The sequence below is a fragment of the Vulpes lagopus genome, chromosome 24 (genome assembly GCF_018345385.1).
Source record: "Vulpes lagopus strain Blue_001 chromosome 24, ASM1834538v1, whole genome shotgun sequence".
In the NCBI taxonomy this organism is placed as follows: domain Eukaryota; kingdom Metazoa; phylum Chordata; class Mammalia; order Carnivora; family Canidae; genus Vulpes; species Vulpes lagopus.
This window is the reverse complement of record NC_054847.1, coordinates 51,633,452-51,705,540: the sequence shown is the minus strand read 5'-3', so window position 1 is coordinate 51,705,540 and position 72,089 is coordinate 51,633,452.

The window sequence follows — 72,089 nt, the reverse complement described above, 5'->3', positions numbered from 1 at the left end:
AAGAAAACTTTTCAATAGGATGTTTTCATTACAAAGTGGCTTATATTCATAAAAAAGTGTCATATTTGTATTGTTTTCTACAATTCTCTGATGAAAACATTACAAATGTTGTCAAACTACTTACATTTTCCAGTACGTAACATGTTTTACATCCAGAGAATGTTTAATTAATTTACTGATTAATTTTCTAATGCTATTGCTATTTGGCAGCTGTTTTGACAAAACTGCCTTCCTCATTATAGAAATCCTACTTGCGAAAAGAAGTCAACCATAGCAAATGGACTTATTGAATTATCCAGCTCACCAATTACATAGTATAAAATTATTCATCCTCATATAATTTGATCAGGAAAGATCATTTATCTTTAGCAACTGTATAAAATTACATATTATGCTGCAGGATAGCTGCAATCTTCAGAGTGTCTGTAGTTAGAAAACTTTTAAAATGTATTTGAACACTGAATTATTGCCTATTTTCCCATACCACTTTGTTATAAAAAAGGTTAGTATCTAACTAATTGCTCCACTGAGTCCACTTCTCACCATTGAAAAAGCATCACTTAGTTGTTTAAATGCAAAATGTCTATCGGTTATTATTCCTGGCTGCAATTTAGTGGAGACCTCATTCTTACTACATTTCAATGTTTATAAATTAATGAATTCAGAATCAATTCATTTCCTAATAAAACTAACATAATTTAATTGGAAACTCTTCTGTATTATCATTATTATAGGTATATATTAGAAGCACTGTAGCAAAGCATTTGTAAAGGTTGAGCTGACACTTAACATTTCTTATTCATAGTGCTATGCTCAGCATTAATATTATTTTCAATCTATTTATAGGTCTTTGTATCTTATCTTATTTAAAGACCATGCTTGATGTATTTGAAGATTACTTTTTTGTTACAACTAACCAAGTGGATCTAAATAGGCTTATCGACTAAAATGAATACTCCAATGAACCAAAAGTGAGCATTTCAGCTATCATTTGAGCCTATACATATTAATTTTTTCTATTTGGTCAGTCTTTCTAAGTATCATTCAAGTAATATATTATCAGGTAAAAGTCAAGAAGAATATACGTAGCTGTAACTAAAATTTATCTATATTTTTCTATAAATCAACAATATATGTCTAATATACATATTATATTAACTATACATAATTTAGAGGAATACATATATCCATATGCATCTAAAATTTGGGGGAAAATATAAAAAGTAAAATATCAAAGAAAAAGTTACCGAGATAACAATCAATTGACTATGTTGTCATAGAGGTAATGCACATTTTAGCATTATATTTAACATTTAACTGTTTTCTGTTAAGTTGGGAGACATAAAATGCTACTTTTTTTCTCCCCAGAAAAATTTCAGTTTGCTAACAATGGAAAGATTTGGACAAGTTGCTAATAATGGAGAAAAGTCATCTAATATAAAATATGTGATTATCTTAAAATAAGATTTATAAAAAAACTCAAATATTTTGTTCATAGTAAGCCCCTTATCCCAATTTCTATATAATCTTCTTAAAAAAAAAACATGCATAGTCAATCCATGGGAGATTCCAACATTGTCTTAGCATTCCCATGAATACTGGGTTTCATAGAAAAAGCTTTATTCCAAAAAAAAAGAAAAGAAAAGAAAAAGAAAAAGCTTTATTCCTTAAAAAGGCTTTGCATTTTGGCTGTTATGATTTTATTAAATCATTAAGGCCTAACAGAAAGAATCAGTAATTTTCATGATATTATTATGTAGTAATTCTTATTCTCTTCATAAATCTATGTAAAAGAAAAAACCTTGAATTTTTAAAAACATTATATATAAAATTAACTGTTACAACTTTTATAAAAATAAAAAATGCATACTTGTATTTTATTCTTTTAAGATTTATTTATTTATTTATTCATGAGAGACAGAGAGGCAGAAACATAGGCAGAGGGAGAAGCAGGCTCCCTGTGGAGAGCCTGATGCAGGACTCGATCCCAGACCCCGGGATCACAACCTGAGGCAAATGCAGATGCTCAATCACTGAGCCATCCAGGTGTCCCAATTTGTATTTTTATGTTCTACCTAACATATCATGCAAATAAGAATGACATGAAAAACATGTTTTAAAAATTTAGATATTTTAAATTCACTGTGAAAAATTATTTTTAAAACATGATTAATTCATTATTGAAATATTTCTCTCCTAGAAGCATATCTGATAAAGTCTATATTATTTCTAGTTCACGATAGCATAAAAGCAGCAAAAATGTTACTTCTGTAGCTGTAGTCAAAACAGCTTATAAAATTCCCTAAAATTTTTATTGCAATGTGATAACTGATGTAGATTTCCTTTAAAAATATAAACAGAGGACTTTTTTTATTAATAATCATGCAAAATTCATTCTACAACTAAAGTAGCTTGACCAAATGTAGTAAACTAAACTCAAATAATAATCAGAAAATACAAAGGAACAAGAACAACGATAAAAGTGGAAGCAGCAGTAGTGAGTCTGAACTGAAGCTAAAGTTGCCTGGGTAGGTAAACAATGGGTGGAAATGGGACAGGATCCAGATCAAGTCATCACAGACCTTGGATTGTAATGGCATATGGGTAGGAGATAGTACCTGGAGATACCATCTAACAAAGTGTTAGAATTGAAATTCATACATAAAAGTGCAATTTTAAAGTTAGTCTTTAGATAAAAAGGGATTAGGAGGTTTCATTATAAAGTAGAATACTGACACACACAAAAAAGTACAATAATGATCAAAGAAAATTACAGACCAATATAATTATGAATATGGATGCATAATTTCTAAACAAAATATTATCAAGGGAATCTACCATCACAGTAGCAAAATTCACGTGGCCATGTGTTCATGTGGCCATGAATAATTGGGCTCTATCCTGGGACCTCGTGGGTGGTTCAATATTTGGATATCAATCTATAACACCACACACTACGATATGACTACCATAGTCCAAGGAAAAATGTCATATGATTATCAAGTATCTTCATAATACTGGGAACATGCAAAATGCAAGTCATTCATTTCAGAAAAAAAAAAAAACAAACAAAAACAAAACCTCAGGAAATTAGATATTGAGAGTGCTGGTTTTTTGTTTGTTTTTGGATTTAAATCTTTTCTATAAAATGAGAGAGGAGGCAACTGGGTGGTTGTCAATTAAGTGTCCAACTATTGCTTTCAGCTCAGGTCATGTTCTCAGGATTATAAGATTGAGCCCCACATCGGGCTTTGCACTCAGTGTGGAGTATGCTTGGAATTCTCTCTCCCCCCTCTCCCTCCACCCTCCCCTGGCTTGCACACTCTAATTGATTGATTAATTAATTAATTAATTATAAAAAATAAAATTAGAGGAACAATGGCTAATTCCCGAGGATTTTAAAGAGTCACAAACATACTGCCTAGCATACTGATCACCTTTCTCTTCCTCTGGGGCATTTGCATTTGGACAGATTTGCTATATACTTTTTTTAATTTTGGGATTTTTAACTATTTTTTGGCTTAAAGAAAAATTGTAAAAATAGTGCAAAGAGTACTCCAATACTCCTTATGTAGATTCTCCCAATGTTAACATCTTACATAACATTATAATTATCACCTGAAACAGTATTAATTTTGTTAACTAGAAATCATATAAGTCTTTATCAGTTTTTCATTACTGTGAGGTACACACTCTTGCTCCCATTTTATAGAGAAGAAACTGAAGGTCACAGTAAAAGAGACTTGGTAAAACTCACTGAGCTTGGATATAGCATGGGTTAGGACTGAGTTTTGCTCAGTTTCTAAAAAAAACAGTAATGTTTTCCTCCTTGGTCCTTTGTGCCAGCTCTTCACTGTGCCTAGAACATTCTCTGCCCCCTTCCATTCTTAGATCTAAATCCTGCTTCCACAGAGAAGCCTATCCTCAGCATGCTATGTGATGTCCCTTAACTATATCTTGGCTTCCCTCAACTTATAAAGAAAAACAGCAAAAACATAATCCTTTCACATACTGTTCACATATGCATACATCATAAGGTATCAGAAATTCTCACAGTGAAAGTTTGGGCGGGGGAAACTATTCCAAAAAGTAGTTGGTTTGCTTTACCAAAATCAGAGTAGGCATGAAGGAAAAAAATCATCTATTGGGAGACAGGATCACCATCCAATAAACTTTTCATCTCACAAGGAAATTAGAACAACTATAAACCAACATGGCATAGTCTGGAAAAAAAAAAAAAAAACTAGAGTGATAAAACTCTTCAATCACACAGGATAAAAACTATACTTTTCTAAGACTACATTAAAAATAGAAAAGAGTCTTATATTTATGGAGACATGTACCTAAGAGCTAGAAAATATACACTCATTTAAATACCAAGAAAAAGGTAAAAAATAACTATATGGAAATTTTCATAAAAACAAAATCAGGACACTATGGAACACATTTTCTGATCAATTTTCAACTGTCAGAAAACTTCTGATTTGGAGAAGGTTAGAGTAGCTTATTTCTGACTCCTTTCTTCCAGAGCAACTGGAAAACACAACGAAAATCTATAGAGATCAGTGAGTGGATAAACAGTGAGAAGATCCAATACTTTAGGGGACAGAGAGCCATAGAGATGTGAGCTGATACTCTTAGTTTTTCCCTAGGATACATCTGTCACATACAGCAAAGTACAGGATCCCAAGAATCCCAACTTGAGAAAGAGGCAAGATAGGGGATGAGCCACCAACAGTCTCTCTGGCTGCTTCGTGGGGAAGGAGAGAGGAGACTGGACACATGAGCAGATAAATTCTGACTTCACTGTGGTAGAGAACTTGTTCTAAATATAGTTCCCTGAAGAAATATGTCCAAGTCTGTAGCAACAGAGCAAGGTGATAAAGTGCTAGGCAGACATTCTCAGTAAAGCAGCTGCTGCCTTCAGCTCAGGGCATGATCCCAAGATCGAGTCCCTTATCAGGCTCCCTGCATGGAGCCTGCCTCTCCCTCTGCCTGTGTCTCTGCCTCTCTCTGTGTTTCTCATGAATAAATAAATAAATCTTTAAAAGTAAAGAAATAAATATACTCTATATATATTAAAATGAGAAGCAGGCAGAAGTAAGGGTAGCGACTTCTTATCTGATAGGAGACTGTCTGTGAAAATAGGAGGATGTTTTCTTTCTTGATTTGAATGCTAGCTGTGTAGTCAGTTATTCACTTCAAGAAAGTTTCTAAGCCATACTCTCATGATTTGGGCAACTTTCTAATTTATACTGCAATAAAATGTTTACTGAAATGAAATTAACTAATCAATAAGATCAATAAAAATTTAAATATATGTTTGGAAATTAAGACACACATATGAAGCACATGGACCCATAAATACCTGTTTCTAAACACCTAGAAACAGGTGAGGAATGCCTGGGTGGCTCAGTGGCTAAGTGTCTGCCTTCAGCTCAGGGCATGATCCCAGGGTCCTGGGATTGAGTCCCTACATCAAGCTTCCTGCAGGGAGCCTGCTTCTCCATCTGCCTGTGTCTCTGCCTCTCCCTCTCTGAGTTTCTCATGAATAAATAAAATCTTAAAAAAAATTCTTCTGTGAAAGAAGAAATTTTAGTGGGATTATAAAACACTTGTAACAAAAATAACATACTACCAAAAAAATAGTAAAATACAACCAAAAATTTACAAATGGCTCAAGTTTATTTTCTACATTAGTTATGATCCTGTTTCAGTTTTCTTTCTCCTTCCCAAGTTTATGTAGACATAGGAATGGAATGCAGTTCCATTTTTCCCCCTATAATTGATCTATCTTCTGCTTGCTTCCCTGTCTCTCATACTTTCTTGTGTCCACAGAAACTGTTTTTCCCTGTATATGCAAATTGTATGTTTATAAGTGAAAATGTTTTAATATATTAAATGATTAACCTTAAAGCAAAAAAAAAAAAAAGTCGCCAATGAGTGGGGGGCAGATGACCTCAAAATTTAGATGTAGTTAATTAAAATTTAGATGTAGTTAATTAAAGTGGTATTTTTAGGGAATTTTTGAGACTTAAATATTTATAGAATGAGTTAATAGGAGAAAAAAGTGTTGAAAATAATGCCTAAATATTTAATGTAAAAAGTGTGGCCAAATTGAAAGGAAATGAGGGAGAAATTTGGTAAAGATGAACTTGAGAAGATATTATAAAAGATAAAATATTTATAAATGCTATTTCTTTGGTTATTTGGGAAAAATAATAAAGTGGGAAACCTCAGACAAGACCTTTAAAGGAGTTATAAGGCAGCAAAAGGATGAGAAGTATAACTATATCAGATATTAGAAAAATGTTAGAGTAGGGATGCCTGGGTGGCTCAGTTGGTTGAGCATATGGCTTTGACTGAGGTGATGATCCCAGAGTCCTGGGATCGAGCACCATGTTGGTTCCCTGCTCATTGGGAAGTCTGCTTCTCCCTCTGGCCCTATCTCCCCCATTTGTCCTCCCTCTCAAATAAATAAAAACCATTAAAAATAGAAAAACTTAGAGTTATTAACTTATTATATTATATTATATTATATTATATTATATTATATTATGTTATATATGGTATCATTTATAAATGTCATCAGCAAATGCATTTGAAGAGTTAGGTATGAAGGGTGATTTCCTAGAAAAATATGCCAAAATATATCAAATACAAGCCAACAGTCAATCAAGTTTAAATAATATGAATGTTTCTATAATAATAATTCAATTAATGATGAAAATACAGCTTTATTAAGAGAGAAAAAAGATATAAAGGCCTGGGAGGTGGGGGAAATCTAAATGGCTTTGTAGAAATAAGTCACAGAAGTCTTTCAAAAATTGTACCAAGGAATAGAAAAATGGAACTCTATTTTTGTATGAGGCAAATACAACCCCAATGTCAAAATAAGAAAAATAGGGAAAAAAACAAATGTCAATTTTACTTAACTTAGAGACACATACCTAAAGAAATAATTAGCAACCTGAAACAAAAATTTATAAAAATGATATCCTATGGTTCATACTAAGTGTATAGTATTTTCAGTACCTGAAAATCTATATGATATACAAATGAATCTGCAACATGTATTTAAAAATAAAATCTCTTAGAAAAGCAGGAATTTAAAATAATCACATTATCTTTAATGTGTTCAAAGCCATATAAAAATTAATTTAACACAGCACTCATAAAATCTACCTGGAAGGAAGTGTAAGTTATTATTGAAAAATATTAAAAAGACCTAAATAAATTGATAGTTTCACCAATTTGGGATATAAAGACTCAAAGCCAAATATAGTTCATTTTCTTTCTTTACTCATTAGTTCAATGAAAATCCAGTAAATATTCCAGTAGATTTTTTATAGTGACTTGGCAAGCAGATTCTAAAATGTCTATGAAGGAGAAAGAGGTTGGGAAAAATCAAAACTATTCCAAAGAACAAAGTCTATAGCATTCCTTCAAACAGACATAGGATCTTATTAGGAAGCTATTTATTGGTTAGTGTTCTTAGTTACATAAAATGTAATTTACATTAGTTTAAGGAAGAAGAAATATATTTGTGGACACTAAAAACTCCCAGAATCCCTGATACCTTGAGAAAAAGAGGCTCAGGTCTCAGTGTCCAAGAACCATTTCCTAACTACAAAGTTGGTCCTAACTATAAAGAGAGTTACTGATGTCACTGTCTGTGAGTGTGAGGGTGTTGCCATCTCTGGTAACAGGAGCAAGTCACCAAGCTGTTCCAGTGATGCACAATTACTGACACAGACGCCAGTTGACTCAGCATCCTTTATCACTCCTACTAGCTGAGCAAAGACTGAATTCAGGCTGAATTCATTTCCATAGGGGCCTTGTATCTGAACCAAAGTCTCCCACAAGAGACTTTCCTCTTTTCCTATGTGATTGGAGTGACCTAGACAACACATCTACATTGTAGCTACAAGGGAAACAGGAAAATGAAGGGTTTTATTTGTATTATAATTTGGGAAGATGGATTATAATTTAGAATGATGGAGGTCAGAATATGAGGAATAATCAAATATGAAAAAGGGACCTAATGACCTAGGCACCCAAAGTAAGATAGCATCTACCACTGTGTAATAAAGAAGGTGTAGGAGGTCTCACAGAAGCACAAGATAACAGTGGAAGAGAACATCATAGCTCATAATGGGAAAAGCAAAATGTCTACTCTTTTAGAGAAATATCAATACAGGGAAGTAAAATACACACATACACAGAGCACCCAAACCCTATCTTCCAGTTAGCAAACAAACAAAAGACTATACACAGAAAAAAAAAAGTGTCAGATTTCAAGATATTTATAGCATGTTTGACTGATGAAGTATTCATGGCAGGAACACTTTTTCTTTTAAGATTTATTAATTCAGGGATCCCTGGGTGGCACAGCGGTTTAGCGCCTGCCTTTAGCCCAGGGCACGATCCTGGAGACCCAGGATCGAATCCCACGTTGGGCTCCCAGTGCATGGGGCCTGCTTCTCCCTCTGCCTATGTCTCTGCCTCTCTCTCTCTCTGTGTGTGACTATCATAAATAAATAAAAATTAAAAAAAAAAAGATTTATTAATTCATTTCAGAGAGACAGAGCAAGAGAGAAGGAGGGATACGGACAGAGAGAGGAAAACCTCAAGTAGGTTCCCCAGTGAGTATGGAGCCCAAAGAAGGACTCCATCCCATGACTCCAAGATCATGACCTGAGCCAAAACCAAGAGTCAGATGCTCAACTGACTGAGCCACTCAAGGATCCCGGGAAATACTTACTTTTTAAATAATATCCACAAATCTATATAAGCTCTTCTCCCCCAAAAATTGAAAATTAAAAAGAAAACCTAAGATGCAGGCTAAGAAGAGGAAATCATAATACCCATTAGCAATATGGATATGTGTTCCAACTCATTGATAATCAGGAAAAACAAATTAAAACAAGATTACATTTTCCACCCACTTGATTAGAAAATAACTACAGACCCAACTATAACTAGTACCAACAAGATGTAAGGAAATAGGGACATTCAAATGTTATTAATGGAAGAAGTGATTGTTATAATCACTGTTGTCATTTGATTATATCTAGTAAATCTGGAGGTGTGAATATGTCCTAAGACCCAATTTTCCATAGATATATGAAGGCACACATAAGAATATGCATAATTTGTTGCAACAGAGTTTAAAATAACAAAACATTGATAATCAGTAAGATGACCACAGGACATGAAATTAATATACTTTATATGCAAGCCATCATTGTTCCATGAGTGAAATAAATCAACTGAAGTTATAACTGTCAGCATAAATAAATATCAAAATCCTAGTGTTCAGCAAAATAAAAACTAGTTTTTAAATGATTTAATGATATTTGTAGAAAGTTTTAAAACATACAAAACAAAATTAGATGGTCATAAGTGAATTTCTCTGTTAGAACAGTTTAAAGTCACACACAGAAATGAAAAACAACAGATACAGGATAGTGTTTACTTATGAGGATATATTTATGAGGGGATGAGATGAAAGAGGAGTGGAAAAGGGGCTTAAACTGTAACTTTAAGGTTTCATTTCTTAAGTTTGATAAAGTTACATTAGTCATGATTATAAGTATGGTCTATTTATGTTTGTGCTTCTCAAAAAGTAAAATATAGATTAAGAAGAAAGCCTGGTAGGGACTGGGATCACACTTTCTTCATACCTTGCTAATATCTCTGCATTCTCCTAAAGACTGCCCCATCCAACCTGCACAACACAGCAGGAATCTCTGCAAAGCATCTCCTGACTCATCTCACTCTGCAAGTAGCCAAAACAGCAACGAGTGTTATTCCAAAGTGACATCTACTTTGGGGAGGAAGGAAGATAACTACACACACCAGATCTATTGCAGCCTCAGCAGTGGATGGGAGTAGGGGCAGACATCTGGTTGGATTGAGGGCTCCAGCCACCAGTGAAAATCTTTCAGGGAATAATGCAAGGACAGTGCCCTGTAGTTAGGTGTGACTGCACCAGCAAATGGGCCAAAGGCAGGTTTGTGGTCTGACCCAACTACAAACTCCAGGCAGCCTGAGACTGGCCCCCTAAAAGTACATGGATGAAACTCTACTCACAACATGGAAAGTGAGCCACAGTGGCCAACTTGACTGAAGGGAAATATGGCTCACCCACAACAGTAGGGCACACATAACCCTAGATATTTAGGAATATGTAAAGCACATGGTTCTAGTGCCCAGGGGACATGGCATTACAGAACATGTGCTTCATAAGGTCACTATTTTCAAGAACAGAAAACAGAGCTAACTTTTCTAATACACAAAACAGAGAGACAAAAAGAGGAGATAAGGAGTATGTTCCAAATGAAACAACAAGACAAAATCACAGCAAAGGAACTAAATGATACAAAGATAATCAATATGTCTGATAGAGAATTCAAAGTAATTATCATAAAGATACTTTCTGAACTTGGGGAAAAAAAATGGGAGCATTTCAGTGAAACCCTTAACAAGAGATAGAAATATAAAAAAGAACCAGAGATGAAGAACTCAAAAGCTGAAAATGAAATACATTGGAGGAATCACTAGATTAGAGGAAGCAAAAACAGATCAATGACCTGAAAAACAAAGTTATGCAAAGCAACTAAGCTGAATAGAAAAAAAGGAAAAAAATAAATGAGAACAGATTAAGGGGATTCAGTGATAACACCAAGGGTAATAACATTTGCATTATAGGGAATCCAGAAGAAGGAAATGTAGAAAAGGGGGTAGAAAAATTGGGGCAGCAGCCTAGCTGGCATAGAATGACATATTCCAAATGCTGACAGACAATTCCTCCAATCAAGAATACCCTATCCAGCAAAGCTATCATTAAAAATTGAAGGAGTTATAAAGACTTTCCCACACACCAAAGTTAAAGAAATTCATCACCACTAAACCAGCTTTCCAAGAAATATTAAGCAGGATTAAGAAATGTAGGTGAAGAAAGAATTCCACAGATATATATAAAAATAAAAGTAGATTAATTGCTTATAAAACTAGTAGAGAGATTGAAGCACAAAAGCTGTAAAATAAAGTGTATCTATAAAAATCAGTGAAGGGATTCACAAAATAAAACTATGTGAAGCATGACACCATATATATAAACCATGGGGACTGAGGGAGTAAAAATTTGGAGGTTTTAGAATGGGTTTCACTTAAGCAAACATCAACTCACCATTGACTGCTATAAGTGTAGGATGTTGTATATCAAATTAATGATGACCACAAATCAAAAACCTGTAATAGATATGCAAAAAGAAAAAGAATCCAAGCATATCACTAAAGAAAGCCATCAAACCACAAGACAAATGATAAGAGAAGAAAGGAACAAGAACCACAAAAACTGTAAAGTAAGTAAAATGGAAGTAAGTCCATACCTCTCAATAATTACTTTTTTAAAAAGTTTTATTTATTTATTCATGAGAGAGAGAGAGAGAGAGAGGCAGAGACACAGGCAGAGGAGGAGCAGGCTCCATGCAGGGAGCCTGACATGGAACTAGATCCTGGGACTCCAGGATCATGCCCTGGGCCAAAGGCAGCGCTAAACTGCTGAGTGACCCCAGCTGCCCTCAATAATTACTTTGAATGTAAATGACCTGAATGCTCCAAAAAAAAGGACACAGGGTGACTGAATGGATTGAAAAAACAAGACCCAGGCCACCTGGGTGGTTCAGTGGTTGAGCCTTTGGCTCAGGTTGTGATCCCCTGGTCCTGGGATGAAGTCCTGCACTGGGCTCCTCACACAGAGCCTGCTTATCCCTTTTCTGTCTCTCATGAATAAATGAATAAAATCCTTAAAAAGACCCTTTTGTATGCTGCCTATAAGATATATTCACTTCAGACCTAAAGACATGCAAATTGAGGTGATGAGATAGAAAAGCATTTATTATGCAATGAGATGCAAAAAGAGCTGAGGTGGCAATATTTACATTAGACAAAACAGACTTTAAAACAAAGATGTAGGGGATCCCTGGGTGGCTCAGTGGTTTAGTGCCTGCCTTCAGCCCAGGGCATGATCCTGGAGTCCTGGGATTGAATCCCATGTTGGGTTCCCTGCCTGGAGCTTGCTTCTCCCTCTGCCTGTGTCTCTTCCTCTCTCTTAGTTTGTGTCTCTCAAAAATAAATACATAAAATCTTTAAATAAGTAAATAAATAAATAAATAAATAAATAAATAAATAAATAAATAAAATGAAGATGTAACAAGAGACTAAGATGGACACTAATGAATGACAAAAGAGCAATCCAACAAGATATTACAATTGTAAATATTTATGCATCGAACCTGGGAGAACTCAAATACATAAAGCAACTATTAGCTGATATATTAAAAAAGAATATAACAATAATACAAGACATGAACACCCCCAATTACATCCCTGGATAGACTATCCAGACAGAATAACAAAAAGTAAACAGTGGCTATGTATGACACACTTGACCAGATGGATTTAACATATACAGAACATTCTACCTTAAACAGAAGAATAGAGATTCCTTTGAAGTTTACATGGAAGAGTCTCTAGAATAGATAACACATTAGGCCACACAAAAAAAGTCTCAACAAATTCAATAAACTGAAATAATATATCTTTTCTGACCACAACGGTATAAAATTAGAAATCACAAGAAAAAAAAATCTGGAAAGAACATAAATAAATGGAGGCTAAATTACATGTTGCTAAAAAATGAATGCATCAATCAAGAAATCCAAGAGGAAATAAAAAATACATGGAAAGAAATGAAAATGAAAACACTATAAAACAGTGCCTCAATAAGAAAAAAAACCCACAACAAACAAACAAACAAACAAACAAACTTTACCCCTAAGGAAGCAAGAAAGAGAAGAACAAACAAAACCCAAAACCAGAGGCACCTAGGTAGCTCAGTAGTTAAGCATCTGCCTTTAGCTCAGGCCATGATCCAGGATCCTGGGATCAAGTCCCACATCGGGCTCCCTGCATGGAGCCTGCTTCTCCCTCTGCCTGTGTCTCTGCCTCTCTCTGTGTCTCTCATGAATAAATAAATAAAATCTTAAAAACAAAAGCAAAAACCAGTAGAAAGTAGGAAATAATAAAGATTAGAGCAGAAATAAATATTTTTAAAAACAATAAATAATAGAAATAACTAATAAAACCAAAACTGGTCTTTAAGAAAATTCATAAAATTGATAAACTTAAGCAAGAAAGAAAGAGAAAAGGAAGAAGACTCAAAATCAAAAATGAAGAAGAGATTAGATGGTTGGAGGATGGTGGTGGAGTAGAATGATCCTAGGCTTGCCTCATCCCAGGAATACAGGTAACTATTTAATCATCCTAAATACTTCAAGAAATTGACCTGAAGACTGGCAGAGCAAACTCTATACCTAAAGGTAGAAAAGAGGTCACACACATTAAAGAAGGGAAGAAGTTTGGAGACGCAGTTTGGGAAACAGATTATGGCCACTGTTGTGGGGTGGGAGCTGAGGTCATGGAGAAGGGGAAAAGAAAGGCTAATACACAGGAGAGCACACAGAGAAGACAAATCCCAATAGCAACTGGCTTGGAACCCAAGAGAGATGAAAGTTCATGATTTCAACAACCACCGAGGCTTAAAGACTGGAGTTTTAAAGGTCAGCAGGCTTGGCTGGAATAGAACATGGAGGGCATTATGCTGCTCATGGAGAGAAAGTGAGCAAACAACCCAGGGACATACAATGTGGAAATAGTGATGTGAAGAGGGCCTGGGGCACATAGTGAGAAAGTTATTCGCTCAACTCAGAGAATATCTCAGAAAGGCAGCATTTAAGGAATGACACATCCAGGCACAAAGGAACTAGTTGACACCATCTTCCTCCCCTGCCTCTCAACATAAGCACAAGACCACCTTTGGGAATCAGTGCAGCATCACCACCTAACTTGCTTATACCAAGCTCCTCCAACTACCCCTCTTCCCAGTCATGCTTGCCCCAGTCCCAGAACAGTGGGCTCCTTTCCCCAGAAGCCCAGTCCACATCCCTGCCAACATTATGTCTCCCAACTTGCACGTTTTATAGGGCCTTGATTCTGGCAGTGGTGGTGACAGGTGTCATTTCACAAGAAGACCAAGAGCACATCTAGTTAAAACATACTACATTCAGGGCAGGAACCAAACATTGCCCACAAAAAGGCAAAGAGCACTTCTGCAGATAACTGGCCTGAAGGATAAAGGAACCAGGGCAAAACAACAGAACATACCTGCATATATTGGAGACACTTCTGGAAATGCCAGCACCCAGGGAGTAATGAAATATAGCAGGGCTATCAGACCTCTTCTTCATAAGGCTGTTACCTCAAACACAGGAGACATAGCACAGTTTCCTTACACAGAGACACAGGCACAGAAACTCATGCAAAATGAGAAGACAGAGAAATTTATCCCAGATGAAAGAACTAAACAAGGCCACAGCCAAAGATGTAAGTAAACAGATATAAGTAATATGCCTGATGGGAGTATTTAAAACAATGATCCTATGGATACTCACTGAACCTGAGAAAAGAAGGGAAGATATAAGTGAAATGCTTAACACAGAGCTAAGCAATAACAAAGCAGAGATAAGGGCTCAATAAATGAAATGAGAAACATACTTGATGGAACGAAGAACAGGAAGGAAGAAGCAGAGGAAGAAATTAATGGCCTAAAAGACAACGTAATGGAAAATAATCTGCATCCTTCACTTTCAATCTGCAAGTGTCTTTAGGTCTAAAATGAACCTCTTATAGGCAGCATATAGAATGGGTCTTATTTTTCTTTTAATCCATTCTGTTACCCTCTATCTTTCAATTATAGAGTTTAGTCTATTTATGTTCAAAGTAATTATTGATATGTATTTATTGTCATTTTATTATTTGTTGTGGTTTCTGAAGATTTTTTTTCTGATCTTGTCTTTTTCTCATGCCTTGCTGATTTTCTTAAGTGATATGTTTACATTTCTTTTTTTATTATTCATATATTAGTGGTTTTTGATATGTGGTTTGTAGGTTTGCATATAACCCCTTCTGCATATAGCATATAGCAGTTTATATTGATAGTCATTTAAGTTTGAACTCATTATTTCTCTTCTCCTCTGCACATTTTAGATATATGCTACTATATTTTTATACTTTCATTTTATGAGTTCTTTGGCTGATTTTTTATAGAAATATTCATTTTTACTGCTTTTGTGTTTTCTACCTTTATCCCGTCAATTTTGGCTTCTCCTTTCCACTCAGAGTCTTCTTTAATATTTTTTTGCAAGTCTGGTTTAGTTGTCATGAACTTTAGTTTTTATTTGTCTGGAAAACTCTATCTCTCCTTTTCTGAATAATAGCCTTACTGGATAGAGTGTCCTTGGATGCAGATTTTTTCCACTTGGCACTATGCATCTGTCATACCACTTCCTTCTGACTTGGAAAGTATCTGCTGAAAAGTCTCCTGCTGGCCTTGTGGGGTTTCCTGTATATATTACTGTCTTCTTTTGTCTTGGTGCTTTTATTTTTTTTTAAATTTTAAAGATTTTATTTATTTATTCATGAGAGACAGAGAGAGAGAGAGAGAGAGAGGCAGAGACACAGGCAGAAGGAAAAGCAGTCTCCCTGCAAGGAGCCTGATGCAGGACTCAATCCCAAGACCCTGGAATCACAACCTGAGCCAAAGGCAGATAGGTGCTCAACCACTGAGCCACCCAGGTGCCCCACGAACATTCTATTCTAAACCAGCAGAATACACATTCTTTTCAAGGGCATGCAAAACATTCTTCAGAATAGATCACATATTAGCCCAAAAACCAATCTCAATAAATTAAAAAAGACTAAAGTCATATCCTATATCTTTTCTGACTATAATGCTATGAAACTATAATTCAATCACAAGAAAACTCTGGAAAGACCACAAATACATGGAGGTTAAACAACATGCTACTAAATAAGGAATGGATTAACCTGGAAATAACCTGGAAATAGAAGAAATTAAAAAGTATATGGAAACAAATGAAAATGAAAACATAATGGTGTAAAACCTTTGGGACGCATCACAAGCTACTCTAAGAGGGAAGTATAGAACATTACATATCTACCTCAAAAAAGAAAAATCTCAAACAACCTAACTTTACACCTTAAAGCTACAAAAATTAAAAATAATATCTAAAAGCAGAAGGAAAGACATAATAAAGATTAGGGCAGAAATACATACTATAGAAACCAAAATGAAATCAGTAGGTGGTTCTTTGAAAAGATCAACAAAGTTGATAAACCTTTAGAAAGACTAGTTGAGAAAGAGAGATAATTCAATTAAAATCAGAAAAAAGAGAAATAACAATGGACTCCATAGAAATACAAAATGATGATATAAGAATATTATGAAATATATACACCAAGAAACTGGAAAATCTAGAAGAAATGGGTAAATTCCTAGAAACTTACAAACTACCAAAACTGATACAAAAAGAAATAGAGAATTTGAAGAGACTGATAACCAGTAAAGACATTGAATCAGTAATCAAAAAGCTCCCAACAAAAGTCCAGACCAGATGGCTTCGCAGGTGAATTCTACCAAACATTTAAAGAAGAAAATAATACCTATTCTTTCCAATCTATTCCAAAAAAACAGAAGAAGGAAAACTTCCAAATTCATTCTATGAGGCCAGCATTAATCTGATACCAAAACCAGATACAGACGCAAGATAAAAAAAGAGAACTATAGGCCAATATACCTGATGAACACAGATACAAAAATCCTCAACAAAATATTAGCAAACAAAATCCAACAGTACATCAAAAAAAAAAATCTTTTACTATGGTGAAGTGGGATTCATTCCCAGGATCAAATGTGCTTGTTTAATATTCACATAACAATCAACGTGATACATCACATCAATAAGAGAAAGGATTAAAAACATATGATCATTTCAATAGATGCAGAAAAAGCACCTAAGTACAACTCTCCATGCCAAAAATTGTCTACAAAGGAGACTAGAAGAAACATATTTCAAAATAATAAAGGCCTTTTTGAAAAAACCACAGCCAACATCATCCTCAATGAAGACAAACTGAAATGTTTTCCCCAAGGGCCAGGAAATAGACAGGATGTCTACTCTCACCACTTTTATTCAACATAGTACCAGAAGCTATAGCCAGAGCAATTAGACAACATACAGAAATAAAAGACATCCAAATTGGTAAGGAAGAAGTAAACCTCTCATTACTTGCAGATGATATGATACTAGATATAGAAAACCTAAAAGACTCCACCAAAAAAAAATGTTAGAACTGAAAAACAAATCCAGCAATGTAGCAAAATACAAAATCAACATATAGAAACCCATTGTATTTTATACACCAATAAGATGCAGCAGAAAAAGAAATTAAAAATACAATCCCATTTACAATTGCACCAATAATAAGAAAATACTTAGGAATAAACCTAAACAAAGAGGTGAAAGACCTGTACTCTGAAAACTATAATACACTGATGAAAACAAATTGAAGATGAAACAAAGAAATTGAAAGATATTCCATGCTCATAGATTGGAAGAACAAGTATTATTAAAATATCTATACTACCCAAAGCGATCTACACATTTAATGCAACTCCTCTGAAAATACCAAAAGCATTTTTCAAAGAATTAAACCAATCCTAAAATTTTTAAGGATCCACAGAAACCCTGAATAGCCAAAGAAATTTTCAAAAAGAAAAACAAACCTGGGGGCATCATAAATCTGAACTAAAAGTTATATTACAAAACTGTAGTAATCAAAACAGAATGATTCTGGCACAAAAAGAGACATATAGATCAATGGAATAGAATAAAACACCCAGAAATAAACCCACAACTATACGGCCAGCCAATTTTTAATCTTTGACAAAGTAGCTAAGAATATGTAGTGGGAGGGACACTTGGCTCAGTGGTTGAGCACCTGCCTTCCACCCAGGGCATGATCCTGGAGTCCCGAGATCAAGTCCCATGTCGGGCTCCCTGCATGGAGCCTGCTTCTCTCTCTGCCTGTGTCTCTGCCTCTCGCCCTCTGTGTCTCTAATAAATAAATAAATAAATAAATAAACAAACAAACAAACAAACAAACAAACAAACAAATAAATTATTAAAAAAAAAGAATAGGTAGTGGGAAAATGTCTCTTCAACAAATGGTGCTGGGAAAATTCGACAGCGATGCGCAAAATAAACTGGACCATTTTCATATACCACGTGCAAAAATAATTTGAAAATGCATTAAAGACTTAAATGTGAGACCTGAAGCCACAAAAATTCTAAGAGAGAACACATGCAGTAACTTCTTCAACATCAGCCATAGCAACTTTTTTTCTAGATAGGTCCCTGAGGAAAGGGAACAAAACCGAAAATTAACTACTGAGACTACATCAAAATAAAAAGCTTTTGCACAGCAAAGGAAACAATCAAAACTAAAAGGCCACTTACAGAATAGGAGAAATATTTGCCAATAGTATCCGATCCAGGGATAATATCAAAAATGCATAAAGAACTTATAAAACTCAACACCCATTGGACAAACAATCCAACCAAAAATGGGCAGAGGAACTAAACAGACATTTCTTCAAAGAAGACATATAGATGGCTAAGACTCAGGAAAAGATATTCAACAACAGGAAAATGCACATCAAAGCTACAATGAAGTATCACCTCACACCTGTCAGAATGGCTAAAGTCAACAACACAAGAAATGTGTTGGCAAGAATATGGAGAAAAAGGACCCCCTCCTGCACTTTGATGGTAATGCAAGCTGGAGAAGCCACTCTGGAAAACAGTATGGAGGTTCCTCAAAAAGTTAAAAATAGAAGTACCCTGCCATCTAACAATCATACTACTGTGTGTTTACTCAAAGAATACAAAAACATCAATCCAAAGAGATACATGGACTCCTATGTCTATAGCAGCATTATTTACAATAACCAAGTAATGGAAGCAACCTAAGTATTCATCAATAGATAAATGGATAAAGAAGTGATATATAAAAAAAAAAAAATTAAATAAAAAAAAAAAAAAGAAGTGATATATATACACACACACAATGGAATATTACCTCTGCCTCAAAAAAAAAAAAAAAACAACCCTGAAATCTTGCTATTTGCAACAATGTGAATGGATCTAAAGAGTATAATGCTAGAGTGAAATATTAATAGGAGAAACGAATACAATATGTTTTCACTCATATGTAGAATTTAAGAAATAAAACAAAGAAAAAAAATGGCAACAAAACCAGTGTCTTGGGACACCTGGGTGGCTCAGTATTTGGGTGTCTGTCTTCAGCTCAGGGCGTGATCCCCAAGTCCCAGGATCAAGTTCTCATCAGGATCCTTGCATGGAGCCTGGTTCTCCCTCTTCCTGTGTCTCTGCCCTGTCTCTCTCTCTCTCTCTCTCTCTCTCTCTCTCTCTCTCTCTGTGTGTGTGTGTGTGTGTGTCTCTCATGAATAAATAAAATCTTAAAAAAAAAAAAAAACAGTGTCTTTAAATATAGAGAAGAAACTGATGATTGTCCTAGGAGAGGCTGGTGGGGGGATAGTGAAATAGGTGTATGGGTTTAGGAGTACACCTACATAATGAGCACTGAATAATGTATAGAATTGCTGAATCACTATATTGTACACCTGAAGCTAATATAATAACACTGTGTGTTAATTATAATAGAATTAAAAAATAAATAAAATTTTAAAAGGGATAATATATATCACACCCTGGAGGACATAGAAAAGGCAGTTTACCATCCAAAGCTCCTGCTGCCCCAGTTGATTCTCTGTGCTAAGGGATCAAGAGCTCAGTACAAATTGCAACCCACCCACTGGAAAGCTTTGATCTAGGAAACTGGCTACCCTAGCAATTCCTACAATAGACAGATGACCACATGCACAGACTGGATGCTTGCTTTGTAACCCATCCAAGATTCAGGTCCATCTTGCAGACACAGATGCAGGGACCAAAAAATCAGCATACCAATCAGTTTATTAACTTATAGATATAGAACGATTAAACAGATTACGTAAGCATGCCCTCTGAGGGGTGTAGCCTCTGTCCTGAGAGAATTTAAAATGGAGACAAATTATAACCAATCCATAGAACAAAATCATGGCATGTTGAATTATCTGCAAAATGCAATGGTTAAAAACATTTACTTTGATAGCATGACACTCATAATCAGAACAGGGTTAGTTTGTGTCTGTTAGGAACCATGTTCTTTGCTGCCAGTGCTAAGAAGATTCTATCAGATTGAATTAACCTACCCAAGAGTGAGAATCCGTATTTTGACAATTCTTATACATCCAAATACTTGAGGGCACATTATTATGCTTTTAAACAAAGAAGAGATTTCAGAAACTTCAAAGTTACCATTTCTCCTCCCAAAAAGTGACAAGATTTGCTTCAATTTAAACCTAAAATTATTTTGTTGATCACTTCAGTATATCAACTCCTCTATTTTATGTCCTTAAGAATACCAGATTCAATGTAACATTAATTGGGTTGAAACAAAAAAAAATAGATAACAATGACTTGAGTTTTCCTTAATCTATGCTAACAATCACAGATTTTTCCACTATACTTACACAGCAAGAGTTTTCTTTATTTGACATTCCTAGATTTGCATTGTACACCAAATACTGTAATTAAATTATATTACACATTCATATTCTAAAGATCTATTTCTCAAGAATTATATTAAATTTTATTTCTTGAATAATTAAGAAATGTAAATGAGACATATACCCTCATCAAATGACATTATACTTATACATCCACAATTATGTTTCATACAATATTCAGCAGTTTCTTATAAAGAGCAATTACAACAATTATTATTCAGGCACTTGTTATTTCTACCTACCACTAAAGGAATTCATGCAGTACTATTATGCATTCTGTAAACTCTATGTTAAAATAATTAACTTCTGGTAGGTGATAGTGAACTGCAAAATAAATACTTTGCAAGACTCAGGTATCATAACAATGTGTGACACTATTTATTTGGCACCCATTTAATTTCACTGTGTAAATGACATTTCCTTTGCAACATTATTCAGTGAATAGATGACTAGCTACTGTGGCATTTGACATTTGACCAACATTGAATATTAAGAGCTTTTTCTCAAGGGCAGGTAATTCAACATAAATAAATTATCTGGAGGACTGGGGGCAGCACAGAACTCTGGGTTGGGTTATTACATATTAATAATGACAACCATTTTTAGTAGTAACTGCCCCCACCCCCTTGCCACACTATCCTAGACACTAATTTCAAAAAAGAGCCTTATGTTCAATGCCCCTTCCTCAATATTTCCATTACTGGAACTGGAAGTAGAGTTTTAATAAAACGACCTAGGTGCAATGCTTATTAGGACTTTGATGGTCAGAATATGGCCAGGTATGCCTTGAGGCTTGCATTCTGGAAGCTAAGGGCTCAGCCTGACCTTTACTTTGGGGTCAAGAGAGATTGTAATGAGGATTATCTGGAGATCTTGGATGACCTGAGTTATGACATCAAAATCAGGAGTCAGGTGTAGATTTAGAGAAGACACTTTAGTCAGAATTAAGGAAGGATCTTTCAAGGGGTATCCCCCTCATCTAGTGACTCAAATAAATCAAAACTGATGCCTAATCAGAGTGGCAGATCTGATTATGAGGAAGTAAATTTAATGTTTGAAAAATACTCAATAGTTTTTACTGGATAGGCATTAAGAAAATATAATTTTATATGTTTACTTTGTTATTGTATTATTTAAAATATATTTTAAATTCAGGCAAATTATCCTCATTTTGGAAAGCATACTTGATCATATACTAAATAAATTAGTACATATAATCATTGTAGAAATAACCATTATTTTGCATAAGGACTCCAAAATAAAAATATTACAGATTAACATATACTTACATAAGACTTTATTTTCCAAGAAACAGGATTATACCAAACATTTGTATGACTTTCAAAAAAAATACATGGAAAATGTTAAATAATTCCATGAATATTTATATACACCTTTTTCCCTTAGTTTTTATAGTGCTCCACTATAGGACATCAATAAATTTATCTAATATTCTAACATTAAATTTAGATTGTTTTTCATTTAAACTATTAAATAAGTTATATAACATATGGATTAACATATGGATTATATAATTAACATATGGATTCAATAACATATGGATTATATAATTAACAAAAAATGCTAAATCATGTGACATGTTGTTGAGGAATTAATAACTAATGCCACCTTATAATACTAATCAGTGTTAACATCAAAGTGATATACACAGACATTCTGTACTTTGTGCAATAGCAAAGCGATAGAAAATTCTCAGTACCACCTACAAAGTATTCCAAAAGTTGAGCAAGAAATATAATAAAACCTCTAGGTCTCTCAGAATTTCCAGGAAATACCCAAGATAAAGGAATAATTTAAGTGCTATTACACAGAAGCTATCGGCCAAATTCAGGATGAGAGACATTCACAGAATAAACAACCAGATTTCCCCAACAAATCATTGGCATTGAAGAAAAAAAAAAAAAGGAATGCTGTAAGATGAAGACTTCACTTGGTTTCTGATAAGAGGGAGCACTTAGAAATAGGATAAATCTGAGTGTAAACTGGTAATGAAAAGTTAATAAAGGCATCATGAGTAACTTTAGAATTTTGGGGTGTGAAAATGACATGCTTATTTTTTTAAAGATCTTACAAGTTACAGATGCACATTGATATCTCTATCGATTCAATGGTGTGCTAAGATTTGTTTCAAAATAGTACAAGAGTATCAAAGAAGATGGATACACGTAGATAAAACTTAACAAAATTGGTATTTGATGCAGCTGCATGATGGGTACATGGAGGGCTCAGTATAGAATTTTAATTTTGTGCACATTCGAGGAGTTTCAAAACCAGAGGCCAAAAATATTATGATGGGTAATTTTGGGCTCATGATTTTGTGCTTGAGCCCATAACATTTGCAGGTTATTTATTTTGGATAAATTCCTAGAAATCAGAGTGCTGGATCAAAAGGAAAGTACTTCTTAAGGTCGTTACACTTTACATCACAATTAATTACATACAAAAATGCCTATAACCCTTTTAAAAGTGTTATTATCAATCTTCACTGCACTTACAGACAAAATGCAGTATACCACTGCTACGTTAATTTAGATCTCTTTACTTACTAGTGGGATTTACTTTTCAAGAATACACACTTATTAGTTTTGTGAATCTCAATCAAAGACCTATTAAATTCCTATTTCTTTTCTTTGATTCCTAAAGAATTTACCTACCACCTTGATTTGTAAACGTACTTAAAAATATTAACCTGCCTTATACATTATAAAAATTATCCTTACTTTAACATGAATATTTAAATTATGTCTATACATTCTTCTATAGATTAGAAATGTTTAAATAGTAATATTTATCCATCTTCTCCATTTTAGTATCTTCCATTAGAATCACAAATTGAAAGTGAAAAAGAGTAAAGTTTCCCCTGATATGCAAGATCTTGTCAGATGGGCCTTAGTATTCTGTCTTGAAAATAGTAAGTTCATAAAACTTCAGGATCAGAATGTCATTCATTGACCAAGATGGATCCAAATAAATACAAGACTAGTCAACAATGCTATCTGAACACAGAATAAACTTTATCCAAGTTGCAAAAGTGATCAAATGTCTCCTAATCTGGTTAAGATACATGATCACTGCTACTTTGACAATTACAGCTTTGGTCATGCTTGTTTTCTCTTTTTGCAGATAAAGTTTATTAAGATACACAATCATACTCTGCTTCCTAACAGCATCCAATCCACAGCAAAGCCCCACTTGTTTAACTCTCCCCCTACATCAGCTAATAAGCCTAGCTCTTCTAAATTCTTTCCAACATTCTTCTAAGACATCCCATGGACACTAAGATACGTATTTTCACATGTTGCAAAACATGATAAACCAAAATTGTTCAACAACTGATATGTTCCTGGTCACCTATAACTCAAGGAAATTAACAAAAGTCATAACCTGCTCTAATTTTATAGTTTCTTCATCGTATTTTCTCTTAATCTGTACTTCCCTCATTTCATTTTCAATTAAAATATTAATACATATGAAATTAATTTTATTTTGAATTTTTCTGAAATGATTAACCTGTTTTAATGTACTGAATCATATACTCGTTTTTTCTTTTATTATATCAAACACCATATTTTAAATGTATTCCACTAAAGCTTCAGAATAACAATATATATGTATTATGTGTGTAAAACAAACTAAATTTAGCTCAATATTAGGCAATTAAGTATAAATGAAGAAAGAAGGTATCTGAAGTTTTAAAATTAAGAACATGTCCTCTTTTATATTGAGATTCACTGCTTAAAATATTTAAGAAATTTTGGTTTGCTTTCTCTTACCAGTTTCATGTTCTCTCATGCCTCAATGTCTTCCCCTACTTTTGCATCCTTCTCCTCAGAATGTGCTTCCTCCCCTGTTCATCAGGTCAACTCTCATCATCGTTCTGCCCTCAACTTGTACAACATCACTAACTGAACACTGGTGTGGCCATTTTTTTTTCCCATACTCGGCATCAATCATGCCTTAAAGAACCTGATGCATGGGCCTCCCACTTCCTTTTCTTTAACCATCTGTGTCCAATTAATCAATAACCCAATGCCTCATTTGTGTTGGTTACCCAATGCCAGCCAAGCACAAAGGATGCAGTGAATGGTTCCCAAAACAATGAATGTGTCTACTGCAACCATGGTGACTCTGTTTTAGAGCTTCCAGGAATGATACAAGGAAGACACTACTCCTCCCTAGCCTCCCTTCATTGCTGTTACTTTGTCAGCTTATTACTTTCACTGTAGGAGAAAGATCCACTCCCATCTGAAGATTTAATAAGAATCCAGAGAACTTTGAACAGAAGGATCTCATAATTGATGATACAAAGATAACGTGTTATTGTCATCAAATCACAAGTAAAGGAGTAATGATTTAGGATTCTCTACCAGCCAACCAGAGATGTCTTTCTCAATGAGGGCATCAGGTCTTTTTATACAACATATAACAACAAGCTTATGGCTGCAGGCATTTTCTAGAAATAGGGAGAATGCTCAACAGCTAAGGAGATGTGCAGGGGGCCAACAGGTGAAGTCTGAAGGTTCAAGACTCACCTTTCTCCTCTCAGGTGTAAAATAAGCAAGTGTTTGCCTGGGGGCTGGAGCATAAGGGACCCTTCCTTGTGTCTCACTGACCTCCATAACCATTTGCTGAATTTCTCGAGTAAATGACCTTTAAGCTCTGACCAGGGTGTCTGGCCTATAACCTTCCCTTTAGGAAAATTTTTCTCAGTGAAGAATTTTTGTTTCATCTCCTGAATTGCCTTAGGGCACCTGCCAGCAGCTTTTAGTCTGCTAGTTTAGCCAAGAACTTTTATTTGGCCTTCAGTGAGAGGTTTTTTTTCACTGGTATTACTATTTTATAGCTTCATTCTATTACATCCATATTATTTCTAATTTTAATAGACACAAAGGAGTATTTCACTACTGGTCGAAAATACAAACAGGCATCAGTAACTTTGTTTCAATGCAGTATGTTCTGAAAATACCAATCTATCTTTTCCAACTTGATCTCATGTTTTATCCCAGAGGCTTTTCTTGGCATAAATATCTATAGGGAAGGTACATACACACACACTTTTATTTTAAGATTTGAGATCTATCTATCTATCTATCTATCTACCTACCTACCTACCTACCTACCTACCTATCTATATATAGAGAGAGAGACAGAGAGAGAGAGAGAGAGAATGAGAGTGTAAGAGAGAGTGAGAGAGTGCATGTACATGCACAATTAAGGGAATAAGCAAAGGGAGAGAATCTCAAGCAGACTCCTTGCTGAGCATGGAGCCAGACTCTGACTTGGGCCTTGAGATCATGACCTAAGCTGAAACCAAGAGTCAGATGCTTAAGTGACTGAGCCATCCAGATTGCCCCAAACACACACCTTTTAAAACTGTGGTTTTTAGAGAAATTTCTACATACTAGTCAAAGACATCCTTCTGCTTAAACTAAAAAAATCTGGAGCCCTTCTCAATTGTTTGTTCCCCCCAAGCATTCTTCCCAGCCCAATTCCACTATCAAAACCTAAAGTCACAACTTCAAAAAAAAAAGTCCCAGAAATCTTCTCATCTTTGCATTCATAAGAACCATCTTATTATAAGCCATGTGGACAACAGATACAACCTAATTCAGATACCAGTGGCCACTCACATACACTTAGCACATGTATTCCAAACAATTTCCAAAATGATCTTTCAAAAATGTGAACAGGTCAAGCCCCACATTCTTCCCTGAAACTTTTCAAAGCCATGAAATTCTAGCAAAATCTAATCTGTCACATGAACTATATGATGCCCACCATGATTTGTTCAACTCTCTCTCCCACTTCGTTACTAGCATCCTTTTTGCAATATATACCACAGTCAAGATGCACTGGCTTTCTTTCCTTTATAGTAACTTGTAAAGTTGCCCCTGCTTTGGAGTTTTAGGATTCATCATTTCTTCAGCTTGAAGCATTCTTGCTCTGTTAAGACCTCAGCTCCAAGGTAACCTGCTCACAAGGACTTTCCTGAAAACCCAGCTTAGACTCCTATTCCAGTGAGTCTTTTACATACATCCCATTATTTCTTTCCATCTGCCTATGTGCACTTGCTGTCACCTGTATTTTTGTTTCCTCGTCTATTACCCATTTCTCCGTATTCAAGTGGATGCTTATCTGACTTTAGGCTTTATATGTTTTGATTACTCACCTCTTCCAAGCATCAAGAAAAAAAAATACTTGTCATTAAATGTTGTACTCAGTTACAAATAAGCCAACGTTGATGCAAAGGAATTTCTAGGCAGATGCAGTTATGCAATTTTCTCTTTAAAATTTCTTACACAAGCCTGATTAGAATTAATGGATTCACTTACTATTATAACAGAGCAACACCAGAACTACATTGGAGTTCAGTTTTTGCCATGAAAGCCAAGGGGAGTCTATTAATTTCCTAGGATTGCTGAAACAAATCACCACAAGCTGGGTGAATTTAAAACAACAGAGACTCACTCTGTCATGGTTCTGGGACTAGAAGTCTAAAGCAAAGGTGTTGGCAGGTCACCTCCCTGCAGAGACTCTCAGGGAGCCTCTCTTAGCTTCTGGTGGTTGCTAACATCATTCCTAGCTGTGGCTCCAATATCACAGGCCTCCTTCCTATCGGTAGCTCTTCTCTGGGTTTTCACAAGCTCTACTTATAATGACACCACTGGTTTAAAACTCATCCTCATGCATAGGTTCTCATTTTCACCTAATTACATCTCTAAAAGCTCTATTTCCAAATAATGTCACATGAAGATAATGGGGTTAGAACTTGATCTTTCTGAAGGACACAATCCAGTTGAAGCAGGTATCATGCTACTCATATCTCATGGTATGGAGGATAATAAAACAGGAGCTGTTGAGTCACAGAATGTGAAGTCCTTTTATTATGAATCTATCAAGAAATCATTCTCATTCTATTATATTTTTACTTCTGCAGAAATATTATTTGGAAATATATCCTCATGTAAAGGGAGAGCTTGTCTTGTGAACTTTAAGTACTACAGTCCTATAATGGTTTTAATTAAACAAATAGCATATTTTAACTTCCACTGCAGATATGGACAAAGATTGGCATAAACATAAGTTTTCTAGTTTAAAAGAGTTGTTCTTCTAAATAAACACATTGATATATTGGCTTTACTTGTCGTGTGTGTGTGTGTGTGTGTGTGTGTGTGTGTGTGTGTGTTTGGCAAGACTAATAAGATCAGATTCCAGGATTAAAATCTACTCAAGATGGGCTAGATTCTAGAATGTGGTAAGTTTACTGAGGGTAGGTTTACTAAAATTCTATCCATTTCCTCGCCTGAGGAACCACCTATAAAGTTGTGTGTAGAAGAGGACGTACACCCACATATCAGTGATAATTTAGATGTGAAGTGAGCTCCTATGATGGTTCTAGTCATCCACATGGAAAAAATGAGGGTCAGAAATTCATTCATACACCTAATTATACTCCTGGGAAAATCCCTCCCATTGCAGAATAAAGCCAAATTATCTTGTAAGGAACCCAGGCTATTAGTATTCCTTCCACAAAAGGTATAGAGAGGCCTCTTTCTTAAAATATTGAGATTTGTAAAAATATTTGTATTAGAGATTGAAGATAAAATGCCTCTTAAAAGAACAAGCAACTCATAAAGGGGACACTTGAATTCTGCTACATTGCATAATTTAACCTTAACACCACTTAAAAGCCTTTTGCTAAAAAGCAAACAAAAACAAAACAAAAAACAAAACAAAACAAAACAACCCAAAGCCCTGGCATGATGTTTACTACACTGTGAACACGAGGATATAACTGTTGTGGGAGAGAAAAATTGGGTATTTACACTGAAGGCAGGTCTGCAAAGTTAAACTTTGCTTTAGAAAACTGTACCACCATGAATTGAAAGTATATTTTACCTTTTTATACTTTAGGTTCTTGAGGAGGTGTGTTTGGATGAGGAGGCAAGGGATGGAAATCCAGAACGTAGCAGGAAAGATAAGCAGGTACCATCTACATCTCACAAAAGTGCAGTACAGAAAGCAGGGTTACACGTCCAAGTAAACCTAAACAAATGCCTTTTCACACATATTATTTAACTGGGATCATATTATATGTGCATTTTTTTTAATAGCTACAAATGTGCATAGTGTTTTACTCATATTCTACCTTTCTTTTGCATGAATGTCATCACTACAGGTAACCAACACCGATAGCCATGTGTAATAGCTGTATAGGATCTCAAATTCATATTTTTTTATTGCTCCCTTTATAAAACTGCTTAAAAATATACTAGCACTAGTTAGGAAAATTAAATGGAAAATGTACTGCATATCACATTCCACAAGTAGAATTTTGATTTCTTAAAATTATCTATACAAGTAGAACAAATTATGCCACTAATAATTACTAGGAGGCCAATCAAGAGTTTTAATTTTATATTATATACATTTTAATTATACACAGTTACCGGGTGCAAGAATACGTAAACTAGAGCATTCTCCTTCTAACCAAGATGGTACCTGCATAACTGGCCAGGAGAACAGAGATCCCCTGGAGTCCGAGGAGGCCTGGCATGCCCACCAAGACATCATTGTCCAAAGTGTTCAGAAATAAGGCAGATGCTAGGGTGGAGAGAAACTTAGATTCTGCTTGGGTTTTTATTCCCAAATAAATCATCACTATGTATTTTATTGTAACCTATTTATCAACAAGACTTTTCTCCCCATCCCACTCCCCTCCTGCTCCCCACTCCAACACAAAATTCAATGCAGCAATGAATCAATTCAAATGTTGGCTACACCCTTGCAAAGAGGATTCTGAATATTGCTTAAAAAAAAGTATTACACATCTTTACTAAATAGAGACCATAAGAAACAGAACTCTAATTTCAATTGTGTCTTCAAACACATCCCTATACTTTCTTCTGTTTCCTTAGTCACTCATTTCTTCTGTTATGGAGGTTCTCACTTTAGTGATTAAACACCTGCACCGTGGCATGTGACTACCTGTGCATAAATACTGGCAAAACTACTTATTAAATGTGTGACATTGGGTAAATTACTTGTCCTAAATTTCATATAGAAATGGAATAATAATATCTGGTCATCACTGACAGAAGCTATTTGTATTATGTACATTGTTAGTTCAAAGTTGAAACACAGTATATATTCCATACCTTGGAATTTTATCTTTTTTTCTCATGGTCTGTTTAAACTCTTCCTATTCTAAAGCATCTCCTAACTCACCTCTAATACTGAAAATATTATCTTTCCTTATACTATATATGGAACAACCGAGAAGTAATCTCTCAAATTCCCTCAGCTTTCTAGTATTTGCATCCACATGTTTCTTCCTCCTCCTTGTTAAAAGGTGGAGGTGGAGACACCTTATAGAAAAGGTGTCTGCTTCTCCTTCTGCTTGTATTTCTGCCTCTCTCTCTCTCTCTCTCTCTCTTTCTGTCTCTCATTAATAAATAAATAAATAAATAAATAAATAAATAAATAAATAAATAAAACCTTTTTAAAAAGGCAGAAAATCATTAAATATTTTGGCATATTTCCTATCATTTTTTTTCTATGCTACACATAGATTTGCACATGTAAATATAAATGTATATATGTATGCACATATAAAATATCTAAACATTTACATCTATGTATACATTAGACAAAATTATACTGTATGAAATACATGTATAGAGACTGTGTAATCTGCATTTTTGTTTTGCATATTAGCTCTACCATTCATCAACTTATCATCCGACAAGTAACTTAATATCTTAATGCCTTGGTTTCAACTATAATATGGAAATAATGAGAATATCTCACAGTTTTTGCAAGATCAATCGAGTTCATATGTAAGGTACTTAGAAAAAATCTGGTACCTGGTTTAATATTATATATGTAATTGCTATCATTGCACTTTTAAAAAATGATGTTATTTATTTATTCATGAGAGACACAGAAAGAGAGGCAGAGACATAGGCAGAGGGAGAAGCAGGCTCCCTATGGGGAGCCTGATGCCTGACTCAATCCAGAGACACTGAGATCATGTTCTGAGCCAAAGGCAGATGCTTAACCACTGAGCCACCCAGGTATCCCTGCTATGATTACATTTATGATCACTTTTCAGCAGTAAAAGATCCTTGTTCAGTAAGACACATGTATATTCCCCAAATCTCCTTGTTGATAAATCCATAAACACTCCTCAGGCTTTAATGAACTGACCTACAGCACTGTCTGTGTAGTCTTAATATTTTCAGGTCACTCTCCTTACTATCCTTCGCAGCCACCATTTGCTCTACCAGTTACCTAAGTAAGCATCAGTGTCACTTGAATCCCTCTCTGACCATCATAAGAATGGAAATATATTAGTTAACAAAACATAAACTCCTTCTTTTATGGAACTTACACATTAGTGATGTAGTTAAGTACAACAAAAAATAAGCATAGTAAGAATATTATATGTTAAAGTGATACATTTAGCACAAAAATAGAATAAGGGGTATCAGTAATGTTAAGGGAAGAGATATAATGAACAGGTAACATTTCCCAGAGCTTGAAGGAAGAGAGGGAGTGAACCATATATCAACCTGGGGGAAAACATTCTAGGAAAAGGAAAAATGATGCAAATGCTCTCATTATTAAGAGAGAGATTTGCATGGCTTCAGGAAGGGAAGAGGCACGATCTTTTTAAAAGATCGCTCTGGTTTGCAGGAACAACTTGGCATAGAGGCTGGATGGGGAGACCGAGAGCAGGGATAAGAGTGAAAAGAACAATATCGACTCCAACCAGAGAGATATCACAGGATGCTGATTAGAAGTGGTGAGGTCTTGACATTTTGAATGCAGATCCAAAAGGATGCCTGATCAGATGGCGAACTCTATCATGTGGGAGAGAGAGAGAGAGGAAGAAAGCAGTGATTCCTGTTAGGGCTTTCTTTCACCCCAAAGCTGCTGGTGCCTTGGGGGTGTTGCTATCTTACCAGTTCTACAAAGAATTTGTGGAATTTTTTTTTAGTTGTTTGTGGTGGGAGAGTAGCCTGAAAAGATAAATTCTGTACCACATGGAAACACACTAGAGCATCCCTCTGAAAGTCCTCCATAGATGGTCTGACATCTCAATTTAGGTTTGTGAGTACATGAAATCTAGTTTTCACATAAATATGAAACAGTGAAAATACAAATCATATTATTTATTTGCTTAGTCCTGAGTGTATTTATTTCATGTGCATATATATATACGCACACATACATGTGTATATATTTGTGCATACATACAGAAACACACGTTTGTATATGTACACATTTTAAATGGCTATAAAATGCAAGAGTCTTAGAAAATTTCATTGTTGTTTAAAACAATGTTGTTAAATTCTGTAACATGTACCTGCTCTCTTTCTGAAAACTCTGTAAACAGTGATGATTTGCATGAATAGATCAATTCTTCCATATGAATTCATAGAATTTTAAATACTCTTGCAAGTGGAACAAGAACAAATAATTTTAGCTCTAAATTTACAATAATAAACCATATGTTTTGTGAAAACAAGAATGGTTTTTAAGAGAATACAATTCAATTTTTACATTTTGAAGTTTTAACTTCAAACTTCAAACAAAGGAGTAAGATCTATTTAAACTGGACCATTCCACAGTTTCTTAGATGGAAGACTCATTGATCTATTCTGGCTATGAGACATAATGAGGCAGGGAAAGACTCACAAAACTAAGAGCTTTGAAGCATATGCAGCTGCATATTAATGATTGCATCTGTTACGTTCTGCCTAGAGTTTCCTATCTGTAGAAAGTTGCATAACCACTGTCAAGAGATTTAAAAGGCTTCCATTAATTTGCAGTGGCAGCAATTAGCAGAGATAATGCTATGCCTTACTAGATTTCAAGCTGTCAGTGTCTGGTCATTTGTATGTGGAGTTTTTGTAAACTTGCACCTATCATTTGGTTAAATGCATTAATATATTTAAATGCTTTATTGGGTAAATTTTTTCTAAATACCTAAGAATATTTATAAATGACATTTGAAGTCTCAGAATTAAACCCATGTGGTATATAATTACCTTCTAAAGACAAGAAGGGACAATCAGATCACACATTAAAAATAGTTGAGAGAAAATAAATTAGAGATCAAATTCACTGAAGTCACAAAAACAGTAAGCCAATGTTAGAAAATTCTTGCAGTGAAGTCATGGTGTGAAGGAAAAGCATAGGATCACTTGTCAGGAGAAAATGTGTTGCAATAAGCAAATCCCATTTCCTAAGGTCATCACATTTTTACTGGATGGATTTTAAAGCTGAATTAGAAAATACTTTCACATAAAAGTGACAATAGAAAGATGGCAGAGTAGAAAACCCTGGGCCCTCCTTACCCCCAAAAATCACTAATGCAGCAAAAATTCATAGACAAATTCTCTTTGTCAGAAATCCAAAACCTAAACAAAAGGCTTCTGCATCCCAAAAGAACATGAACCCAGATTTATTAAAGCTGCTAGGGAGACTTGAGATACCAGCTCACTAAAGTCCCTGTTCTGTGTCACAGTGCCATAGGATCAGGAAGATTCTGTAGCTCTCAGCTTCACCCAGGAGAGGGTAGGGCTTAATCTGTGCATCCAGTGCTCCAACTTTTACCAAAAAATGAGTATGTGTCTCCTAGACATCTGACAGATTTGGTATTGGCTAGCTACCTTAGGGAGAACAGAGATAATATTTCAAACTGGTAAAAGTCAAAGGTCCTCTCCCATGCATAGTAGAGAGAAGGCCGATATAAAATATAGGAGTTTTAGCTCACCTCTGGGAAGAAGAAGTTGATCCACACATCCAAAACAACAAATTCTCCAGGGCTGTGCAAAGAATGAGTATTTGACTTGTCTTGGAGCTCTGATGAGTCTAACACAATATAACCACTTGGGGGAGAACCAAGATGGCAATTTGTACTAATACACAACACAGTTCCCCACTCCCCAGCTCAGTACAGGGCAAGAAGCCAAAGATCCTAGTTTCCTTCTTCTAATTGGTGAGGGAAAGAGTTGATAAAGGCCCCCAGAGTCTCTGGCCAAACTGACTGAATAAGGTCTTCTATATAAGGCTATTTTGTGAGAACAGAGAGGTACCTGCTTTCTCTAATGTGCAGACACCAAAAGAGTACATCAGTGATAATGAGGAATCAGGTTAAAATATTCCAAACAAGGAAATGAGACCAATCTCCAGAAACTGACCTTAATAGAACTATTTGATTCACCTGATGAGAATTCAAAGTGACTGTCATAAAGATGTTCATTGAGGTTAAGAGAATACAGGAACAAATGCATAATTACAATAAAGAAAGAAGAAATATATAGCAAATAATAAACAGGCATCAGAGACCTAAAATACATAACTGAACTGATATATTTATAATAGGGACTCAACGTTCAGATTAGAAAAAGCAGAAGAATGGATCAATGAACTCAAAGATCATTAGAGATAATCCAGTAAGAAAAACAAAAAGAAAAAAAAATGAAAAAGCTTAAGGGACTATGGGATACCATCAAAGGAACCAATATATACATATAGGAGTCCCAGAAGAGGGAAGACAGAGCATCAGAAAGCTTATACAAAGAAATAATGGCAAAAGACTTCCCAAATCTGAGGAAGGAAATACACATCCAGATCAATGCAGCCCAAAGGACACTAAAAAGAGAGAAATCTAAAGAAATCCACACTCTGACACATTGTAAACAAGTTGTCAAAAGTGCAAAGAGAGACTTTTGAAAGCACCAACAGAAAAGCAACTTGTCACTTAAGGAAGTCCCATAAGGCTATGAACGGATTTCACAGCAGAAACAGTACAGTCCAGAAGGGAATGAGATAATGTTTTCAAAGTTCTGGGGAGTGTGGAGAGGAAGCTTACCAACTAAGAATACTATTGCTTGTCAAAAATATCATTCAAGAATAAAGGAGACAACGATTTTTGCAGGAAAAAGCTGAGGGAGTTTGTCACCACTAGCACTGCCCTACAAGAATTACTAATGGGAGTTCTTTGAGTTGAAAAGAGAGTATGATAAACAGCAACTTAGTAGTATAAGAAAGTAAGAAAGTTGTTGGTATAGATAAATATATAAATACAGAATACTGTATTTATGTAACAAGGGTAGGTAAATCATTTATAATTCTAGTATAAAAGTTAAAAGACAAAAGTATTCAAAATAACTATAAAACATATTCAAAAATAAATATGAATAGATGTAAATTGGGATAAAAATAACATCAAGTAGAAGAAGCTTAAGTATACAGATTTAATATGAAACTTAACTACATTGTAACCAGATCAGACTATACAAAAACTATCCAGCAATCTCACATATTTAAAAGAACTGAAATCAGTATCTCAAATATTAGCATGCCTATGTTCATTGCAGTGCTATTCACAGTACTCAAGACACAGAAACAGCATAAATGTCCTTCAACAAATGAATGCGTAAAGACAGTGTGGTTTGTACATACAATGGACTACTTTGCAACATTAAGAAAAGAAAATTCTGCAATATGCAACAGTGTGAATGAACCTTGAAGACATTAAGCTAACTCAAATAAGCCAAGCACAGAAAGACAAATAATGCAGTGATTCTACTTACATGGGGAAACTAAAATAGATAATTTACAGAATCAAAAAGTGGAATAATGGTTCTAGGGATTGAGGGGGGAAGGGACTTATTAGTCAATGGTCATAAATACCTCTTCAGAAGAACAAGCTCCAGAGATTTTATGTGCAACTTTGGACCTGCATTCAAAAATAATGTAAACTTAAATATTTCAAGAGGGTAAATCTCATATTAAGTGTTTTTATGCCAATAAAATATTCAAAAAGAAATACCTTTATGTCTTCTCTTGTTTCTCAATGAGACAGTTAATCCAATTAAAAAAAAAAAAAAAACATACAGGATGCCTGGGTGGCTCACTGGTTGGGCATCTGCCTTTGGCTCAGGGTGTGGTCCTGGAGTCCCAGGATCCAATCCCACATTGGGCTCCCTGCAGGGAGCCTGCTTCTCCCTCTGCCTGTGTCTCTGCCTCTCTCTATCTGTCTCTCATGAATAAATAAATTAAATATTTTAAAAAACCACACACACACTTAGCAGCTCCTAGCATCACCTTATAGGCCATAATGATCTCTAAGGACTCTCATCATCCAGTATTCTAATTTTTTTTAATATTTTATTTATTTATTCATGAGAAAGAGAGAGAGAGAGAGAGAGAGAGAGAGAGAGGCAGAGGGAGAAGCAGGCTCCATGCAGGGAGCCTGACATGGGAGACTCCATCCTGGGTCCCCAGGATGAGGCCCGGGACTGAAGGCGGCGCTAAACCGCTGAGCCACCTGGGCTGCCCATCATCCAGTATTCTAAAATTGGCAAGTATCCAGTGATTCTACAAAAATATAACAAAAATCTTAACATGTGTGCTCTCTACCTGTCACTCTTGAAGGCTGAAAAAGGCATTCAGAATACAGAGTATCCGAATAACAGCAGAAATTGACACAAGAACCTGAAACTCTAACTCAGAATGAGTAAAAGAGAGGTCTGTATTTCTCATATAAGAAGCCTGTTCCTGCTGTTGGTTCAGTTGCTGAAGAACATCAGTGTCTAAATTAAGAGTCCCCGTCTTTGGGATCCTGCCACTACAGTACCAATCAAGAAGAAATAAGTACAAAGAGAAGCTGCTCACATTAGGAAAGCAAAGGCTTTCCGTAATCTCCAGTACTGTGTCACACAGTCACTCAGAATTACAGTGAAGATACTGCTTTTTAAGTTTTCAATTATCTTAACAGAATCTGGCAAATGAGGAGTTAAAAACTGGTTAAATGAGCTGTTGGTATCTGCCACAATGGAGGATCTATATATGGCTGGTAGAGGAGAAAATTAATTTATTTGATGCATTGTGATCCGTTGCAGTTCTGAAAGTACTGTGTAGCCTGCCTGAGGTCTACCAACTGTCTCCCATATTTCTATCTGTATCTTTATTATAAACTCACACTATTTGAGATAAGTCAATAAAACTTTTACTAGAGCCCATAAAATCTTGCCTGAGATGGAGCTCCAGATTTAACTACTTTGTTCAAGATGAAAACATAGACAGAATCAAAATCTAAAATGAGATTTCACTGACTTTAATAAGTTTGTCTCTCCACCCGAATTCTCATGTTGAATTCACTGTCCGCCTCACAACAGAATATAAACTTCATGAGGACAGAGATTTCACCTGTCTTGTTTGCCCTTGAATTTACACTGCATGGATGGTGTTTGCCAAGTGTCCAGTTCTCATCAGTAATTGCTGAAGTAATGAAGAGCTAGCCTCAGTAAATGTCAGCTTATACTACCAGCATCACCTCCTCAGGGTAAATAAGAAACCAGTGGTTCTTTGCATACTCCCCTTCTTATATCTGGAGATGGTATTTCTTGTGATCTCAGATCTACAGACCATTGCCCTGCCTGCCACAATTGTGCAGCAAGGACCTCTTGGCAGTGAAATCCTTTCATGAATGATGTTAACTTTTCTCCACAGGAGGACAGGTTGCCCTCACAGTTTCTCTTAGACAATTGTGTCTGAAGCAAGTTTGCACACTGGAAGCATTCACATCTGCAGAAAAAAAAAAAATGTGAGACACCCAAGCAAAGTGACAAGACCAAAGGTCCCAGTTATAGAAACACAACATTCTGGAATTTCTTGCTGGAAGGACAAACTCCTCGGCTCTACTGACCCCAATTCCTTCTCTGTGGTACAAAGACTAATGAATGTAATGATATGTCAGAATTAAGATTAATTTTCAGATTCTCTTCAGTCAGTCTCTTTGAGAGACTTTGGGAAGCTGTTATTCAAATAAGTCTATATCAAGTACAACTGGATTAAAATACTTTTGAAATAATAGTTCAGGTTTGGGAAACATCCACTTGTATATATCAAATTATAGCTGTTTCACATTGCTGATCAATTAATGGCCTACATACAAAATTTCATTTTCAGATACTTGACTACACAAAGTTCAAGGCTTACCTGTACTATTACTGGATATTAAGCTAACTGTTACAATATAAATTCTCTTGACACCTTAACAGAAAATTGATTATGGTATAAAAGTATTTGTTCATTTGGTCTCACATATGGAAAATCTTAATTGTAGAGCTTTTGGACATAGAAATATGTCTTCACAGCAATAGTAATAAAGGGTTGATTTTATCTACTAAGCTTGCATATGGCATCTGTTATTCAGTATTCAAAGGAGTGCTTCCAGCATGCACAGATGGAAAAACAAAGCCCTTTAAAAGTTGCATCATTTTAATGAAGTGTATTTAATATAGTATGGTACTTTTCAGAAATTATGAAAAGATTCATACTAGATGAGCATTTGGTCAGCTTTTATAAAAGCTCTATTTAGTTACTCTGTTTTTAAAAGAATATGACAATTATTAACTTCGGTAAATTATAGTTTACTCCTAAAATTAGCAGAGAAGCTGTCCCTATTTACATAGTCCCATATTCCCGTCCCCATTGCCTCCTATCCTTTTTCAGAAGGAGAAACATATCTACCAGATTTGAGTTTTACATAAAGAACTGTTTAGATACAATAGATTCTTGCTGTTTATTCGTCACATGTCACTGTAGACAGATTACTATTCTGAATGAATATCTTTATTCTTCACAATCATTCCTTTCATCTGTTCTGCCTTTTAACATATTTTTAAATGGATATTAACTAGTCAAATGGGTACTAATGCCTATTATTTTTATTGCCCTCATTTTGAGGGGTTCACAGGTTACATCTCTTATTTCCCATTAAATTGCTATTATGCTACTTCTACCACCTTGATAAAGGGTGCTTCATAAACAGACATTTTTCCTTGGTAATAAAGATACATGTTTTGGATACTAACCCTTTATCAGATGTGTAATTTGCAATTATCTTCTCCCATTCTGTAGGTTGCCTTTTAGTTTTGTTGATTGTTTCCTTCACTTTATTTTGATAAAGGGTGAGTATCCAAAATATATAAAGAACTTTTAAAATTCAACATCCAAAAACAAATAATCCAATTAAAAATGGGGAGAAGTCATGAATAGACATTTTTCCAAAGAAAATATCCAGATGGCTAACAGACACATGAAAGGATGCTCAATATAACTCATTATCAGGGAAATACAAATCAAAACTACAATGAGCTATTACTTCACACCTGTCAGAATGGGCAAAATCAACAACATAAGAAACAACAGGTGTTGGCAAAGATGCAGAGAAACAGAACCCTGATGCATTGTTGGTCAGAATGCAAACTGGTAGAGCCACTGTATAAAACAGTATAGAGTTTCCTCAAAATATTAAAATAGAACTATCCTATGTTTGAACAATTGCACTACTAAGTATTTACCCAAAGAATACAAAAATACTGATTCAAAGGGATAAATGTACTTGGATGTTTATAACAGCATATTTATATAGCGAAATTATAGAAGCAACCCAAATGTCCATTGACTGATGAAGGGATAAAGATGTGGTGTGTACATGTGTGTATATGTGTGTGTGTGTGTGTGTGTGTGTGTGTGTCTATAGAGAGAGAGAGAATGGAATATTACTCAGCCATAAATAGAATGAAATCTTGCCATTTGCAAAGACTGGATGGAGCTAGAGTGTAATATGCTAAGCCAAGTAAGTCAGAGAAAGACAAATGCCATATGATTTCACTCATGCATATGCATAATTTAAGAAACAAATGAGCAAAGAAGAAAGAAACTTTCTTTATATACTTTCAGCTATAGAGAACTGATGGTTACAAGAAGGGACGTGGGTGGGGAATGGGTTAAATAGGTGATGGGGATTAAGCAGTGCACTTGTGATGAGCAGCGGGTGTTGTATGTAAGCGCTGAATCACTAAATTGTATACCTGAAACTAATACTACACTGTAGGTTAACTAGAATTAAAACATTTATATATAAAATATATAAAATGAAAGAAAATTAAATCTATTTTATTCATGGGAAATAGTTCATGTATTAATAATAACACCAACAGTTAAGAACATTTTATTAACTTCCTACTTATTCACTCATTACTACTATCCAGTAATTCATTACTAAAAAGAAAGACATTAAGAATTTCACAAAATTATATTAAATTTAAAACAATAACTAAAAATCATTATACTAGGGTTGCAATTATTTGGGAAAGTAAAAAAATACATTTTATTCCTAAGTATTATCACCTAAGTTTCATCTATTATAGTTTGGTAAATATTAAATTGCATGGCCTGTCAGGACCTATGTAATCAGGAATATCTGTGTTTTATATATGGAGATATAGATGATAGAATATAGTTTAAAGAAGAATTCACAATAACTAATTTAAAACAAGTTGTATTCAGCTGAGAATTGATTATGCATTTGTTAGATTTCTTATGTCTTTGTGTTTCTTTTCTACTCTTATTGAATGAAGTACTATATATTTGACATGTTTTCTTTAAAGTTTGATAAGGAAATCTTCAGTTGGTATTAACTGGCATATTTTCCAACTTAACTAGTCAATCTTTAATTCATATTTGTTATGTTTTATCCACCACTCTATAAAATACTCAAAGAATAAACTTAATAGAAAACTGTGATAGGAGATAAGTAATTTCTCATATTTAAAACATCTCCTTCTTTTCCAAACCATACAAATGATTTATTTATCAATTAATACAACAAATTCTTAGAATCTCCCTGTGACAAGCCATTTCCCTGCCTTTGACAATACAAAGAATAAACATTATCCCTTGCCTAAAGTAGCTCACAACAATGGGTGAGAAAGCCCAAGAGTAAGGCATATGTGATATGGTACATGCCAGTGTGCACTATTATGGTTATGTTCATTTTCTTTAGCTACTACAATACATCTTATTATCTACAAAAAGACCAAAGATGGGCATCTGGGTGGCTTGCTCTGTTAAACATCCAACTCTTGGTTTCAGCTCAGGTCATTGTCTCAGGGGTCATGAGACCAAGCCCTGCACTGGGCTCCATGCTAGAAGTGGAGCCTGCTTAAGAGCTCCATCTCCCCCTACCCCCCAAATTTAAATAAATAAAATCTTCAAAAAGACTAAAGAAACTTGGCCATTCATGCAATTTACTAGGTCATTGAACCACTTATATGTCAAGCACATATACGACTATCAAAGTGAATGCTGCCTTAATGACCTTGTAAAGCTTATACTCTCACATGAAAATATTTTGATCCCCATTGCAAAGATACTGTTTAATAAGGCACTGACTTGGGTTAATATCAAAATAATTCTTATGTTGAAAAAATACATATCTCCACATACATCATATACATCACTTAAGTGATACCGTTCAAAAGCATTTATGATACTATGCAATCAGTTGTGCTTATCATTGATAAATTATCAATAGGCCAAATTGCTTTCAAAATAATGCCCTCTTGGGGGCAGAACTCCTCTTCTCTCATCTCTTTTGTCCCTGTGTAAAGCCTGCTTTTCAAGAGCCCAGTTAGCTCTGATGGCTGATGACCAGTATTAACCTTCATTTGAGCACTCTACAGAAGAGCACCTAGAATTATCCCTATATTTCCTTTTTAACCTTTCCCTGTTTCTTCCTCTAATCAGTAGAATATAATTCCCTGGGGTTCCATTCTTGTAACATCGGATGAGATGATAACATAATTACTCAGAGTAAATAAAGGCATACAGGAGCTACCTGTCAGCTTGGCAAGAACACAAACACTCGAATCATGAAGAACCACGTTAAAACTCTAGTTCTGTCATTCATTAATGATTGAAAACTCACATCATTTACTGAGTCCATATATATATACACATTTATACAACAGATATGCCAACATCAATATTATAGTTTTGTGGATGAGGCTCAATTAATATTATAAAGTATCTAGTACAATGCCTTTCTCAGGAGGGATTAGTGAATTAATTTCTTTAGATATCACATTCCATTTTTGCCAGTGACCTCACTTCAAGAAGCTTAAGAAAATGGTGGATATCTTTGGAGCCTTGGTAACTAGAAGATAATTGCCACGTGTACATAACAGGGTCCAATGAAAACAATCCTTAACGATATTTATTCTGCTCTTTATCTGCTTTTAAAACTTTAAGGTAAAAAATAGATTATGAGATGATGCCAAATAGGTAAAACCCTACAACTGACTCCTCACACAGTAAAAGGCCAATACTATGATTTGTCATTATATACAAGAAGAAGTTTTAAATGGGTTTATGGTTTTTACTGTGTTATAGACTCTACTGTGTTTAGCTTTAACTGGAAAAATGCAGCTAATCATATATCATTTTTCTACAAAGCCTGCAAGATTAGGAAAATTAATGTTGTATCACTATGATTTATGCCCCAATAGACTACTTTTACTAAAAATCTCAATTAAGCTTCCTCTAGGGCTAGTGGTTTTTTAAAAAATATTGTAGTTTTCCCTTGCTGCCTCTACTAGAAATAGTTCTAAAGTTAAATAACACTTTTTCTTTGTAGCACCATATAGGAATACAGAAGGGCCAAAATCTTGAGATGTGTCAAATTACTTTTAGAAATAATGACTTGTTGCCATGGTAACGTAGAAACTAACGAATCTATCACAAGATCTCAGTCCAGGTATGAAATGAACTGCACCAGAGATTTTAAAATAGTGACTCAGTTGCCTGAATCAGAAATGAGTTTTATATTCCCTTTTTCTTCAAGTATCAGATTATCTGAATATCATCTAGCAAATGAACCCGTAAATCAGGTATGATTATTATTTTTTATCTAAAACCATGGAGAACCACTATGTATACACCTGATGTTAAAATAGAATGTTTGTAATATCTTCTGGGCAATCTTTAAAACACATGTCCTTCCTGATTGTATATTTTCTATCACCTGTCAGACATCAGTTTTCCGCTCATATACAGGTAAAGTGCAGCCACTTTCGGGAGACGGTGCCACTTAAAATGTTTCTTAGATCGAGTCATGAACATTAATTAAGAGACAAACAATAGATGCACAAGTGGGCAGAATAGTTTATTCTTACATTTAGACATTGGAACCGATGTTTATCTTACGAACTTTAACTGTGAAAAAGGATTGACTACATTTGTGCCTGTTGTGTGATACAACACTTGCAAGATCAATCACAGTATTGGCAGTTTGTGCTCAAGAAAGCTGCACAGAACTGGAAAAATGGCATGTCGCAACTAAAGCACATTGACAGTGGAGCTGCTGCCTACCCAGAACCTGACTCCAGTGTGATACTTCTTTTATTTGACTCTTATTTACATAATTTGAAGAGCATCATGCCATGTCAGGAAATTATTTAACCATCCAAAATCATTTCTGATACTGAAGTCTAAATAGGTTGTTCAAGTTTAATGGCAATGTGTGAAGCTGAGAGGAAAATTAAATAAACGTGAAATCGTCAAAGAATAAATAATGTAAGAACCCCTGTGCTCCTGGAAAGCCTGCTAAATGTCTGTGTGGTAAAGCTGCCAGTGGATAAACTCTGACCCCACAGCTCCCAGGAGACAGTTGTCAGGATCCATCAGCCACCACCCAGTTCAGCATAATTAGTTTAGAGAACTGAAGCAGAGCTGCCAGGATCAGAACAGAGCCTGGTGGTAAAGTGCGCCCAGCCACTGGCTTTCACTGTCTTGGGAAGTTAGAGCCGCAGCATCCCATGATGTCGTAGAAATGTGGAAGTGAGGGGAAAAAGGTGACTTCCTTTTCCCAAATATACCATTCTATGTTAGAAATTGTAAGCATTAAAAACATTCCAATTAAAAAAGCCCCAAGCTTAAACCACAAAATCCAGTGACCATGTGTACATGAATTCCGGTGAGAAATCCTATTGTATTCTCTGGAGCAATGATGTTGGAACTCAGGAGTGTCAACTGTCTCTCTGTTCCCTTCAATTTCAGGTTAAAATTAAAAAACAAAACAAACAAACAAAAAAACCCTCAAATGCTGGAGATACAAAGGCTGCTTGACCTGACTGAACTTATCAGGAAAAGGACCTACATACAGGTTTCTGAAACAGTGTAGTCTCGTTTTGAGACAGAGGCATGGATCTGGTGTTCTGATTACTCCAGAGCAGCACTCACTTTAGTCAAGGGGCTTTAAGTGCTCCCAGAGGAAAATGAATCAGTAGAAACTTGTAGACTCATTCAAAGCAACAACTTAGGGGCTTATTAGAAAGGAAATTTCTGCTTAGGGAAGGAAAGTAGCATTAGCAAAAGCTCAGTGGTGTTAAGCAAGTGGCACAAAGAGATTGTGTTTCAGAAGAAAAAATAAACTTAATATTTTAAAACTAGAGGAAGAGTTAAAATACACCGAAGGGAAGAAGAGAAAAAAATTCCCTTAATTATAACAGTAATAATATGGACTTGGGATCAAAAGATATCTATTTAGAGGTACTTGATGAATGATTACATGCAGATATACCAAAGAGTCTAGGAATATGTGACATTGGGTATGTGGAAAGACCATTAACTGAGATACAGAAGTTTTTATAGAAGAAAGATGGAGAACACAATGAATTCCATTTTATTTTAATTTAATTTAATTTTTTTAAATTTATTTACGATAGTTAGAGAGAGAGAGAGAAGCAGAGACACAGGCAGAGGGAGAAGCAGGCTCCATGCACCGGGAGCCCGACGTGGGACTCGATCCCAGGTCTCCAGGATCGCGCCCTGGGCCAAAGGCAGGCGCCAAACCGCTGCGCCACCCAGGGATCCCAATGAATTCCATTTTAAAGCACAGTGGACCTATGGTGTCTTTCCTTGGGATATCCAAAAGAGAGATGAAGAATAGCCAATTTGGATTTCAAAGAAGATTAAAAAAAAAAAGATTTGAGAGATACCAAGATTTTTGGTAATAAAGCCAAAGTGTAGAATGACATGATAGGTTAGATTTTATATATGTATAAAAGATGTTCCAGCTTCAGCTTAAAGATCTAGAGGGCTGCAAATTTCCTTCTACCCATACAATAAGGAAAAATAAAATCAATCAATTTTCCTAATTCATGATAGAACTGGGGATAGAGAGAAAGTGACAAGCACCTACAGTATCATGACCATCTGAGCATATCTAAACTGAAATATAGGATCACCAAAGGAGAAGAGTTAGAAGGGAACCATTAGAATATACCTTTATAAAGTAATTTCACTGCATGGGACATGGTATATGATTGTAAGGAGGGGTTCCACAGTTATTGAAAAATAGACATTGCATCAATCTAACAATCATTTCAAATATTTCAAAAAGAGGTAGAGATAATAGATTAAATGCAATTTAAAAAAAAAACTAATGTATGGGGACAAGAGAAAAAAAGATGCAGTGAACAGAAAAATAGCAACATGGTAGATTTTAAACCAATTTTATCAGTAATCATTTTAGACATAAAGATTCTAAACTAGTTAAAAGATAGTCCAATTGAAACAAAAGCAAGGGGAGCCTTGCTGGCTTAGTGGTTGATTATCTGCTTTTGGCTCATGTCGTGATCCCAGGGATCCTGGGATCGAGTCTCGCATCAGGCTCCTCATAGAGAGCCTGCTTCTCCCTCTGCCTATGTCTTGCCTCTCTCTGTGTCTCTCATGAATAAATAAATAAAATATTTAAAAAAAAAAGAAACAAAAGCAAGACCATCTATACTCTGTGTACAAGAAACCCACATTAAACATATAAGGATTTAGATGGTTAGAAGTAAATGGATGGTGAAAACCCAATGCAACTAACCAAAAGAAAACTGGAGGAGAAATCTCAGAAAAGGTAGATTTTAGAACAAGGGAAATTATCTGGGATAAAGGACATTACATAATAAAAATGCATTGATTCTTCAAGAAATGTACAACTTTACATTCACGTGTACTTTAAAAGAAAGCTTCAAAAATATGCAAGAATTTATGGGTTGAAGTAGAGAAGTAGACACAAGCATGACTTTATTTGAAAAGTTCAACACCCTTTTCTCAATAACTGATCCAAAAGTGGGGAGAAAAGTAGAAAAGGTAATAAATGAACTGAACAGCACTTCAAATACCTTGACCTAAATGACCCTAATAAGAGCACTCCATTTAGCAAAACAAAATAAGCATTCTTCTCAATATCACATGGACCATTAACCAGATAGACCATTTTCTGTTCCATGGCACCAATCTCATTTTTTAAAAATTGAAATCAGGCAACATATACTTTTATACTACATATGAATTAAGCCAAAAAGCAGTAACAGACACATCTGATAATCTTCCAATAGTCAGAAAGTACTACATGGGTCAAAGAGTCTTAAGCAATTGCCAAAAAAAGTTTTAAATGAAAATAAATATATGGCATATCAAAATTTGTGGGACACAGATAAATTGGGGCTTACAAGGAAATGAATATAGCACTAAGAAAATAAATTAGAAGAAAAGAAAGATTTAAATTTATAACCTAAGCTTTTCCCTTAGGGTATTAAAAATACCAATAAATGCAACCTAAAACAAGCAAAATGAAATGAATAAAAATTAAAGCAGCAATCCACAAATTGAAACCAGAACAATAACAGACAAAAGTCAATGAAACCAGAGTTTGGTTTTTGAGATTAACAGGCAAATCTCTAGCAAGACTTACAAAGAAAAAAAGAAAGATACAAATTACTAACCTTAAAAGTGAAACAGAGAGATAGTATCAGAGACTGCAGACAAGGTGACACCACACACATCATACATGTAAATTTGACAACACAGATGAAAAGGATGAATTCCTCAAGAAATAGAAAGTACCCCCAACTCACTCAAGATGAAACATAATTTAAAGAGCTTTATATTTATTAGGAAAAAAAATTTAGTAATTCAAGTGAATCCAGGGAGATTCAGGAACAGAGATTCACTTACTTAAACCAGAAGCCACCAGGTGCCATAAGCCAGTAGGAACATATCAATAGTTATTTGGATGAATTGTTAGAAGCCAAGCGTGGGTAGGATGAGCGTGACCAGCTCATGGGGAGGACAGTTATATGGAGGACCTCACATTTTAACGGGCTTCTCTTCCAGAGCCTCTCTATGCTTCTATAGGAAGAACTGGAGAAAGTTCTCCAGGGTCCCTGCTAGAGAAAGAGGAAGAGAAGTCATTATTAAATCCTCTCAGCCTCTTCTATCACAGTCTTTACCTCCAGGAGCAAAGGGATGCTTCAAAAATGAAGGAGAATAAAGACTTTCTCAAATATATAATAAATAATGATAAGTAAGTTCATCAACGAATCAATAAAACATATAATTTGCAGTTACAAATCTCCAATAAAGCAATTTCTTGACCCAAATAGTTCCCTGGTAGATCCCACCAACTATTTAAAGAAGTAATACCAATTCTTTCCTACTTCTTCTAAAATACACCTGGGTAGCTTAGTCAGTGAAGCATCTGACTTCGGCTCAGATCATGATCTCAGGGACCCACCTGTGCTCTGTCTCTCTCTCAAATACATAAAATACACAAGAAGAAATACTTTCAAACTCACTTTATGATACCGGTATTATTTTAACACAAAATGATTCAAAATTTTAAACTATAACTCCTAATCACCTCTCATCAACATGGGCAAAACACTATACAATTTGGCAATACAGGAAAATAAAACATCATGACAAAATAACAGGGTTCACCCTATGAATGTGTTTCAAAATTAAAAATAAGTCATTGTAATTCAACATATAAATATGCCTACATGTAAAAACTTCTGATTGTATCAGTATAAGCAAGAAACACATCGACAAAATTCAATATCCATGCTTTACAAAACTCTAGGAGCCAACTAGTTGCTGAGGGGGAATTTCTTAACCGCATGAGGAAAATCTATTAAGCACAATTAAGGGTGAAAGACTGATGCTTCCCTCCTAATATCTGATACAAGCCAGAACTCTCACCACTCTCACTAAACATCTCCTAATGAATGCCATAAAGCAGGAAAATAAAAAGAAAAAAATAAGAGCCTCTTATTTCTAATGTCATCATGATCTGTGCAAAAAATCCCAAAAAAAAATCCACCAAGGAAAAAAAAAAATCCTCACACTGGGAGAGAGAAGTTATAGTATGTAAGGAAAAAAAAAATCTGGGATAAGTCCTGTGGAACAAGGTAGTCAAGATATTAATGTAAACTGGTTTTACTTACTATGTGTACAGGTGGAAAAACAGGGAAACAATTACAGATATCTGGGTATACAAGTAGGTAGACATTCACACGTTACCTCTTCTCTTCAAGAGACCTAGAAACAGTGGTATCTCAAGCAAATCCAGTACTCACATTGTGGTTGCTAATACCATTCTCCAATAAAAGGATTAGGGGCTCCTTGAAGAAATAGCTTATTCTAGTACTGGAATAGGGAAAGTACAAAAGGAGCCTGAGGCATCTTGTAACATCAGAAAGTAATGAAGTTCTCAAATAATAAAAAGATAGGAATCCTGCAAAGGACACAGAGCCAAAATAAAGGAACTCCTGGTATTTGCCACTTGTCTTACTATTGTGTATTTCAATAAAATATTTTATTTAAAAATAGCCGAGTTCCAATTACAATTGAAGCTTACACAATGGCTTTAATTTGGACAGGGTAGTTATATGCACCTGTTGGTGATATGTTTGGGAGTAATGGAAGGGGGAGGAGAAGTGGTGAGGGATTCATCCTACACATTTTTAAGTGATAGGATGAATATTTACAGTGTTTTCAAGCATTGAAAAAAAATTGTTATGGAAGCAATTGAAACGTGAAACTAAGGCCCTCCTATTCTAGAACATGCCTTTTGATATTTTATCATCAAACGAAATTCAGCCTCAGGCAAGAATTTCTATAGATTCTCATTTTGGCAGTAAACATTGTTGAAAGGATGGTTGGCTCATACATGTGGAAAGCGTCACTGCTGAATTTTAAGGACCTACCTATTTAGGAGAAAATTAAAAAAGGATATTTTGTTTTCCATGTCCACACAGATCCCTGGAAGACATTGTATTTTTCTCTCTTCACAAGCAGCAATGAGCCTGGAAACTCTTTGGGAGGCAGTAAATAGTACGAAATAAATATGTCAATTTCTATTTATCACAGAATAAGTTTAAGACCATTAAAAGCTGGTCTAGGACACTAGTGACATTTTGGAAAACTCTCCCCCTCAGGTAGTAGACCAGTCTTATCAGATGTATAAAAGGTGCTTAACCTTATGGAAAATCACAGTGACTACAAGTGTAGTCAAATGAGTCATTAGTCTCAACATCTATGTCACATACTTTGTACCCTTGAACGATTCTCTAACATTCCCTTCATCACATTCAAACAAAGCAGGTATTAGTTATGTTTCATCAATAAAACTACTCATATTTGACAAGTATTGTACCATTTTGTATTAACAGTTTCACCAAACAACCCAATACAATACCATCCCCGTTAGTGGCTAAGGGGCTTGAAATAAGGAGAAATATATTTTGGAGACTCAAGCTAAGCAAGGTTTAAGAATAAAACTTAATTTGGACCCCTTCGCTATTTTTCTGATCTGCAGCACATAGCATCCGGGTATGGGTCTTTGTAAATGGGGATGCCATAATTTATTTTTTTTAATTTATTTATTTATGATAGACATAGAGAGAGAGAGAGAGAGAGGCAAAGACACAGGAGGAGGGAGAAGCAGACTCCACGCAGGGAGCCCAATGTGGGACTCGATCCTGGGTCTCCAAGATCACGCCCTGGGCCAAAGGCAGGTGCCAAACCGCTGAGCCACCCAGGGATCCCTGGATGCCATATTTTAAAACTGCATAAAACACACTAGAAAGGAACTCTAAACATACACATAATAATATACACTGTTTTTATTGTGCTGTGAATACATTTACTCTTCCCATAGGCTCCCTAAAGCCCTCCATGTACTAGTCATATTTGAAGGAATTGGTTGAAATGGCAACGTTTGGAGTCAGCATGGATTGTTTTAATATTTCTATTAACTCGAGTCATCTGGCACACTGCAATTTCCCTGAAAAGGCTCTTGCTTCCTGTTGTATTTTAGAACACATTTGTTTCGTTTTGGCAGTGAAAAGTTATACTTCAAACACTGAACAGGTTTTTACAAAAAGGTTTTTATGAGAAGAGATAAACAATGCTTCAGTAAAAAAAAAAAATACTTTTAATGTTTCCTCTGAAAACAGAAGGCCTCAAATATATTTTTTGATTCCCACATTTAAAAATATTTTATTTAAAAAATTTATTTTACTAAACAAGTATTTGCCATAGTCCCATTTTTAAAATATTCATAATTTTCTATTTTCCCTATTCTTGTTTTTCTGCTTATTCAACATACACTCCTCATCCACATCTTCTACATTTCTAATTCTAGCTTTCCTATTATATCTTCATATTGAGTTCTAGGATTTGGAATCATTTAAGAAGAAACCCATGTTTTTAATTAGGTAAGTCTGTTCCTCACCTTCAAATACAGCAAGCAATGTTCATGGGTTTATTAACTAACTGGCTTCACAATCCCTAAAGCAAGGCACTTCCAACCCTACTTTCATTCAAATTTCAAAATGGTACTCATTTATCAAGACATTTTCCCTCATAAAATTGTCACAATATGGAGGTTTTGTTGTTAAAAGATATTTTGTTGTCATTTGACAGAATATATGATAAATATAAAAATCTATGGGATGTGAACAACTTTCCCCGGGTTGTGTAGTTTTGGTGTGTTCTTCAATTCAATCTTCCAAAATGCTACTTTGGATTTCCAAACTAGTTTAATTCTTGGGTTCTAACAGTCTATGACCTGAACTGTTACAATTCATATAGGACTGTGCCTATTTTAAATACCTAATTTTCAAAGACCTTATTTGAGAAAGAGAATGCACATACACGAGTTGGTGGGGAGGAGCACAGGAAGAGGAACAAGCAGATTCCATGTTGAGTATGGAGCTGTACACCTCACTGGATCTCACAACCCTGAGGATCATGACCTGAACTGACATGAAGAGATGGATGCTCAACCTACTGAGCCAACCAGGCACCCCTTAAATACCTATTTTTTAGATCCAGTTTAATTCTGCATGGTTAGTAATAGATTATTTTTAGCTGTACATTTTATAACTGGATAAATGAAGTGTCTTTTAGTTGAGGTATTTTAAAAGGATAAAGTTGTTAAATTTTTGTACTTTCTATGATACATTGAGAGGGTAACAACTATTTGTAAGCTCTTTTTCACTAATTGTTTTGAATAGCACCAATTAATTTCTATAATTTCTAAATTTCTTAAGGTTTACCAGTCTATTTACAGTAAGCTTCAGTCTATCTAAGCACGAAAATTCGTGCTTAAGATTAAGAAAATTTATGTGACGTTGCAAGATTTTACTTCAAAGTTTCTTTTATTGCTTGTAGTAACTGTTTTGAAACTATTCTCCAAACAGCCTCAGAATTTACTAACAGCCCCTCCAAAAAGTAGATGTTTTTATGTTTCTATTCAGGCCTTCCCGCCCCAGTTTCACCACAACCACTCTGCTTTCCTTTAATCATACAAAGCTAAAATTAATTAATTAAATTTTTAAAAAATAAACATACAAAGCTAAAGGGTTGAAAACATCTATTGAAAGCAATGTAGTATGATAATGTGAGTTACAATTGCTCATCTTAACCAAAAAAAAAAAAAAGTCTTCTGTGGAAGTAGTTCTAGAATCAATCATGAAACAGAAGATGTTGCATATTGAAATAAGTTTACCAGCATCATCCTGATAGGTAATATATATTGAACAGTAAGAGTTTAATTCTAATCAATTTATATTTATTAACTCATTTGATTTTCCAAACAAGGTCATTTCAAGCATATTTTACACTGAGAAAGTAGAGGCACAGAATACCTTATTTAATGTCACTGAGCTAGCAAAAGAAGTATTTCTGGACCATTTATTTTCTGAAGGATCAAATTCTACGATAGCATTCTAAAATTTGGAGTCACTGCTGTTTGCTTTTTATTCAAACCCACCACTTAATCTGACATATAATGATGATTAGTCCAAGCACATACACAGTTAAGAGGACATTGTTGGCTCATTTCAGATTTAAGAATTTGCATGCTTTAAGTTCTCAAACCAAATATTTGGTTTCTCAAAATATTTAAGAATTCTAAAATTATGATCCTTTTGTCATCTCAGAAAGCAAGTGTTCATAAATACACAGCATTAGCTTCCCATTTATTGTAGGGGTTGCCAAAGACAATCTCTTAAATTTCACATTTAATTGAGTATTCTTTCACTTTATAATTGTATATGTTATATTTACTGGGGTACATACTTTAAAGAATATTCGGGGTTTCAAGAAAAATAATTTTCTTCCTTTACCGTACCAATATTTTAAGATTTTACTGTGAAGCAATTCAATATAATGGCAAACAGATTTAAGTTTCTTTTCTGGTTCTACAAATTCATACTTATGCAAAAATTAACATTTATAAAATTCGTAATTTGTAGTATGTGTATTGCAGGAATTTTTTTAATATAATGTCATTATAAGGATTAAATGAGAGAAGGCAGATAAAGAATATAAAATAATGCAGTCAGAGAACCTAGAACGTATGGAACTTTGGTTCTTTTACCCCTCATCTCCACTCACTCTTTTCCAGAGTGACTGCTGCCCCCAAATTTACATAATATTTATATGTACTGAGAAGTCATGGCATCAGTTTCAACATAAATAGCCAATTTCCCCCTCTGAATAGCACAGATTCATAATTAAATCAGAATATATCCTAGGTGAAAATTAGGTTAGTAAGTCATCAATTTCTAACTGATGTCAAGTTCAGCAAAGTAATAAAAACATATTGTACAGATAAATACATATTTAGTAAAGATAAATACTAGTGATGAGAGAAAAATTATATCGACTTTTTCCTTGGGTAAATAAGAAATCCCAGAAAGGTAGGAAAAACTGAAACAGAATTCATACATACATTTTATCATCTACACATAAAAATTATCTGTCAAAATAAACTAAAAACCCTGTCATTTTGACAAATACTTTAAATGTTGCAATGTTACCAACATTATTTTGGAATAACAAACTATAAACCTCCACACGAATGAACACACAGTATAATGAATTACTTTTGGTGTTATAACAACTAATCCACCTCAGATAGGATCTAGATTATACTGTCTCTCAAATAACAATATAGGATATTTTCACATAAACTTCCTGTCAAATATTTCACAGTATTCCTCAGAGATTTCTTCAAGTGTTAACATTAAAACCTGTAATATACCCTAAAAGGCCTAATCTGAAACATTTGATTTGATAGAAATGTTTGATTCACAAAGCAATTCAGTCCCCCTTATGCTCATTTTCAAAGGTGTGATTGTTCTAAGGAGCTTACAGTGAGAAGGTGGTAGGCTATTCAATTTTATAATTTTAATATCCCCTTTTTCTCATCACTTCCATTAGTGTTATTACAACTGTTCCTAAAATCACTAGAAATAAATTTACCAATATTGAGTTTTTTGTTTGCTTTTAAGGGACAGAAATGATACAAAATGATTACAATGTTACAAAAAAGAATAAATTGAAAGTCATACATTTACTAATTATCTGTTGTTGACATCTCATGGATGCATGCTATGTTGAGGACTGGTTTAACTGGAAAGTTTTAGAAAAAACAACACACAACACTAGCAAGAAATTTTTTAACAGGAAAAAACAGTTGTAGCAATGCTCCGAAATCCAAAGAGTGCAGACTTCCACTTCCAGCTCAGGTGCAGTGGCTTGGAGCTGACCAATACTCTTGCCAAACACAGCAGGAAAAATGCCGTAACAATTGGACACAGAAGCCAAAAGTGGCCAGTGAACATCTAAGAACGTTCTCAACCTCATTAGTTATTGGGGAAAAGTTAATTAAGCCTACAGTGATACATATCAGAAAAATAGCTAAAATTAAAAAGAATGAAAATACCAAGTGAGGGAGATGATGTGGAACAAATGTGGACTTGTCATAAAATGACATTTTTATGGGTCAAAATGGTTGAATCATTTATTTCATGTGTTTTCACCTAAACCAATATTTGTGAAAACCTGTTTGGTAATGTTTAATATCTACATGTACCATGACTCAGCCATTCTACTCTGATGTATAAATTCAACAGAAAATTCTATGGGTATATGCTATACACAGAGAGGAAGTGTGGTACTGTTATCATCCAAAGCTGGAAACAAACATAATACTGAGGGGGAAAAGAGAGTACATACTGAGTGGTTCCATTTACATAAAATTCAGAAATAGAAAAACAACTAATGGTGGGGAAAACTGGCATGCATGATGGTCCCATGACTGGCAGTCAGCTCAGGGACAGTCTCAGTGGTGTGGGTATCATTCCTGAGACAGGTGTTAGCTTCCACTGGTGTACTTTCTGTATGTTCATTTCAATTGAAACATTTTGACAAAAAAAAATGAATTTTATAAATCTAGCAAAAGTTTAGTGTTTTGACCAAGTGAGTTATTGCACTTTCTCAGGAATTTATATTTTTATTTTTATTTATTTTGAAGTAAACTCTACTCCAAAGGTGGGGCTCCCACTCATGATACCATGATAAAAAGTTTCATGCTTTACCACCTGAGCCAGTGGCACCCCATAAGAATAACATTTTTAATACATTGTACAACTGGATGCTCCCACAGCTGGGTGGGCACTTGCTTAGTGTGGTCTGGTTCTTTGACTTGTAAAACAGCTTCAGTGGTGCTTGGAAGAGGGAATCAAACCACCGAGCAGTAAGAAATATTTTGATATTTCCTTTCCATATTTTTTATCTTGGTTCTCCCTTTTGTTTCATGGTTTTACTTTTGTTCTTATTTTTCCTTTGGTGATTTGAAATATATACATCCAAATTCCTGATGGCTAATTTTAAGGCTTTAAACAGCATATTTGAATATAAATTATCAACAAGAAGAATGAGGCATTATCTGCTACTTCCTGCCTGTAACACAGCCCCATTTAATTCATCGTGTCCTCTTATAATTCTGTCTTTACAAATGGATTTTTGATAAAACTAAATTTTTTATCCATATTGCAATGATCATATTGCAATGATCAAGTTATTCAAATATTCTGAAATCCGTTTTATTTTATGGTGTTCTATTTTCCTTTATAATACTTATATTTTTATCTTATAAAAAAATACATCACTTCACAAATCTTAACCTCTCTAACTGAACCATTTTTCAATTTACTGTAATTCTTTTTACCTATTATGTTTAAAGGAACAGCTTTCATTAAATATCCATGGGTTGTTTACATTCTGAATCCTATAACTGAAGATATTTTCCTGTTCTCTCAACCAGGAATTTCAATTCAGAAGCAAATGTTGATTTCCAGGTCAAGTATTTCTATCCTAACGTAATAACAGTCGTTCTTTTAGTGAAATGCAAGACTTGTCACATTTTTTTGTAGGAAACCCAATTCTTATTAAAAAAAAAAAACTGAGTATATGTAAGATTTGTTTTATGTTGCTGAATTAGAAACCATTGAATTTGAAGAAAAAATTATAAGGATGTCAACTGTTTCTTTCAAGTTCAAATAAGCACAAACTGATGAGGAAATTATTGTGTGCAGAAGGGGCGGGGGGAGTGCATAAAAACACTAATCACAACGTAGGAAACACAAGCATTCTATGAAAATCTAAATCAAAAACACATTTAGTGATGACTGGCGTTTTAAACACTAATAATCTTTCAAAATAAAGCAAGAAGTATGACATTCATATATTCAGTTCCAGTATCATTTTGTCACACATTCCAATGATAAATCTTTAAAAATCTGAACAAAGACTTTGAGCAATAACTATTTACTACAAGTATAGCTCAGGGATATTTCATATGATACAAATTACAAGGCATAAATTATTAAAATGTTGGATAGTTTAATTATGACCATATAGAATAATTTTAATGTTCTATCAAGCTGGTTGAAAACTATTGTCATAAGCTCCATCCACCTACACACATAAATCTTCTTAATACGGAGACAGGGTAATGCTATCTTTTTAGCAGCAATATACACCAACAGAAATATGTGATCTCTCTTATTACATGGTATATATACAAGGACATAATTTCACCCATGACTGGTCAAGTCAAATCATGAAATAATTTTTCCAAAAATATCTATTGAACCTAACTGTGCCACTCTCTTTGTTCACTTATGAAAAGACAAGGCGAACATGTGGAAACATTCTTCAAAGGGTTTAATCTAAAGGTGCATATAAAAATTTAAGTCTTCTAAGAATATGGTGGGATATGTCATAGTAAAAACAACAGTGATAGTACAGGCATTATTTTTATGATGGCCTCATAGGTCTCATTTTTTTAAGAAAATAGAAGCACAAAGCACAATTGCCTAGTATCAACCATCCTGCAGTGCTGATGTCAGGATTGACATTGAGAGAGTCTAATTCTGAAAATTAAGGTCCTATCTACTATAGTACTGTCTCTTGAAATGCTACAGTGCCATGGGCACACAAACATCCTTTAACCTATTTCATGCATGCAGGTAATTCCTAGTAAATATGAAGCAAATCTGGGACGTTCCAGAAAAAATATGTAGGCATTAGCAAAAAAGATTTCCCCTATTTTTTTAATATGGGAAAATTTTAAGTCTAGGGAATGAGTTATACAGCTAGAGACAAGGGAGATAGAGCAGTTGAAGACATAGCAGAGAAATGAGATCAAATATGAATAAAACTAACAGTAGAAATAAGAACAATTGGGCAGCCCTGGTGGCTTAGTGGTTTAGTGCCGCCTTCAGCTCAGGGCATGTCCTGGAGACCCGTGATCGAGTCCCACGTCGGGCTCCCTGTATGGGGCCTGCTTCTCCCTCTGCCTCTCTCTCTCTGTCTCTCTCTCTCTCTCTCTGTCTGTCTCTCATGAATAAATAAAATCTTTAATAAAAAAAAAAGAAAGAAGAACAATTATCCTAGTGATAATATGTGTGGGATATTTAGAAAAGTTTCTAATTTCTCTCTAGTTGTTAAAGTCATACTTAGGCCATTTTTATTGTGCAGTCCTATTCTCTTATTTAACATTTTAATATCTCATACGTTTATTGTTCTAATGGCATCATTTAACTCCCACCTACTGACTAAATAACAATGAGCTACTTAGGTTCCCCTTCTCCCCTCTCTTACAACGCTTGGCTTTGCCAAGTCTGAAACAGAGCACTGATAAACAGAGTAAAGGATTACCACTTATTGCTTAGAATGAGGACCCATATCTCACATGTCATTAATGGATTACTCAGTTAATAGGTGAGTAGCTGGCATTTGCAGTTGAGGGAAGCCTCTTCCTTACAGTGGAAAACCAATTAATACAGAAGAAGAAAATTAAAATTTGGAAATCATACTAATAATAATTTAAGCAAGAATCATCAATGTATGATAAAAATCATGGAGGGAATTTTGCAGAATAAAGGGATATTTCAATCACACCACTATTCACAAAAGAAAAAAAACATTTACTTTTTTTTAAACATTAACTTTTCTTCTTTTTTCTTATTTTCTTAAGATTTACTTATTTATTCATGAGAGAGAGAGAGAGAGAGAGGCAGAGATGTAGAGAGAGAAGCAGGCTCCTTGCAGAGAGCCCAATGTGGGACTTGATCCCCAGACACGAGATTACGCCCTGAGCCAAAGGCAGATGCTCAACCTCTGAACCACCCAGGCATCCCTAAACATTAACTTTTCAATGGACAAACCTGACATATGCTACATTAACCAAAGTTGACATCACCAGTAACAAATCAACCTCACACCTTGTGAAATGATGATTCTTGTCAAAAGCACAATTGAGAATTTCTACAAATAGATGGCCACTATTTGTACTATTTAAAATGACTGAGGAACTCTGCTGATTACGGCAAAAGAGACATGAAAACTGAATGTAAGAATGTCTTCTATAAACAACACTCTCAGAACAATTAGTGAAATTTGTATTAGCTAAGAGTGTATCCATGGTATTTTCCTATTTGTTAAGTATGCAGAGGTTACATCAGAGAATATCCTCATTTTAAGACCACTCAAGTCTGTAAGGGCAACAATTCTGCAATAATTTCTATACCTCCCCCAAAATAAGAAAATATCTGTGTGTGTGCGCGTGTGCATGCATGAGGCGGGGGAGGTGTGTGTGTGTGTGTGTGTGTTATCATTTGGAAAATCAGACTGAGGAGAATGTAAGAATTCTTTGTACCTCTCTTACAACCCTTCTCTAAGTCTGAAATATTGTATCCAAATAAAAATTTAAATAAAAGTTATGTCAGCTACTTTATAGAATCTCTTGGAGATTTCAAATGAGCATTACAAATATCAAGGGATCAGCAATTTTTTAAAAATTTTATTTATTCATGAGAGACAGAGAGAGACATAGGCAGAGGAAGGAGCAGATTCCCTGAGGGGAACCTGATGCAGGATTCAATCCCAGGACTCCCGGATCATGCCCTGAGCTAAAGGCAGAGGCTTACCCAGGCTAAAGGCAGAGGCTACTGAGCTACCCAGGTGTCCCAGGATATACAATTTTTAAAAATTTTTGTTTAGCCATTATTTCCAAAGCATGTAATGACTAGCACTACATGCCCACTCAATTGTTGCCAGAAACCTCTGGATTGTAGATTTGCCAGTATTTGCACAGCTGTAAAACCAAATGATCATTTATTTCCACGCAATAATGTATCATACATATCCCTTAGGAAAATCCTAGGAGAGTGCAGTGATCAAGACTCAGACATCCTATCCTGTCCCAGGCCATGCTGCTCTCCTAAAATCATCAAACCCTGCTTGGAAATGCTATATGTTAACATCCAGTAAGTACCAAGTTTTAGGGAAATAGGTATATACTGACTACTGGCATAAGCAGATGAATTAGTACAACCTATCTGGTGGGAATGAACTAATGAACTGAAGGAATGTCTCTTAAAAATTTGTTGAGTGCATAGAAAGGTATTACAAAGTAAATTCTAGGGGATCCCGGGGTGGCTCAGAGGTTTAGCTCCTGCCTTTGGCCCAGGGTGTGATCCTGGAGTCCGGGTATTGAGTCCCGCATCAGGCTCCCTGCATGGAGTCTGCTTGTCCCTCTGCCTGTGTCTCTGCGCCTCTCTCTCTCTCTCTCTCTCTCTCTCTCATGAATGAATAAATAAATAAAAGCTTTTTTTAAAAAATAAATTCTATAATATTTATACAGCAAAACTCTTGAGAGCTACTAAACTGTCCATCACCGTAAGCTTAGTCTGGAAGTATGGTCCCTAAATGCTGGATAAGGATGTAAATAGAACACTCAAGAGTTCGAGTACTCAAGTCAAGCAGCCTAAATTCATAGTTTGGCTCTTCTGCTTACCTATTGGGTAACACTGGTCAATCACTTACTCTCTTTAAGCCTCAGTTCTCCCATCATAGAATTACTGTGAAGGTCAAAAGGGATAAAGTATGTATTTCACAGGCCTTTAAAGAAGTCGGGTACCTAAAGCATTTAGCCCAGTAACTAGCACATATTAGATGCAAAATAAAATGTAGCCATTGTTTTATTATTACTTTGTAATCACACCAAGAAATACTCTGCAACTATTAAACTCCATGGTGTCTACCCACATACTATAGGTGCATTAATTTAATATATAAATACAATGTTGAAATGAAAAAATAGGTTTCAAATAGCATTTTGGTATAATTCTCTCTGTGTATCTCCATAGAAATATCTTCTGGACTACAATCTAAATGTTAATGCATAATATTCTTTTTTTTTTTTTAATTTTATTTATTCATTCAGAGAGAGCAAAGAGAGAGGCAGAGACACAGGAGGAGGGAGAAGCAGACTCCATGCAGGAAGCCCGATGTGGAACTTGATCCCAGGTATCCAGAAGCACATCCCAGGCTGCAGGCGGCACTAAACCGCTGCGCCACCGGGGCTGCCCAATGCATAATATTCCTATTTTTCTTTAAATCTTTTTTTTTTTCATGAGTGAACATGTACTTTTCTAACAGGGAAAAAAATAAAAGAGTTACTTACATTAAAAAATTACTATCCCTAATACTTCCTGCCTTCTCTTCATGTTAATCTCATTTTATTTTTTTGGCCCAGAGAAACAGAGAGGCATATACATCTAGCACAAGCAATCTGAGTGATGATATGGCACTTGAGAGCATTCTTCAACATCCCCTTACAGGCTTTCCTCACTTCTGGCCAAATAATTGTGTTGTTTTTATTTTTTTGTTTTTTGTTTTTTTTTAAGCAGGTATTGAATTTTAAGTTGATCTTTAAAAATCCCCATTCTACTATTTGGACATTTTGCATGAAGATTTTAGTATATTCATAATACTTGAAGATTGTCTAAATTTGAACTGTGTACATACCAGCAGGGAAATCATCTTGATTCAAATAAATTAGATGTAATAAACTGTTTAAGTCAAAAAAGTAATACTTTTTTAATGCAAGTTGTGTTTTATGGTAAGACAAGTATTAAGCAGAAAACTATATACTATACTTTATATGAGATGGCATTGATAGCAAGGCACACCATTATTTTATATCCTCCAAAACAAGTTATTTCTTGTCATGTTTATCATCATATGCACCCTAACTTCAGAGATGTTAAATACGAAAAAAATAAAACCCAGTTTTAGAAGAATGAATCATCAAATTTCCATAGAGGCTGTGTTTCTTAACATTGTATTATGGAAATTACAGCATCAAATCCTGTGAGATGCATTAAAATGAGGTTTCTTCTTGGTTTAATTATTGGCTATCAACACAATTTGCATAGAATTCAATCAGTGTATATAATGAAAAGGGTTAAGCCTCTAAAGCAAAGAACATTTTAGTGAGCCCCATCCATAATTAAAACATGAAGGGCTAATAAAAAGTTGAAGCCCAGGGTTGTTGTTTTTTTCTCTCCCCTTCTAGGTTCAAGGCTAATAAAACAATAATCTCTGCACAAATATTTTTTTTTCTTTTCCGTCTAACATAAACCAGTGCTTAATGGAGAGTCAATAACCTTATTATGAAAATTGATCTAAATCAATAGTATACAGACAGTGGTTGATGACGCTAGGCAGCTTTTTCAAATGCATTTACTGACAGCATCCCATCCCTCTGGTCAGGAGTTATTGAGAACACATCTCAAAAAGCACACTGTGATACAAAGAAGGCATGCAGATGCCTCGTGCTTGAGACTAAATTTAATCACCTCCTGCTTGTGACCATTTGGCAGCTTTGGGAAAGTTCTCTCCAGAACCAACTCTCTGAAGCCGAGCTATTAAAGTGCTAATTAAAGAAAGTGCATGGAAGACATGAACACTAGGAGTCTGGGGTAATTGGCTACAAAAAAGACAAGGCTGAAACACGTCACTTTGTCTGCTTCTCCTGATTAGACTCTAATTCGAATACCAATATTTCACTGCACGCCAAGGTGCTCTGGGAGAGATGTCTGCCTCTCTCTTGGTTGAATGGATGGCTCTTGTGTGAAAAGGGAAAAATAGCAATTTTATTTTATATTTAATCCTCTGACACCCTCAGGATCAACAGGGAAGTCCACAAAACCTTCCTGTGCATCTTAATAGGATTTATTTAAGATGAGGAAAAAAGAGGAAGGAAAAATGCCATCTAATGAAACAAATAATTCTGTACATTAGAAGTTGCCCAGAAAGCCTATCATTAAGCAATGGTAATTACATCTGAAGGGCTTATGTGCTGATAAATAGTTCAAAACACATGCATCTATTTCCAATCTACTGCTAGCTCCCTTCACGGATGAGATACACCAGCAAGGGTGCCACGCAGAAGTGGGGGCACACACTGTGGGCAGGAAGGCATTTACAAAAGTTGTGACACATCTCCCATCCTAAAGATATATACTTGAGCATTCTGCATGTGTGCTTTGGTATTATTTCCTTCTTGATGAAGAATTTGACATAAATTAGGTTATGAAACTACCCAGAATGTCCTGTGAAACAAGCAGTGAATTGCAAATTCTAAATGCTTTGGAATTTTTAGGGAACTGAGGACAGGACAAATTATTTCTAAGGACACATCTCAGCCAATTCTCATCCCAGAATCTGAGCTCAGACTCTAATGAAGTATATATAAACTGCTATATACTAAACAAGACTATGTACAGTCACAAAAGCAATAGTCCTTTTAAATGACTTGATCATTAAATTTGTGCTTTAATATCTGTAAGATTTAAGTAAATACAATACTGTTAAAAAAAATACAATACTGTTAAATAATGCAAATTCACTTCTCTGTAATGCCTATGCTGTTTCCCCAGCATAAAGTACTTGTGACTGTTTCAACATCTATGGAACACAGGCTTTGAGCTTGGGGGGAGGCAGGGTGGTAGCGACAGTGAGTTCTGATAAATAAGGCAAATTTAGAGGTATTTTTCAGCTTTGAATATTTTCTTAGCTTTTCCCCAATGTCTAACCCATGAACTTCATATGTGATATACTTCTCAAAAAGTCAGTCCCATAATTTTTTAAAGACCAGCAAGTTCATGGGTAGACTTTGGAGAAAAACACTGTTTTGAGATAATTTCTTAATCTGAGTTTGCAATGAAATGTGTCCCTAGCTTCAAGCTAGCACACAGGCTTCCAAAGAGAGAGAGCTCTAATTCTGCAAAGACATATGAAGAGCCATTTAACACTAGAGGGAAGAAAAGCCATGAGTCTGAACTCATTGCAGGAAAAGGGCCACAGGTACAGGACCACAGCACTGGGGCAGCTCAAAGGAATATCTGGGAGAAAACACAGGACTTTGAATATATCTACTGTGCTTTTTTTCCTCTCCCTCTTCCATTCACCTTTATTCATCTCCTCTTTGATGCACTCAACAAAGTCTACATTCGTCTTTGTATCAGTGAACCATTTTGAGGACCTTGAAATAGATGCAAGAAAACACATGGAGTGTCATCTATCCAGACGAAGAAAGTGCCATGATAACATAAGACTCCGGAATTCACAGAAATTGGGGGTAGGGGTGGGGTATGTGGGCAAAGCTTTTAGTCACAGGAGAATGTACCATCAGTAGATGACAAGAGCTTCACAGAGCAAGGAGTCTGAACTGACATGTGGATTATATAATTAGAAATTAAGACATCTGAGAAAACTTTCAACATATGAATCAAAAGGGGGGATGGCAAACAGGGAGTACAGTCTTGCAGAAGACCTGGTGCAACCACCTCAAGTTCAGCATAATCAACATTTTTTTTTTTGCCTATTTGCCCATTTGCATTTAAAACTAAGGACGGCATCAGTGCCTCATTACTCCTAGGACTTTATACAGTGGTACCTTCATCCAAACAATCCTCAGGTAGACCTTCCTGAAAATCACTCCGTCTGCATCAGGTAACCTCTCCTGGTGTCCCAATGAACACCTTCTTCATATTATTTATATATTGGACTTGTTCCCACCCTGGTTACATGGAGTAAGTTTGTAGGAAAGTTGGAGGTACCCCATGCAAAGCTAAGTGAACCATTTCCTTGGTAATCTTTCTCTTGAAAAATTATGCTAGTGATACAGATTCCAGGGTTAATGAGATTGTGAGTAACAGGGCATATAGGAGCTGAGATATATTTGATATCCCTTCCTCACCCTCAACATAGTATAAAATCCTTTGAAGGCAAGGACATATAATTTTGTGTTTTCAGCACTTAGTACAAAGCCTGGCTGGTTGTTAACAAATGAACTGATGGAAGAATAAATGAATGTTCATATGATTTTATGAAACATAGATATCTAATCTGGTTTTGGCTTTGCTAAATAGGTAAGCAGAGAGCTCTATTCAAAATAACCAAATTGTGGCCACTACAAGGGAACTCCTTGCTGCCATCAAGCCACTAGATGAGCTGATAGAAACAAATAGTGGCTGTGTGGAGTTAGTTTGTGCCCTGTAGTCTTTTGCCTGAGAAATGGTGTCAGGGAAGCAGAATCATCTGGTGTAGAACGGAGCATATAGGAGATGAGATAGGAAACTGAAGTATGTGAGGATGTGAGGTAAACCAGACAATCCAGATGGTGCCAGCCATAAACATGCAAAACAACGTGTCAGTGACAGAGCACAAAACAAGTTGCATCTGACAACAAGAGGGCTGCAGCAGACAGATTCCTACGTACTGAACCGGGGCTCTAAATTACCCGCTTTATAGTCTCCAAGGGATCAGTGTCCCTGCTGCACAAATCCTAAGACCGATGTCATTACACTTAGCTCCCTCATTTTGTCGTTTGCATCACATAAGGTATCAAAAACATAATTTTATGGGTTCATAATCCTTTATACATAGACTGCTATGCTTTTCAAGGAGTTTCATATGTATTATGGAAAACAATATCCTGAGAGAGAAGGGGAAATGGAGATAGGGAAACAGTTCTTGTGTGCTAACTGACCTCTACTGTTACAAATTAATCTACTGGCTACAGCCACCAACTAGCATTTAAATGTTCTTCTCTACCACTCTTCTACAATATACAGTCTTTCATCAAGGTGGGATATAGACAGATGGAGCAGAAAAACACCAATTCTCTTCTGTGGAAGCCAGAGTATGGTTCACCTTAACCAAAGGCTATCACAGATGAGCAATGTATTCAAATACAACAAATATTTTGCAGGAAAACCACATATATCTTAAAGAAACATTAATAAGCATATTTACACTGAGCTTACAGTTTAAAACTGATTACAGAAGAAACTATGAAGGTAAAATTATCAAACTGGTTAACTAAGGCAAGATTAATAAACAATAACTCTAATAATAACTAAGGTTAATATTAAATAGTAACTCTAATATCAATTGACTTGGACTACCTCTTGGATAATAGCAAGATTTTTGCAGTCAATCTCTTCTCTGAAACATAGGTGTATTAGTTTACTTATTCTCAATAACAAATGACTACAAATTTAACAGCTTAAAATAACCACTTAGTCACAATCTCTATGGGCTGAGAGTGCAGGCAACACTTAGCAAGTCTCACAAGGTTACAATCAAGGTATTAATTGGGTTGCATTCTCATCTAGAGGCTAAACTGGGGAGGGGTCTACTTCTACACTTAAGCTGTTGACAGAATTCACTGCCTTGCAGCTATGGAACTGAGGGCTATGGATTCTTACTGTTCTTAGTGATCACAGGCTCCCTGTAGCTCCTGCAAGCCACTCACAGCTCCTTGACACATGGACATGTACCCCGCCCCCCCATCAAGACAATAAAATTCTCTGCTACTTAGAACCTTTCAATTCAGGAAAACTTGGTCCAACTTTTTAGATTTTCACTGATTAAATCAGACTCACCTAGAATATTAAAAATCTATTAATTTGGGATCTTAGCTACATCTGTCAAGTCCCTTCACTTTTGCCACAAATGACATTCCATTATCTTTACTATATTACATCGTCTAAAAGCAAGGTACTGGTCCTGCTCATGCTCAAGAGAAAGGGTAGACAAGGCATGGACCCTATGGGCTGAGCATTAGAAAGATCCATCCCAGGGTATGTCCGACACAATGTGTGTTTTTGAACATGAAGAAAGAATCCAAGGTGAAGTAGGTGTGAGTCAACTGAACTGTATTAGTATCAAAAGAACTGGAGACACTTCCCTACTAGAAATAGTAGGGTCTTTAAAGAGGTTATTATTGAGAGGCTCTTTTACAGTTTCATTGCCACTACTTTTTATATGTTTGTGCAGAATCTTGTGCGGCGAAGCTGTGCTATTATATCTCCAAGTCCCACTGAGGTTTCTCCAGCTTGCCTATGTTTGATATCCTTAAAGTTGTAAATTTTCAAATATGAAAAACGCTTTTAAAGAGAAAGTGAAAATACAGTTTTTGAGGTTAAATAAGTGAAATTTATGTGAGGAATTATATGTACAAGGCCACAAGTTCATCTTTATTAGCTCAAGGGATCAGTCTGGATGGAAGCAAATAATTAGGTATTTTTTTGTACCAGAGAAGCTCATCGAAGAATTATTTGAAAGGAGAATTTATTCTTTGTGTGAACATGTAACTGTTTATCTTGAAACTATAATCTGAAATATTAGAAATAATTGGGCAAAATATGTCAAATTTTATCTACTTCTCTATAATTTTTAAAGTGGAAAAACTTATTAGTAGTGGAAAGTGAAGAAAAGCAAAGTATAGCTGCAAAGAAAGATAAAATGCCCTAAATGGTGCTACTGCATATCTAGTATTCTTATTCTGAAATGATAAAATACAATTGTCTTACTTTTTTAATGTCAAATAATTTTTAAAATTCTAACATATAGGAAAAATCTGTGTAACTACAAATATAGGACACATATACTCTATGGCAATTAAGCATCACCTCTTATCTATTTTTTTCAGGCTTAAGTATAACCATTATGTTTCATGTGATTACTGGTAAACACTGAGAAAAGAATTTATATTTTCACCTTTTTCTCCACACTGAAAAAAATGCAGCCTGACATGGCTTTGCTGCTATTTCAATTGAGGGATAAAATGGGACAGAATAATGACAACACCTGGATATCTGCCAGGGTGCAGAGAGGAGTTATGGTCCTGTGTGTTTTGAAAAAAAAAAAAAAAACATATATATATATATATAATATATATAGTTAGTTAGTCCCTAGTCGTCTCCATTAAAGAACAGTTACAGCTAAGAACAACTAGGACTATATAAAGTTGTTGCCCTGAGGTGAATACTAATATTAGTAACAATTCTCTAAACTTTGGGGACCATGAAACCAGTTTTGACTTTCTTTTTAACTTCCACATGCTCTCAGTCCTCTGACTTGACACTCACTAATCTAACCTCTGCTTGAAACAAACAGATCAAGACCAGAAGCTAGGCTGAAGCTGCTCCTGGGTGAAAGAGGGACTTGGAGTGGGGGATATGGGGATTTCACAGTGAGAACAAGCAGACACCACACTAAGCAGTTCCTGTTACAGACGTGAGAGCCTGCATTCTCTTGCACAGTCTACTGCCTAGGCCTCACTAACCCTGACACCTGCAATGAGGATACAGAGAATCAAGTTTTCGTTGGTGCTACATAAGGCTATATTAAAACATGCTCTGGAATGAGTTCTTTCATAACAAATATGTGTTTTAGATACACCATCATTATAGTTTTATTGAAAATTCTTCTGTTAATGACTTGGATGGAGCAGGTTTAAATTAGTTCATATATCCAGATGGGAAGATTATTTTTGCTAGGCTAGGGTTCTTCATCAGTTCCATCCCTATACTTTTATTTTATGGAAGTGAAAGGTGAGGAAGCTTTTTCAGCTAAATAAGTTGATGGGAAGGGAATTAAGCTTTTATATGCTTAATTCTCTAAAATAATCATGTTATTATGGTGATAGTCTTATAGCAATTGTCCTATGAGCTGGAAGCTTGATTACTCTTCCATTTCACTGAAAGCAAATTGGAAATCACCTGTCTTACAAGAAGTTTTGTTATTAGATCATTATCAGATTATTTGGAGACATACACTTTGATTGTGTGCCTCTTGTTCGCCTTTGAGATTTTACACTTTGGGGGTTGGAGTTGCTGTGGATTAAAAACTAGGGTGCTTATAATGTCTGTCTTTGGTATATAACAGGAAAATGATGATGTGAAAGCAGAGACAGGAATGAAGACTGGCAATCTGGGATGAAGTTGACTTTGGGCCCATTCAGTTTGACCCATCCAGAAGGGAAATAGAAGTTTAGAACCTGGAAAGTGCTCCCCCAGTTTAAAGACCACTGCTATGGAGAAGCCTACTTCTGAGCATTTTCACTGAAAGTTTCCAGTTGAGCAATGATTTGTTGTGCGTCCACACACACACACACACACACAAAATACAATTTCCAGCTGACAAACTCAGATTTAACCATCTTCCATTGTGCAACATATCATGTAGCAGACACCACATAGTATATATGTCATCTCAATTCACATGGACCCATATTGTGCAAAATAGTTGTGTATTTTACAAATGGAGCCACTAAGTTTCATAAAAATTGACTTAGAACAGTCTAGTAAAAAGTAGAGATTAGATGATTAGATTTCAGGCCTTGTAGATATTTGAAGTTCTAACATACTATGCATTGAGGCTCAAGAAGAAAATCACAGTGTGAGCAAATATTCAAAAGAAGAACATGGGAGATCTTAAATCCAATACAACCCTGAATCTTCTCTCAACTCTTAGTGAAAATCACCATGTGCAATCTTATGGACATGCCAGCATTTCCTGCTGACTCAAAGGAAGAACTAAAGGTCATCTGTTCTAATGGAAGTTGGTCCAAATGATGAGAGCTGTAGTAAGACATTCAGACATCAAAGTACATTGTCACAAGCCAGATCATTCAGAAACAAACAAAAGTAAAAATACTCTGTAAGAACTCTCTTCTCACTGCAATGATACTAATACAGCGTAAAGAGGGATCCCTGGGTGGCGCAGCGGTTTGGACCCTGCCTTTGGCCTGGGGCGCGATCCTGAAGACCCGGGATCGAATCCCACGTCGGGCTCCCTGCATGGAACCTGCTTCTCCCTCTGCCTGTGTCTCTTCCTCTCTGTCTCTGTGTGACTATCATGAATAAATAAATAAATAAATCTTTAATACAGCCTAAAGAATAAATGGCTGAAGCGCCCGGGTAGCTCAGTTGGTTGAGCATCTGACTCTTGATTTCAGCTCAGATCATGATCTCAGGATCCTAGGACTGAGCCCCACATTGGGTTCTGCACTCAATATGGAGTTTGCTTGTCCCTCTCCTTACCCACCCCTGCCCCCACACTTGCTCGTATGCTCTCTCTCTCTCTCTCTTTCAAATAAAATCTTAAAAATATTTTTAAGTTAAAAAAAGAATAAGTGGCTAAAATTGTAGCAAACTGTGGACATTCAGAGTGTAGGCAAGATTATCTTTCAGTTATTTCTACTGAGCTACCAGGATCACCTTTCACCTTTAAATTGAGGATCTTCTCACATCAAATTGACACCAGCAGGCTGTTCATGCATATGTTCAGTTATGTGGACTCATATGCATTCGTAGTAGTTCTTGAATTATTATTTTATTACATCTCTTCCTTCAAAAACAACCACTCTTTACACTGCATTTAATATAAAGCTAGCAATATTATGTGCCATTTCTTGATAAAGCGTAATGCCACTTATATATATCTATGAGTAAAGGTTTAGAGATAGCACACTGAGTCCTTCTAGTTTTTCCTATTCCAGTCTTCTGAGAACTGCTGGTGTCTTGGGGCCCCTTCTGTTCATATCAGCCCTTTAACTTCATAGTATTTGATTTCTATCATTAGACACTTTCCTCTCTCATTGCTTAAAATAAGCTTGTCCTGGAAAACCTAATACTATTACCTAAAAACTTTAGCAAAGACAACTTTTTACTTCCTTTTCTACTCTTTAACCTCCTTGTAGATTGTGGTAAGAAAGGACCATCTACTTATAAATCTTTTGTTTTCTACTCAGAAGTCCAAAGCCATGAGAGAGGGTGTTTCCAATCAAATCTGTTCCATCCTGCCTCACCTCTCTTGGTATCACCTGTTAAGAACAAATCTGAAGCAGCAAAGAACAGTTGGGGGTCATCAGGATCATAGGCAAAGACCTATCAAGGACCAACTACCCTTCCTCAATTTCACTGGTCTTGAGCTCTGATGTAGGAGGCCTGAGTCAAAACTCCCATGAGAAATTTCTGAACAAGAATACTTGCTTTGTATCATCTTGAAAAAATATTAATAAGCAAATGCTATTCTCCTCTATTACAATATATACTGTACTCACTAAATTATTCTTTAAACAGCAGGCATATAAATCACACTCTACTTAATGGCATTTGGTCCAATGAAGACATTTTTTCATTATTAATAGAAACTGAATTTTATGCCACATTCATGATAGTAATTGTAGCAATATCTTGTTCTCTATCAATGATAAGTTTTGGAACAGTGAGTTTAAGATGCTATTGAACTTTCAACAAGCTTCTCATATTCCTGACATTTTTTCATGCATGCTCCCCAGAAGAGGAAGGGAGGCATATAAAAGTGTGGTGTCAAGGAAGTTAGTAACTTCAGGGAAAAGGGCACTAAATATGAATATAATATGATTTGTTAATATATTAAGAGTCAGAAATTGGGAGTATCTAGAATTTGTGTTAAATACATGTCAAAATTTGAAAGATAAAAAGGTTCCCTACGATGCTCATGGTTCATCACTTAAAAGCTTTTAATATTGAAATTCTACTGAATGAAAATTAAAATATAAAAATGATGGGTAAACCCATCCATCCCCAAAAAAACTCCTAGAAGAGCTTTTTATTCAAGTGAATGTCAAGGTCATTGTTAGCAGAGCATCTAACAAGTTCATTATTTTGTCAATGTCGCTAAACCAAATGGCCTTGGAATAACTAGTATTTCTATTCAAACTACGTTTGTAGAAGTAGGAAATTTTTTTCAATGCTATTTCCAAACTTGGGCAAATTCAATATGGTCACTTTTTCCCCCCTTAAAAACCCAGGTTATAACAGTTAAACTGATGGGTCATATGTTTTTATTTTTTTACATATCAGAAAGTGAGAAAATATTTTTAAAAAACAGGACTTAATATTTATTTCTAAGCTTCCACAGATTTATGTTCTGAACTGCAATGAATACATACAAATAATTGCATATAGTCATTATTTGAATTTGCATTTAAAGTGGTTTCACATACTAAAACACAAGGCTATCCAATAAAATGATAACAATTTATATTGAAAATAACAAAAGAATTTATAATTGTAATCTTTTGTGTGTCACTGCCTAAATGACTTTTAGGATTTAATTAAAAACTTCCTTTGTAGACATCTATAATAGTTCCATAATTTAGTTCACTATAGTAATTTGAGGAGAGGAGAAAAATTATTACTAATTAATTTTAAAGCTCTTTCCATTGGTGCCTTTACTTACTACCCCTTTAGCTTAGAATTCAGAAATTATTATTTTTTTCTAAGGAAAAAGTAGAAATGGACAAAGAATTAAACAGTTTTGTCTTCCTTAATAAGACCTTTCATGGGAACCCCTGGGTGGCTCAGCAGTTGAGTGTCTGCCTTCAGTTCAAGGCATAATCCTGGGGTCTGGGATCGAGTCCCACATCAGGCTCCTTGCAGGGAGCCTGCTTCTCTCTCTGCCTATGTCTCTGCCTCTCTCTGTGTCTCTCATGAATAAATAAGTTCTTTTTAAAAGAGGTTTCATGATTGAATAAAACTGTGTTTAAGGGAAACAAAAATGTGACCCTAACTACACATCTAAATCCTTACTTTTTATAGCATTTCCCGAATCTTGAGCATTTTATCCATCAATGCCATGGCAGATACCCCAACAAAACCTGTAGATCATAAATTATAAAATTATAAAACTCAAAATCTCTATCACTATCCTTTGTGGTAAAAATCACTTGCAAATCATTAACATATCACTTAACATCCAAATCTGTATCAGTTTAGATTAATTCCAGTGAGACAGCATAATTTAACAACTAATAAATAAAATTATAGATAAATAAAAAGTATATAACCCCCTAATCACAATGTGATTATTTTTAGAAAAGATATGTGAAATGTGTGTGTGTTTCAAAAATGTATGACATAAACATTCCAAGGGACCAGTATTTTTTAGTTCTGAGGTTATTTATTTATTTATTTATTTAGAGAGGGAGAGAGGAAAGGAACAGATGAAAAGAGACAATCTCAAGCAGACTCCATACTGCATGAAGGGCCCAACACAAGGCTCTATCCCATGACCCCAAGATCATGACCTGAGCTGAAATCAAGAGTCAGAGGTTCAACCAACTGAATCACACAGGCACCCTTAATTATAAATCATTATGCTTTGGGTAGTTAAGTAGACATTTATTCCATTATAACAACCAGTTTAAATGCCCACTTTTAAGAATATGTAAATAAGTTTTTTATAAAGATTCTTTATCAAACCATGTGAAATACAATCACCTGAAATTCAGTAAGGTTTAATCTAATAAATTGGAATTTGTCAAATGGAATTTGACATAAACTTGTATTTTAACAACATGCATGCATTTAATGCATATGTACATATACACATTTAAGTTAGAGAAGAAGCTTTAAATTTTATTTTTAAACTATTATTTCATATTTTTATGTATAAATCATATGATAATTTAACTATTAACTATTATTTAACTACTATTATTTCTTTTAGTAATGTCTCTACTCAACATGGGGATCAAACTCACAACCCTGAGATTGAGTCACATGCTCTACTAACTGAGCCAGCCAGTGGCCCCTAGCTAGAAGAGAAGGGTGAGTTACAGATGAACAGAGTAAGATGTGATAAAACTGTACAAATAAACTGGGTGGAAAAAACATATATATTAACAAATAATAATGCACTACTCTTAACTACACATTTTTGATGTTGGAAGCACTGAGTGTATAAATTCGAATGC